The 60,643-nt window shown below is 36.9% G+C and overlaps 2 protein-coding genes and 1 long non-coding RNA gene across 3 annotated transcripts; 2 read left to right on the top strand and 1 right to left on the bottom strand.

The window, feature by feature from the left end:
* Nucleotides 1-691: 691 nt before the first annotated feature.
* On the top strand, nt 692-33,877 carry LOC110455004. The gene is made up of 28 exons (XM_021504870.1): nt 692-769; nt 3,465-3,616; nt 4,443-4,592; nt 5,280-5,391; nt 7,341-7,480; nt 7,950-7,981; nt 8,850-10,689; nt 10,886-17,992; nt 19,606-19,662; nt 20,339-20,423; nt 20,969-21,449; nt 21,882-22,048; nt 22,651-22,779; nt 23,194-23,265; nt 23,861-24,035; nt 24,621-24,779; nt 25,987-26,166; nt 27,038-27,188; nt 27,510-27,619; nt 28,005-28,109; nt 28,858-28,939; nt 29,569-29,665; nt 30,287-30,395; nt 31,161-31,261; nt 31,524-31,602; nt 31,857-32,045; nt 32,592-32,681; nt 33,176-33,877. Exons 2-28 carry the CDS (start codon nt 3,490-3,492, stop codon nt 33,461-33,463), a joined length of 12,414 nt encoding a protein of 4,137 aa, XP_021360545.1. The 5' UTR covers nt 692-769; nt 3,465-3,489; the 3' UTR covers nt 33,464-33,877.
* Nucleotides 33,878-41,000: 7,123 nt separating this feature from the next.
* LOC110455001 lies at nt 41,001-44,669 on the top strand. Its single transcript, XR_002463414.1, has 2 exons — nt 41,001-41,314; nt 43,917-44,669. It is a non-coding gene; the product is annotated as an uncharacterized LOC110455001 (long non-coding RNA).
* A 4,234-nt stretch (nt 44,670-48,903) lies between these two features.
* Nucleotides 48,904-60,124, bottom strand: LOC110455020 (ribosome biogenesis protein NSA2 homolog). The gene is made up of 10 exons (XM_021504902.1): nt 60,027-60,124; nt 56,125-56,192; nt 55,654-55,719; nt 54,901-54,954; nt 54,254-54,404; nt 53,176-53,260; nt 52,428-52,522; nt 51,897-52,037; nt 49,868-49,919; nt 48,904-49,613 (listed from the first exon to the last, which is right to left on the bottom strand). The coding sequence occupies exons 1-10, from the start codon at nt 60,027-60,029 to the stop codon at nt 49,546-49,548; spliced, it is 783 nt and encodes a 260-aa protein (XP_021360577.1). The 5' UTR covers nt 60,030-60,124; the 3' UTR covers nt 48,904-49,545.
* Between the last annotated feature and the right edge of the window lie 519 nt (nt 60,125-60,643).

Below are 60,643 nucleotides of genomic sequence, written 5' to 3'. Positions count from 1 at the left end.
GGTTATTTGAGAAAGGGGGAAACATTAATTTGGTTGGCAGTATTGTTTGGCTGCAGTGGAGGTGGGTGGTCTTATTATCAGACATGTGGTTATTGTCGGACAGACACTGTAACCTCTCCTACCTTCATATCCTACTCGCCTTAGTACGATCTAGACTCATTTATTTATATTCACTCAATTAATTTGGCATTAACGTTATTAAATGAAAAACTGTACAGAATATAGAACTTTAACCTGTTGTGACTCAGTTTTGTTCTATAGGAAAATTACATTTTCAAGTAAACATGGATATTGTATATTATAGCAGTCTATCCCGTGTTAATTAACAAAACAAAAATAACAAGTGTTGTGGGGTAGAGATATTGTATCTCTGTCCTTTCAGTGAAAAAATGAAGATCAGTAGACTATAGCTAGCTCAAGAAAACTAGTTTCACATGAGAGAGTAAGGAATTAATACCATAACGCTTTACGGTAGCAATTTAAGATATACTAATAGATACGTGCATAGATTGCAAATTTTCTGTAGGATGTATGTACGAAATTAGATTTATCTTAGTTCTGACCGTGTATATCTTCAGAGATATATATATTGTAATATAATATACCTCTCTGATATCTCGTACTTGAAGCGATTTCTATAGTTATGCGTTTCGTTTTAAAGTGTGAATCTTAAATTTCATGTAACTGAAGGCGCCATTTTTGACTGATAACAACAAACCGGGAAGACTGCGAGAATGACTGAGAGTGCTCGATAATGGTGCTTCAACCAGTAAATACACTTTTTAATATTAACAAGACAATGAAATATTTATATATCATAGAAAATACATGCGTATGTGATGTTTTAGCTCCGGAGTTTAATGAGTTTGTTGCGAAATTCCACTTGCTCACCCTTGTCATGCTGTTTGAGATACATTATTATGTATGGAGATTTGTGGAGAATCCTCTCTATATCAATTATGAAAAAACACTTCTTTTAAAAAAATATCTCACTTCAGTGATGAAAAATTGACAACCACGATCCATGTGTATTTTGAGCAAAAAATATCAAAACAACCCATTCTTAGCCTAAGAATAGGTTGTTTTGATATTTTTTTGGTAAAATCAGTAAGACTTTGGTGCCAAAACTATCGGCTACCGAAACGTCTAGGATTCAGTAAAATATTGACCCCCTCCTTTTTAGCCCACCATCATCATCATCAGATGGTGGGCTTTTCAAATCACTCTGTGTCCGTCCTTAAACACCTTGTACTAGAGTCTGGAGGGATCTTTTTAAAATTTCAAATTTAAGGGTTTCCTCTTGGTTGAACCAGGGTTAGCCACTTACTTGTTTGGTAGTCCACAGGACTNGAAAATTTTCAGGGGGGGGGGGATTTCTTGGAGCCCAAAACATCCCTCTGGATCCCCCACTGGATTATTTACTAGTCCTTCGTTGATGTAACTAGTCCAAGAATTCCTTATAAGGAAACATCACGATCTACAGCATGAAACATCAAAAGTAATTGACTGTAGGGGACTTAAAATAACTACTGCCATGAAAAGATGGTGAAGTTTAAGGAAAATTTTGACAATTATCATGCAATATATATTGTTTTAAGCAGTTTTCTAAATTCTTATTTTATTATCATATTTTCCATAAGTCCAAAGGACCAGTTAGGTTAGGTGATTCACTAGTCCTTGCTGAAATCTACTAGTCCAGGACTAGCGGACTAGTGTTAGTGTCGACCAGTGGGTTCTTATTGATGCATATCAATTTTTGGACTGATCTGAAAACCAAGTTGCGTATAGGTGGTCATCTGGTTTCAGTTTAAGTTAGTTATTGTTATTTCTCAGAATGCACTGGAGAAATCTTTCTTAAATTTTATATGTAGGTTCCCCTTGGTTGTGCATGTTAACTTTTGAGGTTGATCAGAAGATTGATTAAGATGGTGGACAGGCAAACTGATCAAACAGATATAAGAGAAAAGAAGAGAAAAGATCAAACTGACAAATAGAACTAATGAAGATGGTACGATGGTGGGCGCCAACATCCCTCTGGGATCTCTTGTTTTATATTCATCTTGCTCTTGTGTATTTCGAGTGGTCAAATGTGTTATCTGCTCAAGAATATGTGAATGTGACCCTGTGTTTGAATAGAACAGATGTACATTTTGTACTATCAGAAAAAAAAGATGGCACATTGATCATGAAACAAAACTATAATTGGCAAGTGAAGAGAGTAATGTGAAATTTTATTAGGTCACCTGAGACAAAGTCTCAAGTGACCTATTGCGATCGCCTTTTGTCCGTTGGTGTCCGTCGTGTGTAAACAATTTACATTTTCGACTTCTCCTCAAAAACCACTGAACCAATTTCAATGAAATTTTGCAGGAACTTTCCATGGACAGAGGTCAACAAAAAGAGTTGCCGGTTTAGTCCCAAGCCCCCAGGGGCCTGAGGGGCGGGGTTAAAAAGGGTCAAATTGACTAAAATTATAAAAATCTTCTTCTCAAGACCCAGATATGGTAGAATCAAATACTCTTCATAGATGGAAGGGTCTTAAGGTGCTTTACAAAAATTGTGAATTTCTTGACCCTGGGGTCTCACGTTTTCCCCTGGGGAGGGGGTAAACTTTACTATAGTTTATATAGGGAAATCACATTTTGGACCAACATTTGTTTAATTTCCATTGGAAGTAATTCAATTTAGGTTAGCATTATCAGTATTAGGTAGCAGTTTGATAGTATGCACATATCAGCCCTGACTGACCCCCCGGGGCTGATGGGTGGGGCCAAAAAGGGTTGAATTGACTGAAATTTCAAAATCTTCTTCTCAAGACCAAGATATGGTAGAATCAAACACTCTCCATAGATGGAAGGGTCTTAGTCTTAAGGTTTATGACCCTAGGGTCTCACGTTTACACCCTGGGGAAGGAAGGGTGGAGAGGGGGAGGCGGCAAAATTTATTATGGTTTATAATGGCAAATGATACTTTGAATATTACATGTTAATAACTTGATTGGAATTATAACCTTGAGTTGACAGTTTGATACTTTCAAAAATTTTGAGGGTACTAGGGTGGGGCCCAAAGGAGTCAGTGTGTTAAAAATTCTGCTGTTAACTAGAGGTCAATGACCCTAGCGAATCCATTGAAAAAATAATAATTTCTATTACATTGTTATGTTGTCACGTGGAGTCTCAGGAAATATTCATAAAAGTATGCAGTTATACTTTCACAAGCATCGCTATGACCCCTGAAAATATCATTATGAGCTCTTCGCTGTATGGGGAGAATTTCACACTGTAAAATACTAGCCGCTTCCTAATGACACAACTAGCGAAGGTATTGAAAAAGTAATTACTTCTGTTAAAGAGACAACGCTAGCTCTGTGATATTTGTGAAAGCACCCAGTACATATATGATTGCAATTGTAAATATAATACACGTATATATGCATTTTATTCAGTGTTTTGCTATGCTTGCAGGTGCTTAGCCTTACCATTGCCTGTGATGAGTGAAGGAAGGAATGCAGATCTAGACTCTTGTCCAAAGAGTCATGCAATATTCAGATTCTGTGTGAAGAAAGGCAAAGCTAAGAAAAAGGAATTTAACTTCAATTTGTTCAATGTAGAAAAAGGTTTGTTTCTGGTAATGATTCGAAATAAGGCCAAATGAATGAATACAAATATTTATCTTAATCAAGTATTGTGTAAATTGCAAACAGCAAACATAAACTCTGAACAGCTTATGATGGCAAGCTAAGGGAACAAATGCAATTTTGGTGGCAGAGGAAACATTATGAGGGGAAAAAAGCACTGGGCAATTAGAGGGCTAACAACTTGCCATATCAGACATTTTCTTTTTCGGAAAATTTAGCCATCTCTGGCAATCAAACCAAAAATTGAACTCAATATAGCAGATTGAGTGGTCTGATGTTCAAGCTTGCTGTAGTGTTATCAATGTGCTTGTAGCAATCATGGCTTCAGGAGGCACCCCAGAGTATTCTGTGTAGCAGGACTGGGACAGGCTGTTAGGGAGATCAGTCATTTACTAACAGTGCCTGTGATCATGACCAACTGAGGCTGAACTCTGCTTCAAATGCTTTGTGTGCTCTTTGCAAGGAGATACCAAACCTTGTTTGTAAATAGTGTTGTATTCTGTGGTGAAAGTCTTTCTATTCTAATCCATTTGATGGTTGATTTTTAGGGGAAGCATGCATATGGTGCTACAATGAAATTAAATTTAATGGTAATTAAGTGATTGCATACCTGTTAGTTAATGCTACCCAGGACCGGGATTAGTGAAAAAATATCCTCTTTATGCTTTGGTCCATAGCATACCTAACAAAAATACAGATGAACAGTATAGGTGTCTCTTTAACCTCTGATTTTAAGAATAATATGTAACATGAGGTATTAATTGCTTTTAGAAAAGGTAAATAATTACATTAATATTTTTTCTAGAGCTTGGACCTGGGAATAAAAACTGGTTTGAAAATGCTACTGCCCAGAAAATTCAACAGAAGAAACAGAAGCATGAAGATAATAGTGTCCCACTGTGTACACCAAAGGATAAAATCAACTCTCAGCAGCTTTACAGATCAACCAGCACAAGTGAGTTAAAGTTGTTCTGAGGCTCACTGTTAGTACTATAGCCAGGGGTTTTGCCAGGTGTTTATCGGGTCCCATACCTACAGGGACCCATTCCCAATAGAAAAATGACCCTGTATTTTCCCAATTTCTGTCTTTATTTTCCCGATTTGATTAAAAAACATGTTTATACAAGTTTCCAGTCATTATATGTGCAATACCGTCTATGAAGGAGCATTCAAAATTGCTGGTATTTTATAATATATTTAATACTGGAACATACCTATCTTAGTGCTTAACTTGAAGCACTAAATTATGATAATCTCCACATATAAAATTAATGTATTCTTTCACATTATAATAAGGAAAGTAAAGATAAGTTGTAAATTATTGCCAGTGCACAACAAAGGTGTAAAGTTCCACTAGCCTTAAACCCAGGGCTAGTAGATTTTATGTTGGGACTAGTGACAATTTTCAATATTTCAAATCAAAATATAGTTGGTTTGTTTTTTGCAATTTGGACTAGTACTCTGAATAGAAAATTGTACTACACCTGTACAAAAATATTCGTCCATTTAGTTTTTGTTTACAGAATTCCATACTTTGTTTAAAAACCAAAGATCCTAGACTGAAAAGTCTCCACTGTATGGTGTAAGCTAGAACTGATGTTAGATTTTGTTGTAATTTTCATCTAGTTGTGATCTTTTTCAGGTTCAGAATCATCAGAGAACAAATTCTATTTCAAAATCCAGAGATTGCTGACATCTCAGACTTCAACTCCAAGTCAAACAGAAGGATGGCTGGCACCGGTTCTGGGAGCAAGGTAGATCATCTCTTAAACTGGTTTCAGGATGTTTTTATTATTATTGTTTGCGCGCTTTGTCAACTTACGATTACTCATACACGTATATGGAAATGTAAGATTTACATTGCACGTACATGTTTCAAGCCATGTCTCATGACTTGAAGGTTTTTTATTATGTACTTATCCACATTTTCGTGAACTATAATGGTATTTATGATTACAAGAGGGCAAAATGAAGAACATTACAAATGCTTGAAAGCTGCCCATACCAGCCGCTGCACTGACAGGTAATATCATAGAACGGTGCAAGACGTGTTAAATATATTTGTAAATGTTTCAAGCCACATACATATATATCTATATCAATTAATTGCCATATTAGACTGTTTCGTTGAGCATATCCACATGACATTGCGTACACAGGGACTTGACACGTTCCTATGACCCAGAATGAAAAAAAATAAGGACATCTTTCAAGCATGTGTAATAATCTTCATTTTGCCCTCTTGTAATCATAAATACCATTATAGTTCACGAAAATGTGGATAAGAACACATGCAACGAAACATGCAAGTCATGACACATGGTTTGACACATGTACATGCAATGCAAATTTTACATTTCCATATACGTGTATGCGTAATTGTAAGTTGACAAAGCGCTCAAACAACAAGTCTCCGAAAAAGATACAATGTTGTACACTGCTTTTGATTACAAGGACGACACCGACCTCAAACGTTCTATCGACCAATCGACAAGCCAGATACAGTGAGTGACACGCTGAAACAACCGTTCGGTTTGTAGGCGTGGTCTTTTTGAACACGACTTGTTGACGCCGTAACGATTTTGATTGTAGTGTTTATATATATGATCTAGACACGAGCATCCCTGTCTGTCATTGCATGATTTTATAGTCATTGTGACGCTTGCAACGCTAGGTGACATATAGGTATTATTTTGGCGGTTGCGCCGTCTGAAACAAGGTTTCCGTGCGAAAACGTGAATTCTATTTTATTGCCAAAAAAGGGCATTGTGTAGTAAATGCAAGAACTTTTTTTATTTTTTAATCAATTCCATTCAAATATTGTATGGTAATGCTAGAAGCAATAATGTTCTTCATATATTACAGGTTTTTCTGTTGAGTTTCATCTTTCCTCGTTTTGGCATATCACACTCGACATAGCAACGCTGTTCATCGTTTTTGCCGTTAATTTTTGCTTGTTTACAAGATAACTCAAGCCAAATCAATTTTCTCAATAAAAGCGCTAAGCAGGCGACATGTCCACTCTTGTGGAATTCTTATTTTTATCAAGTAGGTAAAAAGTTGTTTTCCTCTGTCCCATAGGAGCATCATATTAGGCTAGCTTGGCATACTTACTTTTCTTCACTTATCAGGGATAACATGTGTTTTGTTTGACTTATATCAAACTGATCTCTATGCATGCCATCCACAAAATAGCACTTAATAAACTAAAGGGTGATGTAATGATAGCTTCGCAAACAATGTGGGGCCAAGAATAATAGACTGGAACTTAATGAAGGATAACCAGTCATGTTGTAATAAAACAAGTCTGTTCACTTCACAAAATATGTCATCATTAAAGGTTTTGAGATATAGGGAATAGGTAGTTATAAAATGAGACCTATAGATCATGTATGGTTCTTTGTGACTAAATACTAATACATTGGTTGCAGTCCCGCTAGTTACTGGTTAAAATAACTTTATCAAGTGTTCTGTTTGAATTTTTCAGGATGTCATTGATATTATTGAATAAAATTATAATGTACATATGTACAATTATATACTTCTTGCAGACAACTCTCTAATAGGATAATCAGACATTATGTATTTAAATAAAAAAGTATCTTAGATGTTACTGTCAGTTAGGTGAATTTGTTATGCATCTATTTCCAATTATTTGGCAAATGAATATAATTTTATTAAATCTATACAAACATGTTTCCAGCCCGGATGTGGTATCTGGCTCCGCCCCCCTGTGCGGACAGCTGGACATCAGGAAGAGTCTGGGTGTGGACATGAACGACTCAATGTTGTCCTGGACAAGTTCAATGGCAACACCAACTTTGATGGACTCAACATACAAAGGTTTTTATAACACAAATAAACCAGGTTCAAGTTCACAAATTCTGCCTTTTATACATAGGAAATCTTTGTAATGTCGCTTCTAGGCTGAATGTTAAAGTACAGTCAGTCAACCTTATAAGATGCACTTCAGCTGTATATGTAGTCAAACATGTGCATGTGACCACCTATATTAAAAGACCACTTTTAATGTTTTCTATTTCAGTGATTTCATTGTAATCCTATATTAAGAGACCGCCTGTGTTAGAGATCTCCTTTTGGACTTCTCGAGGATGGTCTCTTCAACAGCTTTGACTGTGCCTGTAGAAGTGTTACAACAGAATGTTGTGTCTTATTTGTCTTATTTATTTCACACAATCCTTTTATCAACTCAATGGTTATTCTTTTATTTCTGTCATAAACAATAAATAGTTCTTTCAAAATATAAGTTTGTTACAAATGACTATGACTATATTGATTTATTCTTACACAGGTTCTCCGTCTCCCATGACAAAACAACAAAAGGTAAATTCCAAAATTATTATTATAGTTGTTATTTTCATTGCTGATGATATGGTATTTGACAGCAAGATTTAACTCAACTGGCTTAAAAGGCCCAATGATCTTGCACTTTGCAATTTTTGACTGTCTTGTCTGTCATAAACTTTTCCTTTAAAATAAAAAATGTATTACAAGTAACAACTAACCAGTTCAAATCAACAATGAATGAAGGCTGTGGTCCGTCTGGGTTGGAAGGGTGGGGCCTAATTTGAAAGTGTGGGTAAATATCAAAAAGAGAACTGCTTATGTTTGGGCGAAGGGATTTAAACATGATAAATCATAAAGCATCCTTAGGCTAAGACAAATCCATTTTTTTTAAATATTATTGTAATTATTTGGACCTTAGATATATAATAAAAAAATCATGATGACCCCCATAGTATCAAATTGTCAGAAAAAAATATTCCTATGCTGCTTTATTTCAGATAACAAATATAAATAGAGTGATTTATGGGCCATGAGCATCTTGTTAACTCATGCTGCTTAATATTAATGGCTGTCATTGATATGGGTTTAGTAATTATGACTTGCAAATAGTATAATAAACTGTGTCTCGGGCAGATTTATTATCATTTGTTTAAAAGATTTGTTACAACTACCGGGGTAGTTATTTACACATTTGCTAAAGGTTGAAAAGTGTGGGGGTAGTCTGCATTATGAAATGCGAAATATATTGTTTGGTTAGATGGCTTTGGCATCACCAGGTTACATTGTTAAACAGAACACCTTTTTTCCTGAGATAGTGAAACTCATTATCTAAGAACTGTTAAATTGTCTTGAAGAAAATGTTTAATAAGTTATATATAGTTTGAGTTTGTTATTTTCCCTGCAGGGTTTACCGCGAGTCCTATTTTCCCCTGGACCCTCACAGACAGACGAGGAGCTACATGCTTTGGACAATACATCGGAGGACAACACTGACGATGATGATGAACCACCTTCAATTCCTTCCAACATAAGGACTACTAACCAAACAGTTGGATCGTTAATCTCTCCAGACATAACAGTATTTCAAAACATTAACCAACATGAAGTGTTCAACAGAGAGTCTGAATTGTCTGAACTTTTCCCAAAGACAAATTCTGAGTTGTCGACAACTTTTCAGAAAAATACTTACAAAGGGAGTATCGTTGTTGATGCCAGTGTTGGTGAGGAATCCAGCATTCCTTTGTTTTCACAAGATTTATATATGGATGATGAAATTGAAGGAGACCAGGAGCAAATTTCTTCAACAGAAATCAAGAGCAGTAATCAATATACTTTACAGGGGAATAACATATCAACAAACACAGGAGATGGCTGTGAAAAAGGTGTGTCTGATGCTTTGTCTGACTTTTTTGACCCACCTTCAAGTGCAGTGGGCAGAAGGAGATGTGCTCCGAGGAAAAGCAGGAAAAGGAAACTCCTGGATGACAGTTTGAATTTAGACGTAGGCAGTGAAAATGAAACGAACACTTCTCCTGTAAAAGGAAGTAAAAAGCTAAAAACTGATTTGTTATGTAATGAAGATAGGAAAAATGAACAAAACAAGTCTGATGTGCAAAAGATAAAGTTTGAAGAAAAGCAAGAAAACAAAATTCCTTTTAAAAGTGAAGATGCAGAAGAAAAAACTGATTCACCATCTTCAGATATCCAGCACAGTAAATGCTCTGTTTCACTAAGTGAGGGGGACGTCGTATGTTTGGAGAACTGCTTTACTCCGAACAATGCTCAAAAGGTGCTCAAGTCAATTCTGTCCGGTAAGAAAACAACAAATGAAGGGTCTGCTGTAAGGAGTAACAAGAAGGTGAGGTTTTGCCTGGAGGAAAAATCATCTTTAAAGCGAAATCTTACGCAACTAGGTGATGAAGATTATGTGTCACCAGAGGTGTTTGATCAAAGTTTGTCTGAGGATGATGCACAATCTGGAACAGACTCGGGAAGTGATCGTCGTACAAATACTCTTGCCATTTCAAAGGAAGATTCATCCAAAAATGACAAATCTGAAAATTTACTTCTGCACAAATCTCTGAGCAAAGATTCAGACATAGAGATGTGTGATGATCTTTTCTCCCAAGTTTCTCCAACGGCTTTGAATGAAATGTGTTCTGTAGCCACTTCAGTAGACAAAATCAGTTCAACGCAGCAATCAAACTTAGAGACAGGGTCAAGCAAAACAAGATCAGATGAGATAGGAATGGACAAAACAAAACAAAACCATGAATTGAAAACTGAAGATAAACCTGTTTCAGTGAAAACTGAAGATAAACCTGTTTCAGTGAAAACTGAAGACAAGCAAAATGTGACTTTACCTGTATTGAAAACTGATGATGGATACAAAGTTACGCTTCCTGTGCCAAAGGAAAAGGACCCTATAAATGTTCCATCAAATCCCTGTCCTTCCAATCCTTTGAAAAGTTCCATCAGTCTAAAATCAAAACCAAAGAAGTTTTTATACCCCTCAACAAATCAGATCAGTAAGTCCTGTCCTACATCTGTTTATGGATTTGCTGAACAGACAGAGAAAAACCTGAGATTGACAATGAATACAAAAGACTCAAATAGCAAAGATACACCACAAGACAGTGTGTTAGTCCAGCAACCTTCCACCAAATCAGATTCTGGAGAAAAACATGTTGGTAAAAATCAACAGGAACAACCAACCGTCCACAGAGGAATGAAGAGAAACATAGGTAAGTCTCTGAACTATCCGAAATGTACTCAAAATTTCTATATGTATGTATATATATTCTTAGTTTAAAAAAATAGATTGGAATCAAATCTTAAGATAATAATAACAAAAAAGTCATTGTTTTGGATATTCTTTTTGCAACAGTAAATGATGTTTGGTATAATTATAAATAATCTTACATTCCATTATTTCTACAGGATTTGAAAGTTTCTCATCTCTTGCAAACAACGGAAAGCTGGACTCTAAGACTGATAGATCTGATGTTCTCCCTGATGGAAATGAATCACAACCAAAGACACTTCACACAAACTTGGTCCAAATTGGGAACATGACTTTAAAACCCGAGAGAGAGCAACCAGAACGTGAGGGTTTTGGACTTCACACTAAGTGTGAAGCTGATGTTCAGTCTTCAAAATGGAATACACCATTGACCCATGAACAGCAGTCTGGTTCTGAAGGTCTTATCAAACATTTCCCATTGCAGACAGAAACATGTAATGCAGATGTCGGCAGCTCAGAACATTTTAAGTGTCAACAGAATTACAAACTTAAAGACATCAAAATCAAAACAGATGTTCCTGAGGATGGAAACCCGATCACCTGTGAAACTGACAAAGACATACTTCAGTTATATTCAGACCAGGTTATCCCTGATAAAAGTGGAGAACACATGGAAAGTGAAAGTACATCACCAAAAATGAAACCTGCGTCAGCTGATGTGAAGACGTTTCAACCAGGAACACAGAATGCAGAAAATCAAATAGAAAGTGTGAGAAATATAAGCAGTTCTGTGCATTGTGATGGAGATGAAGTGGAACATGTTCCAGGACCTATAAATAGTATCGCTCAAGAATGTACTGGATTTACTTTAGCAAGTGGAAAGTCCTTGACGTTTAGTGAAGAGGGTTTGCACAAGGCCAAACAGTTGTTTGTCAGTGTAGATTCGGATACAGGTATTGGAGATAACAGTAGTTTATGCTTCACTGATAAGAACAGTTTGAAGAAGGACCAACATGAAATGAAGCTACCTAGACGGACATGTACTCTCTCCCAAGTAACCTTGAGCGATCCAGACAAGACTACATCAGTCAACTCAACACCTGAGTCCAACATTACCGATTTAAATCTACCAGCGGCAACAGAATCGGTACCAGGTGTTACTGTTGATTTTGAGGACATGCTGGAGGGTGTTTTGAAATCTAGAAGTTCACCAGAGGTCTCCAGACTTACTCCCCTGAAAAATACAGGTTCAAGGGGAGGATTCCATTTAGGCCAAGACAAAAACATCTGTTCAAAAAATTCTCATTTTGAAACAGCAGTATCTGTGATGAAGAATTCTGCAAAAGATTCTAATTTAAATGCCAAGGATATCTCTAGAGGTCCAGTTCCTTTTGGAACAGAGTGTAAACCAGAAGACTCTGAAAACACAGAAGGCAGATTTAATAGCGATCATAATGTTGCAATGCTTAAAGGGTTCACAACTGCTGGTGGGAAACATTTACAACTCAGCAAAGCAAGTTTGAAGAAGGCGTCAGCATTACTTGAAGATACAGACACAAACTATTCACCTACCAGTAGCTCATTCCCGGCTGGAGAGATCTCAAGGAAAGCATTGACATCACAATTTGATAAGGAAGACCAATTACTGGCACATGTGAGTGAAATTGCTAATGACACATCATTGAACAATTCTCAAAAGTTTGATTGTAGAACTGTTCAGCACAATACGTCAGATTGTAAAGCAAAAATAACTGTAGTGAAAAGTCACGACTCAGATTTGGAGGCGAGAGAAACAACATCTTCTGGAAATACAGTAGTGACAACAGGCACACACCCAGGATTCAGTTCTGTGGGAGGAAAGAGGCTTGAAATGAGGAGCAATGGCCATTTTAAAAGTGGTGTGACTGATCAGATATCTGATGGAACAATAGCAGAATCTCTCTCAACAATGGAATCTGGTTCTGATGTAGAAATAGCACAGGTAAAAGGGCCAGGAAAGTCATCTACATTTAGTGTAGTTACAGGAAAGCCTGTTCAAATGAATAATTCTGCCAGTCGGACACAACAGTGTTTCAATGATTCAAGTCTTGAAAAGCATATGTCGTTATTAAGTGAGACGGATAAGGAAATCACTGCTGTGTCGAATGAAGTGGTGAATGAAGGACCGGTATTGAGCAGTAGAGACAGGGAGAAGCACAAATCCACGGATTCTGATTTGAAGAAGAGACTTCGCAAAGAGGATACTTGCAAAGGAAAAAACGATGATTTAGATAAAAACAGTTTCAATAGGACGGATGGAGTGTCTGGCTTCAGTACAGCTGCCTCAAAGAAGCGGAAACTTAGTGAGTTAAGTTTGAAAGAAGGGGTGTTGCTGATGGACATTGTCAGTAAGGATGAAACTGATTCACGAAGGGATACCACAGATGGAGACTACAGCAATACTGATAGGTCAGTGGGAATCAACACTGCTGGAGGGTTTGGAGGATTCAGTACTGCCAGAGGAAAGAAGCTCCAAGTAAGCAATTCAAGTTTGAAAAAAGCATTTTCACTAGTTGCAGATGTTGAGGTAGATGCAACAGATGTTTCAAAGAAAGCTGATGATGGGGACTTAAGTAATATTTGTGGATCTGAATTCAGTGCTGTTACATCAGCTGAGAGCAAATCAGAAGTATTCAGCAATAATGATGATTTTGGAGGATTCAGTACTGCAGGTGGAAAGAAGCTCAAACTAAGTGATGCAAGTTTGAAAAAAGGAATGTCACTAGTTGCAGATTTTGACGAAGATACAGCAGATATTTCAAACAAGAGAAGGGTTGGAACTGGTGAACTGGACTTACCCATAGATGGCAGATTAAAAGGAAAAGAATTGACACAATTCAGCACAGCTGGTGGGTTAGGAGGGTTCAGTACTGCTGGTGGGTTAGGGGGGTTCAGCACTGCTGGTGGAAAGAAACTCAAACTAAGTGATGCAAGTTTGAAGAAAGCAATGTCACTAGTTGCAGATTTTGATGAAGATACAGCAGATATTTCAAACAAGAGAAGGGTTGGAACTGGTGAACTGGACTTACCCATAGATGGCAGATTAAAAGGAAAAGAATTGACACAATTCAGCACAGCTGGTGGGTTAGGAGGGTTCAGTACTGCTGGTGGGTTAGGGGGGTTCAGCACTGCTGGTGGAAAGAAGCTCAAACTAAGTGATGCAAGTTTGAAAAAAGCAATGTCACTTGTTGCAGGTGTTGATGAAGGTATGGCAGATATTTCAAACAAGAAAAGTGTTGGAACTAGTGAATTGGAATCAACTACTGATGGTGGATCAGAAAGAGAAGAACCAATGGGTTTCAGCACAGCTGGTGGGTTAGGAGGGTTCAGCACAGCTAGTGGAAAGAAACTGCAACTTAGTGAAACCAGTATAAGAAAGGCGATGTCTGTCATATCAGATGTAGATGGTGAAGACGATAGATCGTCCCATGATAGGTTGGGAAAATCTTACAGTGCTTCAGATGGATTTCAAACTGCTGGGAGCAAACAACTGAAGCTCAGTACTAGTATCGAGAAAGGTATGTCTGTGATCAATAAGATTTATGCAGAAGAAACGAAAGACTCTGTCTCATCTGACATCAAGTCAGCAGAATGTCAGGAGGGGAGAGGAAAACCTGTTTGTATAAACCTTGATGAGAAAGATTGTTCTTCAGAAATAATAGACATCTTGAATTTGTCAAGTAGATCTGGATCAAGTCTAACCAAAGACAAAGGTTTGCAACCAAGCAACACTAGGAAAAGTTCCTCACGATTCCCTCCTGGAGCTAACATCCCTAAGGGGTTCCGACCGTTTAAACCTCCAAAAATATCCAAGAAGCCACAAATAGAGAAGACTAACAGCAAGGAGTGTGTGAAAGTGTCAAACAAAGTTGTGGAGACAACACAAAATCCTGTCAATTCCACAGTTGATGAAAACCCATCAGTTTTATTGCAAGGTACTTGCACTGGTGACATACAACAGGTAGCTAAGAAAGACCAAGTAAAACTTCAGACAACTAACTCAGGTGTTGATGAAGGCAGCAGCAGAGACAAAGTTAAACCTCAAAGAGCCAGTATGGCTACTGATGAACTAGAAAATGGTAGAGATATTACACCTGTACTTAAGGAAGACAAAGTTGATCAGGACATTGAACCGTCAATCATGGACGAGCTTTTCTCAGAGGAGCTTGAATCATCTCAACATTTTAGTCCAGGATCTGGTAAAGTATTGAGGTCACAGAGATGTAGAACAACACCTAGAGACGGGGACCAGGCACCAGATATACTGCCCTCTGAGGAGTATGAACAGTTCCTAGATATAGAGGATATTGCATTGTGTAAGGTGACAGAAATTAAGTGTGAACAGCCTTTACATAACGGAAGTGTGAAAACCCAGACCTTGGAAACTACCAATGAAAAAGATCCCGCACAATCTGCGGACATTAAAAAGAAATCTCTGACACCATTGCAGCATAATGGGTCTGTGTCAATGAAAAACCATCAACCTACACAACAGACTGGTATCTCAGGCTTTCAAAGTGCATCAGGAAAAAAAATGTGTGTTTCTGAAGAAGCTCTTAAAATAGCAAAACAAAATTTGGATGATTTGCCTGCAGATTCGCCAAAGGAACATTTAGAACAACCAACAGAGGACAATCTAGGAAAAGAAACAGAAAACTCAGGGTTTAAAAGTGCTTCTTGGAATAAAATCTCTGTTTCTGGAGTTGCTTCATCAAAAGCAAAACAAGGAATGATTAATGACTGCAGAGTATCAAATAATAGTGCAGCAAACATTAAAGATGAACCTGTGGAGAAATCGATGGATTCTGAAGGACCGAAAAGTGCACCAGAGAATGAATCTTGCATGACTAAACCTTCGGAATCAGCACAACAACATATGAAATTCTCATCATCAACTTTTTTTGATGATAATCTTTGCATGAAAGCATCAAGGATTGTAAACAAATCGTCAGATCAACACCTTTTAGAGTTTGGAGGATTTCAAAGTGCTTCAGGCAAAAAAGTACATGTATCAGAGGAAGCATTGATGAAGGCCAAGCAGAGTATCTCTGACTGGTGTTCAGAGGCCAGTGAAGAATCTGTACACAACAAACCAGAAACAATTCAAACACAATGTCCTAGGCAGTTTCCTGAATACGCTGGATTTCAGAGCGCCTCGGGGAAGAAAGTTGGTGTTTCCGATGAAGCCTTAGTGAAGGCTAGACAGAACTTCAAAGATTGGTCCTCAGACGTAAACGTTGACCAATCAGATATAATGGAAAGTTCAACAATGGATGCTGGAGGCATTGATGCAAAGGGAGATAAATCTAGTGCAACGCCAAAGGATGAGGGTTTGTGTGAGGATGTGAGCCCTTCTGGTGATAAAAGTGAAGTGAAAGAAGAAGAATGGACTGTTCCGAACTTAAACAGTTTTAAGGAAATAGCAAGTAAAACAACAAAATCTGCATTGGTTTCAAGAGAAGGAAAAAGAGGCCAAGAACATACTAGTTTACATGTGCAGACTGACCATTTTTCTCTTCAAGAAGTAATGAATTCTCAATATGATTTCTCTCAGGATGACTCTAACAGTGATGCTGAAGGTGTTGTGAAAAGAGATGATGACTCCATTGTGTTGGAAATAGAAAAGGCAAAACTTCCATGTTCTTTAGATACCATTCAAACAGAAACTTCAGGAAAACATACTGTGTCTTCTGATTTGAAATATACTTTTCAAAGGGCTTACGGAAAACAAGTTACTGTGTCGGAGAGTTCTATTGAGCATGCAAGGAAAACCATGGAAGATGTTGTGTGTTCACCATTCCAGAGTGCTTCAGGGAAACAAGTGAAAATTTCTAAAAATGCTCTTAAAAATTCTAAGGAAACCATGGAAGATGTTGTGAGTTCACCATTCCAGAGTGCTTCAGGAAAACAAGTAGACATATCTAAAAATGCTCTTGAAAATGCAAGGAAAACCATGGAAGAAATTGGGAGTTTACCACCCCAGGGCGCTTCAGAACATAAAGAAAATATTTCTAAAACTTCACTTGAACATACTAGACAAACAATGGATGTTGCCAGCTTACCATTCCAAAAGACTTCAGTGGAATGTAGGAATATTTCTGAGATTGCTGCTCAGGCTGTAGAAAAAACCATGGAAGGAGTTAGGGCTTCACCATTCCAAAGTGCTTCAGGGAAACAAGTGAACATATCGAAAAGTGCTCTTGAACATACAAAGCAAACCTTAGAAGATGATGGGAGTTCCACATTTCAAAGCTATTTAGAGGTAAAACTTAACTGTTCTGAGAATGCTCTACAGCATGCAAGGGAAACTACTGAAGAAGTTGGAATTTCTCCTTTCCAAAGTGCTTCAGGGAAAAAAGTAAACATATCAAAAAATGCTCTGGAACAAGCGAGACAAACCTTGGAAGAAATCATGAGTTCACCATTTCAAAGTACTTCTGACAAAACTGTGAACCTTTCTCAGACTGCAGTTAAGCATACAAAGGAGACCATGGAACAGATAGAAAACTCACCTTTTCAAAGTGCTTCAGGTAAAAAAGTGAATATTTCTGAAAGTGCCCTTCAACATGCAAAGAAAACTTTAGAGGATTGTCCATTCCAAAGTGCTTCAGGAAATACACAAGCTGTATCTTCCGAGGCTTTGAAGCAAGCTAGAAAAACATTGTCAGATAGTTTACCTTCTGTAACCAGCAGAGAACCTGAAAATACTTCTGAGGAAAGTTCTCTACATCCTTTGAGAAAATCATCAAATTCTGCACAAAGTTCCCCTTTTCAAACTGCTACAGGTGGTAAAATGACGATTTCTGAAAGTTCACTACAGCATGTTAGAAAAACCAAGGGGGATCTAGAATGTTCTTATAGGGATTCTGATGAAGTTTGGGATTCTTCCTTGAGCTGTGATATTTATCCTTCTTCTGTACAGCAAACTGAAGGTACAAAATTGGACAAAGTGCCTAGGATGAAATATCAGATTATAAAAGAAGTTAATAATGTACAAGAAAAACAGTTTTCCTCCAGTCCTTGTGAAGAAAACTTTATTACGCCATCAAAACAGAAACAATCTTTACCAAAGTGCTCTAAAAATGATGGGGGACCCATTTCCACCAAACTTCATCAACAAAATACAGTTGTTTCCCCATGTGTATCAAGTAGGACGGACCGACAGATGTTCATAGAGGGGATGGACCACAGCATAGACGAGTTCTGTCAGCCAGATGACTTCCTTGAGGAAATGGAAGTCACACCCAAACGTAGGCAGGTAGAAGGTAAGTTACAAGGTACTGGATTACCAGAATGTTAAAGGCACATGTCATGGCTGTAGGTAGTCCGAATTATTCTGACGTTTTATCAACTTTTTTCATATCGGTCTGTCGTCGATTAACGTCAGAACTCCGGCCCTCTATAATATGCGGGAAATATGCGACCCACGCCCGGAGCGCACTTCAAACTGATATTTTAGAAACAAATCGTCACTTTCACACACATCTCGCACATGGATCGAAAGATCTATTCTTTATGCACTAGGTGGTATCAATAACATGGTTCAAAGATCATTACGAAAAGTATTTTCCGACGTTTTCTATACCAACCCGTGTTTTTAATGGAAATTAGGCCATGAGCAATGTCGCATGACTTGAAGAGATCTCGCGTTACCGAAGGTACTTCCCAACGCTATGACGTAGCCCAGCGAGATTTTAGTCACGTAGCATTAGAAGGCGGGGCTATCAAAAAACTAGAGTAAAACAGAGTAAGTTTGAAAAAAAATGTTTTTAGTGATTGTATTGGTTGTTTGAGGCATATTATGTATGTTCATCTTGTGCATAAAGAATAGATCTTTCGATCCATGTGCGACATGTGTGTGAAAGTGACGATTTGTTTCTAAAATATCAGTTTGAAGTGCGCTCCGGGCGCGGGTCGCATATTTCCCGCATACTATAGAGGGCCGGAGTTCTGACGTTAATCGACGACGGACCGATATGAAAAAAGTCGATAAAACGTCAGAATAATTCGGACTAGGCTGTAAGCTGGCCCAACTGATTTTAGGGAAGGTGGAGGGGGGTGAAACTGGGGTCTCGAGGATGAAGCCCTGGATGTAGCCTCAAAAGCTGTAGAAATTTAAGCATGACAGTACCAGAAAAGGTCAATCAGTTGTCAAGAAGATATCTAAAAAGCCTGCTCCCCTTGTTCCCCCACAGGCTACATGTTTATGTTAAGAGACGGTACAATTATGACATGGTGTTCATATCTTAAACCTTTGGATCAACAAATGCTAGTGTATATGATACATTGTGATTATTAATTGATTAAATGACATTGAAGCTTTAGTTCAAAATTGTGAAGTGAATTTGGACAACACTGAGTACTAACCTAAGTATTGTATCTCAACCAAACAATATCCAGGTATGTCCTCGATTTTAACAGAAAATAATTTAGAATGTTATTTCTGTTTGAAGTTAGAAATGGTTCTACAAATTTTTGACTGGTATTCAGATTCTAAAATGTAGCCTGTACCTGTGCCTCCTAAAGGATCAATATTATTAAGGTTTCCTTCACACACAAGTATCACAGGTGAATAAAATTGGAACATGTATTAGAACATTTTGTGTCCTTTTCTCAATAAATCATCATAAAGGTGTTTTGTGTGTAGCACTCCAGGACCTATGTTTCTTCCTACCCTGTGAATCGCAGCTATACCCTGTCATATTGTCGCAAATCTTTCATATTGCTCTGATCTGAAAATTTCGGATACATTTGCCTTTACAATACATGGTATACTGTATCCAAAATAAGGTGCTAAAAAAAATCATTATGAGAAAATTCAAATTCAGTTAAATACATTTGTGAAATATGAATTAAATTTCTTAATTTAAAATTTCAGAAAAAGCAGTCAGCACCAGATCAGGCATGGTGAAACCAATGAAAAGTGTACCAGAGGGTAAGATATGTGGTACAGTCTAACTTCCATAAATCAAACTAAGAAGATTTGAATTTCTCAATGTGTCGAGCTCATAGCAAAGTCTGGATCTTTTCCCTTTTATAACACTACTAATTAACATTCTATTCCTGAGTCAAACTTTTATAAGTGATTTTTTCGCTGTTTCGAAATATAATCATGGTCTGTTCGTGATCAAAACATTGAAAATTACAACTTATAGATAGAACTAAAAAAATGATCTGTACATTACATTGAGACGTTAACATAGGCATACAAAATGTATGTCAAAGAAAATTGTATGTACGACTCTGGTTTATGTTGTTTGAAACATACTTTCGATTGCCGTTGTCAAAATCACTACAATAAGACATGGTGTTTGATGTTCAACATTCGTCGGTCGAAGTCTCAATGATTCAAATATTTTGAAGATGTCCCATGAAGTTTGAAACATCAAAGTTACACTGTACATTGTATATACACCAATATTTCAGTGAACAAAGGATAGAACTTAATCAATATACATCACATTCGAAAGATTGCATTATTAGGTAAGATCAATATTTGAAATTTTCTAGGGAGATAACACAATGAAAAGATGTCGAGTGCAAATAAAAGTTTAATTGTATACATCTGTGTTTGTGTGATTTTATCTAGACATGTCTCAATTCTTTTGCAGCTTTCACTAAAGACCGACAAGGTACAAGCTGTTCCCTGCGTGCTTGCTACAGTAAATCCAATCCGACCCAGGAGTCTGTTCCCAGGTCAGGGTCATAACATACTTTACATATTACAAGGAACCTCATTTAATAGAGTGGAGAATCTTATTTTCACAACGTTGGTTCCTATAAGTCTATATAACAGTCAGATCTGCTTCCCTGTGTCAGTATTTACATCATAATCAGTATTGTAGATCAGGTGACCAGTTTTATTTCAATGTTTATGATATATTACCTGATGTGTTAACATCCATTGTGACTTCAGAATATGACCAATAGATACCATGACATTGTGAAGTGGCATTATAGATACATGTATTCCATATATAAAAATTACAATGGCAACATTGAAAATTTGATGACGGTCAGAGAAGACATTTTTTTCTCTTTGCAAATACTCATTCTTTGAAATATTGTACAAAAGATCTTAAATTTGAATCTGTATATGAGATTTATAAAACACAGTGTTTTGAAATTTTATTTTTAATCTTAGCAGAGCTCGCTTAAACGGAAACTTCTCTAATTATTCTTATCTCGCCTGAAATGGAAATTAGTTTGAAGATCTTTTATTAAATAGTTTGTATTTACAGGTTATCTGTCCTGCTTCAATCATCAACAAATGGGAGCAAATCTCAGCCCCCTGTCAAGTCATCCTTCCTGACACCTTACAAAAAGTCTGACACCAGTATGTCAGGAACTGGCACAAATCCTGAAACATGTAATACAGTAAATCAAGCTTCGAGGAAACCCATGCCAAGATTTATACCTAAATGTCTGTCTGTACACCAACCTGATCTAGTGAAATCCAAAACCACTGCTAGTCCTACATTAAATAAGGAGGGTGCAAGTGAGAATCAGCAGAAATCCAAAGGCAATGAGAAAGCAGATATTGTTGATATTGCAAAATTAGTGGAAGAAGCAAGAACACATCAAGCAGAATTATTGAAGGTCAAAGAGAAAACCAAGGTCAGTCCAGATCCTGGGCGACTTTATACAGTGAAAGCAGGCAACAGGAGAGTGAGGATGAGGGATGTGATCAAACTACAGACAAGATGTGAAGGCAAACCACAGGTTAGTGTTTACCAGGTAAACCTCAGGTGAGTCTCTACCAGGTAAACCTCAGGTGAGTATTTATCAGACAAATCTTGTGAGTGTCAACCAAGTAAACCTCAGGTGAGCCTTTTTTACCAGGTAAACCTCAGGTGAGCCTGAACCAGGTAAACCTCGGGTGAGTCTGAACCAGGTTAAACTCGGGTAAGTCTGAACCAGGTAAACCTCAGGTGAGTCTCTACTAGGTAAACCTCAAGTGAGTCTCTACCAGTCAAATCTCAGGTAAGTATCTACCAGACAAATCTCAGGTGAGTCTCTACCAGGCAATCTCGGGTGAGTCTCTACCAGGCAAATCTTAAGTGAGTACTAATGTTGTCTTCAGGTAAAATTCCATTGTCACACAGAGATAAATTACACATAATGTAGTTGTTCATTCTGGTATATTTTCACCAGCACAACCTAAGACCCCGGTTTGGAGATGTTCGGGCTGCCACAGCTGTACAACACAAGTTTTACCTGCCAGACTTCTACACAAACTTGCGAGGACATGTGTATGTTGGTGATGGGGCCTACCTCGTCCCTGATAATGAACTCTATGCTGGCAAGGAGGAACTCTTCAGGTATTGGAGTATAAGCTGGCCTTAGTGGAACCATGTTAGTCAAAATCTTTTGGTACCATTATACAGATAAAATAACTCATTTTCTCACATGTTAAAACATTTATGGAATGAAAGAACACTGTTATGGAATGAAAGAACACTATCTCATACATTTCATACCTCACTTTATGAAGTTGGTGGGATATATAGAAACAATACATGTCTGTCCATGGAGTTGCTAAAGGAAGATTGTACTTTGTCCTTATCTGGGAGGCTGAAAGTGCTATATGAATTATACTAGCATCAATTATTTAGGGTTGCTTTACTGAATGCATGATATGGATGATTAATTTGACTAATTTTATGTTTCAGTGACTTGGTTAAAGTGAAAAAGTCACATTGATATACATAATATCAATCCGTATCTGGGTAGTTATAAATCATGCTTGCATTAATAAGATTATTTGTAAAGCAATTTTTTTTTTAACTTAATTGGTAGATGACTTCCTAAAAATTAGCCTAGAGTAAGTGGAATATCTCTGCCCAGATTTACTTAATTGTAGAAATGGTACATCTACTGCATGAAAACACTGCAGACTTCAATTTTGTACACTTTTTGACAGGGCATTCAGCACACTTCCTGGAGTGGACTGTAAGCTGATCTCTGACGTCTGGTTCTACAACCACTATAGATGGCTGGTGTGGAAACTGGCTGCCTATGAAGTTACCTCCCCTCTTAATTTTGCTGGAAGGTAAAAAAAAAATTATGTGGAAAGGTGTTATAGTCAGGGTAACATTGTGGGTGAAATGAGACATTAAGTTAGATATCCTTGTAATTGTATAGTTAATAGTTGAATAGGGTCTTTAGGTTTGCGCTCAGTCTGTCGGCTCTCAGGTGTGTCGCACATTATTGTACATATTGTGTCCCCCCATCATCACCACTTTATAGAATTATTGCCCATGCTTACCATGCTGGGGCATATGTATGTTTAACAAACCTTTTAACAAATGATAGCAAATACACTAACTCTTTAACTGACAAAAACAAAATGTAATTGCTCTTGCTTAAATATCAGTTTATGTGCATTAAGATGTTAACATATGTGACTATTTTGAAATATGCAGGTATGCAGGTATGAGTAGATATAAAACTATCGATGTTTCAGAGCTCTCACACCTGAAGTCATCATGCTGCAAATGAAGTACAGATATGATCGGGAAATTGACAATTGTCAAAGGTTGGTGATGTCTGATTGTTTTATTGAGGATTTTGATGTGCAAATCTAGCTTGTGTGTTGTGATATGTCTATTGGCAATATGTATCAATCAGTTTACAAATATACCTGTTCTTGTAGGAGGAATGACCAAATATTTTGTCACCTTTTCTAATCAACTCATTTGTGATGTGTACAGAGATGACAGATATGAGGATAAAGGGAAAAACAAGTGTTACAATTAATACAATCTTCCCCTACCTGAGGGTGTGACACTGTTTCACTCACAAATCTGCCGATAAGTGGTGATTGCATGAAATATAAGCGTTGATTGCATGTTTTTTCCAGCAAATCCAGTCTTGTCTTCCTTGGTCTGCTACTACTGATGTGACGTCAATGCATTGATGACGTGGCGTCATACTATTATTTTGACTTAGATCTCGCCATTCTGCAGGAGGCTATCTCCTCCTAGGGGAGAAAATTGTATTTATAACATGTTATCCAACTACTAATACTACCACAGCTACTCATACTGATTTTTTAGAAACCTTATCAGAATATAAAAAAGGAGCGTACATTGATATAAATTGAGATGATATCTCTGATGTTGTTGCTGTAGGTCGGCTCTGAAGAAGATAATGGAGCGAGATGATACAGCCAGTAAGAGGATGGTGCTATGTGTGTCTGGGATTAATCAACAGACACAGCCAAGTCAAACTGATGTCGCATCTAAACTGGTGGGCAGAGGCGACACAAGCAAACAGGCCTCGTCTGCTGACAAGTTGGAGCCACAGGTACACCCAGATAACGGGATATAGAGAAAATGTGTTCCTCATGAAACTTTGGTTTTAGTATAAAAGTAATGAGTTTGGATAAATATTTTCCAAGTCAATGTTATATCATTTGTATGTGTAGTCTCTTAATATCAGTGTTCCTAAGTTTTCCTGATAATAAGTGTTCAAATTAACCAGATGTTGCTCTGCTTTTGTCTGTAATCCCATTAGATGTATTTCACTCTTTTCACTAAGTTGTATCATTCACACTAAGGCACGTTTGATTAAGTCCAGACTGCTAAGCTATTTTCTCACATTCGTTTTTGTCTCTCTTTCTTCTTTAATAAATTGCCATATTTCAAATGCAGCTATTTGGAAATGTTAAACTATATTTTTTATCAGAACGTTTTGTTAGATTTACCTGTATGTCATTTTCAATGATGAAAACAGAGCCGCGTTGTGTCAAAGTGTATATATTTAAGTATTTTAGGTGATATTTTCAATTCGGAAAAAAGTATGGCCATCATTAATAGACGTGTTCATGTAAAGGACATGTGTTACTTTGCATTAATTCCCTTCTCTTGTTCTTAATGCTGGTATATACAGACTTGTGTGGAGCTGACCGATGGCTGGTACAGTATAACGGCCAGATTAGATGTTCCTCTGACTGACCTGGTCAATAAACACAGGATAGGTGTGGGACACAAGCTCTGTGTCAGCGGGGCAGACCTTGTAGGCTCCCAGGATGCCTGCACACCGCTAGAGGTTTGTATTAAAAAAACATATTCTCAAATGTTTGTAGGATATTTAATGTGTAACAGAGGATCCGTTGAGGTTTAGACTTATAGAATCTCTCACCCCCTTGGGTATGATACTCAATGGGTGAACAGGGTACCGGTAAGAGATAAAGAATCATTCACCTCCTTTGGGGAATCTCAACCCGAGGGAGAAGATTCTTAAGTTGCCAAACACGAGGCTTTGCCGAGTGATTGGCAACTTAAGAATCTTTCCCGGAGGGTTGAGATTCCCTATCTCACCCTCAAGGGGGTGAATGATTCTTTATCTCTTACCCTGTCCATCCATTGTGTATCATATATATAATGTAATGTTAACGTTACAGGCTAAATTCAGGGTTGACATGACATACCATTGTTATCAATAAGGGAATCCCCCCGTCTCACCCTAGCCCGTCTCAACCCTAGGGTGAGACAAGGATATCTCACACCGGTGAAAGTGTGGATACACTTGTCCAGGGTAAGAGAATAATAGAATCTCACCCCCTTGGCGGTGAGATAGGGGAATCTTAACCCGAGGGGGAAGATTATTAAGTTGCCAAACACAAGGCTCTGCCGAGTGTTTGGCAACTTAAGAATCTTTCCCAGAGAGTTGAGATTACTCTTTCTTACCAACAAGGGGGTGATTGATTCTTTTTCTCTTACCCTGTTCTCCCATTATGTATCATATACACAATGTAATGATATTGTTACCTGCAAATTACGGGTTGACATGAAGTTGATGGATTGTTGATATGACGTCATTGTATTGTTGATGTAACGTCATACCATTGTTATGAATAGGGGAATCCCCCTGTTTCAACCCTAGGGTGAGACAAGGAAATCTCACACCGGTAAAAGTGTGGATAAACCTGTCCAGGGTAAGAGAATAATAGAATCTCTCACCCCCTTGGCGGTGAGATAGGGGAATCTCAAACTGAGGGGGAAGATTATTAAGTTGCCACACCATTTCAAGTCTGATCGGGGAATCGAACCCCGGCCGCTTGGTGTGTTCCCCTTTGAGATCAGATCCCCTATTACACTAATGAAATGCACTTTTATTAAAAAAAGTTGTAACTATTCATACTAACCAAAATTGTATTGTTCATATTTGAAATAAAATTTCTTTTGTTTGTAAAATTATTATTTAAAAAAAAAGTAATTAATAAAAAAAACTTTGTGTCCATGTTAATGTTTAGGCACCTGCTTCCCTGATGTTGAAGCTGAATGCAAACTCAACTCGCCCTGCTCCTTGGGATGCTCGGCTTGGGTACCAGAGAGATCCTCGACCACTGTGTATTTCCCTGTCTGGTCTGTATGGAGAGGGAGGGGCTGTCGGCTGTTTAGATGTCGTGCTCGCCAGGAAATATCCACAGATGGTAAATATTTGCCAAACTTCGATCGCATAAACCTTCTGTCTAATTTTGTTCAGCTGGCCTGGTGTCAATTATCATTCGTCTTTGAAATTCAGCTGTATTTCATCTTTTCACTTTGACTTTTCACCTTCTTAAAAATTGATAGAAAAACTTTGGTAAATTTGGGAAACCTGACAAGAAACACAAAGAATTTATTCAAATTGTGGCTCATCAGTTTACCACATTGAAATTTACGGATGGGACTTTGTCTTATAAAGATATGAAAAGAGATTATTCAGTACACTTAATCTTGATTATACATAATGTGATGGGCACTCATAATGCAATATTAAAATCATTATGGCATAAGTAATATAAATGCCTTAGGATAGCAATTAATTCAATAACTATAATTGCTTATATTTTTTCCAGTAAAGTGAAATGAAGCTTTTAGATTACAATAGGTTTTTAAACTGCAAATACTGAATATATTATTTTGTAACTTCCATGTAAATGTCGCCAGTACATGCTGAACTCTTTGTAAATGTTGCTAGTACATGCTGAATTCTTTGTAAATGTTGCTAGTACATGCTGAATTCCTTGTAAATGTTGCCAGTACATGCTGAATTCCTTGTAAATGTTGCCAGTACATGCTGAATTCCTTGTAAATGTTGCCAGTACATGCTGAATTCCTTGTAAATGTTGCCAGTACATGCTGAATTCCTTGTAAATGTTGCCAGTACATGGTGAATTCCTTGTAAATGTTGCTAGTACATGCTGAATTCCTTGTAAATGTCGCCAGTACATGCTGAATTCCTTGTAAATGTTGCCAGTACATGCTGAATTCCTTGTAAATGTTGCTAGTACATGCTGAATTCTTTGTAAATGTTGCTAGTACATGGAAAAGTTAAGCGAAGGTGGCTGTGTGTTCAGAACTGGCCAGGCTGAGGACAGGTTCCAGCACCAACACCAAAGGCACCGCCAGGAGGAGATGGAGAAACTCTACGCTAAACTACAGACCGAGTTTGAACTGGAAGATGCTGAGGGTCAGTTGAAGTATTAGAACCTTTTTTATCACACTCATATAAAAAAAATTAGGGATGAACTTTGGCAAGAATGTCCAGGCTTTGCAAAAGGCTATTTGGGTCAGTTTTGATTTACTACAGAAACTGCAAAAACAGGTCAATATCAGTTATATTGAAATGTATTTCAGTGTCGTTTCATAAAGAGTTGATAAGAGTATGAAAGGATTTGTAATTTTCAAACTTATGTTTAATATATAAAACAAAGTAATTAGTGACAGATTGATATCTAAATTTTATCTCTAAGTTTAACATTTATTTTACTTCCAATTTTCTTCTTTCCAGAAAAGCGTATTTCTAAAAAGAAATGGACACAAAAGGAAGTTGAGCTTCTGCAGACAGGATATGAGATTTACGAGGCCTACTCCACGTGTCGACAGCCAGATATGATAGAGGTAGAAACACAAGTGTACTAAACCAGAGAATGTAATACATATTACCACGTCCAACTTCTGATACTTTGTTGATTCTGTGGGATGGTACTTTAGTGGTTATGTGAAGAAAAAACCCATACAAAACAAATACACACAGTGTTAAAGTGGTGGTTTTAAGATTGTTGAATCAGTAATATTTCTTGATAGCTTGATAGAGATGTTCGCTGTTGTACTGAATCACAGGTAGCATATTTGCTTTACCACAAAAAATATGAAAAGTAACACTGCAGAGAAAGTAACGCTGTATACAGTCTTCTCTTTGCTATTAAATTGAATTAACAGGACAATTTTGTTTGGCAGAATTATCAAATCAATATTCATTTTTCACATTCCTTTATTTGTGCAGGAGTACCTGAGTGACCGACAGAGAGAACTACTAATGGAGCAACGCAGACAAGTCCAAGATGAAAAACAACAGAAATTACATGCAGAATTTCAGAAAACATGGCAGGTTTGTTAAAGATGCCAAAAACTGTAGTGATATGTACCTAAAACTGTAGTGATCTGTACCTAAAACTGTAGTGATATGTACCTAAAACTGTAGTGATCTGTACCTAAAACTGTAGTGATATGTACCTAATGTGTTTTGCATAAAATGCTTTTCCTTTTGTCCGTCTTGGTTACACTCTGTGTTTGGCCCCATTGATCTCCTTCTAGAAGTCTAACAGTCATCAATCTTCGATGTGAATACATATTGAGGAGTGCTATACCGATACAGCGTACGTCGGTCAGTGTGACCTCTATGTTCTGCTTCACTGACTTTGGTTAGACTTTGAGATCAGCTCCATTTCTTTGGTTAGGCTTTGTGTTTAGCTCTGTTAAAGCATTTGTAAGTTTTACAAACATTTTATATTTTATTCTATTTTCCTTTATTTTTTGAGAAATGTGATGTCTTTATTGTCTAATTTAAGGTTAAGGTGATCCGTACTAATGTACAGGAAAGTTTTACTACAGTATTATTGTAGCAAAAACACAAAATGAAACCAGGTAACAACTTGTAATAGAATGCAATCCTTACACAAATGAAAATTAACAGAAGCTTTTTGGTTATTTTATAGGGTCACAGTTTTTCCATAGACAGCTATGATAATAAGGCGAAAAATATTGTCAATTATTGCTAAAATATAACAGGTAGTTTCTTTTAAATCCTCAAAGGCTGTTTCACAAGATAAAGTTGCAGTCTATATCTTTTCTTGCAGACAACTTCTGAAAGGACTGTCATACCATTGATGAAGATGAAAGTTGTTGGCTGTTCCAGGAAGGACATGGATTCCAAAGCCTGTAAGTTTACAACAGGGATGATGCTCCAATCTGATTGTTAAACATTGGAATAAGTTTTTATGTTAAAAGTGGTTACAATGTATTGGATTTGAATTTGATATCATACATAATTCTGTTTGTGTTCTTTTAAAGCCACAGTAAGAATAGTTATAATGTGGAATATTTTTAGGTCACCTGAGCTTTAGCTCAAGTGACCTATTGCTATCCGTTTTCGTCCGTCGTCGTCCGTCGTCCGTCGTCCGTCGTCCGTCGTCCGTTATCCGTTAACATTTTACATTTCAAACTTAAAGTCAAGTTCTGCTGGGCCGATTGAACTGAAAGTTGGTAGGAATGATCGCCTCATGGTCCTGACAAAGTGTTGTTATTTTTCGGGTCAATCAGAAATACAATTTGGCTGCCATGGCCGCTATTTTGCTACTAAGTTCTAATAGGCCGATCTCACTTAAAATTGGTCTAGGAATGATCAGCTCATGGTCCTGACAAAGTTAAGTTAACATTATACTATTTTTTACTCAAATTGGTACATATTTCAACAACAAAAATAAATACTGTAGACTCAGGTGACCGTTTAGGCCCATGGGCCTCTTGTTCTATTTAGAATTTGAAATCTTTTCCATTTTCTTGAAAAGCCACAACAGTGACAGTGTGGCGACCTTCTCAAGATGTGATGGAGCTGACTGAGGGGACACGCTACAAAATCTTTGGAATGAATGCCAGCTCATCTAAGTAATGTTTATTCTGATTTGGTTGTGATCTTTATAGATTCGTTTGTAAAATTTGATCTTGTGATATACAAATTTTCTTTTAGTTACTAAAAGGATGATAGATAAGCAGAAATTAACACAGCATAAGAACCATGGATTTGTTATGATATTACAAATATTACCACATGATACATCATAAATAGTGTCGCATAACAAGAAATACACTGTATGTTGATATCTTAGTGTATTAGGAATACCTAGAGAGAAATAAGAAATTAAGCCTAAATCTAAACAAACGTGACCCCGAATACCACTAAAGTAATAATGTTGATGACTTAACTAGCACAGAAAACCATGTGTTTCAAAAAGAGGCAAAGCGACAATTACCAATTTATGGCTCCGGTCTATGACTGGAATATTAATCAACTGGTAATATAAGACAATACATGTTACATACATTAACTTAACTGTATAACAAATCTCAATATAAATTTAGTTTTACAGACTTGTATATTGACAGAACAAAATTGATGATAGGTGAATCTACTTGAGTAAGATATGCCGCCTGTTCTAATGCTCAGCATACTTAGTAATGAGTAACTGTTACAGAACATTAGATTTGTCATGATCTGTTTGTGTTCAGGTCAAGATACAAGCAATTTGATGTCCAGCTGACAGCAACCAGACAAACGAGGTTCATGCCAGTCACCATTGACGAGAATCTGCTCGACATGATCTACGAACCAAGGGAGGTAAGTCTGAAATAATATTCCATTGCTAACTTATGTTTCAGTTTGATATTCTACTGTATTTAGATATTACTTATGATCTTTCTAATGTCAGATCAGTACACATCATTAGGGCTAGTCTAGACATGGATAAAGGAGGGAGACACTTTTAATTGATAACATATGGGTAGTCAGGTCTGAAATAGTTGTCAATATTGTTATAGTGATAGTGGGTCTATGGTGTTGTGGTTACAAAACGTTTTTCATTTTGTAAACTTTATGTGTCATTAAAGGAACAATTAAATTAATTTAATGCAGATACATTGATAAACAAAGTTTTTCTTCATAAAAGTTAGAAAGAAATCTTCTTTGTGTTTTGTTCTATTTCTGGGATTTGAGCTGTATTTATAACCAGTCTCTAAAGATAAACTGGCCACAGTGGACATCGTCTACTAGTCATATCTCTATCAACTGCCTGAAGTTATATTAGGAGAGATATATCTTCAATATCTGACTAGTATTAAGGGTGTTAGTTGGCTAGTCTTTCAAGGTAATGATGCTTAATACAACAAAGTCCTGGATTAATAGATTCTATTGCTCCTGTGTAACGTGGACAGAACAACCAAAGGACTAGATTTTTGATGTTAGCAGGAGGCTTTGTCAAGTGCAAAACTTCAAAATTCTTATCCTGATTTGTAGATCCAATTTTAGTGGTGTTTTGCCCTATATATTAATGGATTACAGGTTTCACGATATGCAATTTGTTCAACTAAATTATTTATACATAAGGTGTTGTCAGTGAGGGACATTAAGTGCCGCCAGCCCCTGTATGGAGAAGCTGACTTTGTAGGGATGGTTGTGTCAGTTTCTACAGTCGACTTTGCAGAAAGGTAAATTGACAATATGTAAATTGACCGTTTTTTTAAAAGAAAAGCAAGAAATTCACATGTAACATTCCAAAACCTTCTTTCAAGTTTGACCAGAGCTGGTTTATGAAATAGGGTTAGACTCAGCAAATGCTGTCATATTGTTTTCTGGCAAGCCTTGAATTTAACAGCCTACAATAAACTATACAGGTCTACCAGACTTTGTCCAAGAAAATGTCTAGAAATATTTTTGACTTTGTTCTGTAAATGTTCTTGTCTCCTCCAGTGGTCGACACCAGGACATAGTCTATGCTATGGACGCCACTGGCAGTTACCTGGGAATTAAGTTCTGGGGTGGCTTAAAGGTGAGCATTATTCTACACAAACACCTTGTTTAGTGCTTTGCCTGCTTGTGAATTTCTGTTTTTATCATCAGTACAATTATGGGTTCTTTTTCTCACTAATCGTTATAGATAGCGCTATTGCTTCAAAGGACCAAGAGTATTGTGAATGATCTGATTTCCCTGTGTTACCATGTATGAGAGTCAGATCAGTGGTCAAGGTAGTTAATGATGAGTGTTTTTTATACACTAGTAAATAAAGCTACATTTTTTTGTAGAGTTTCTCCCTGGAAGACGTCCTGAGTGAAGGCCGGCTGTTCTGTGCCAGTAACCTGATGGACAAGTCGGCATATCGGTCGTCAGTCCTCCCCCTTCTGGAGGCTAGTATGGAGTGCTCTGTCTTCACCCAAGCCTCTCAGTACCCAGCACAAAGGAAGGCCCTTGACAGGCTCAAGTCTGTGTCAACGGTAGGCATAAAAGTTCAGTATTGGTCATCTTTTACACAGTGTTGCAGAAATATTTTGATCAAGTGTTGTAATAATCCAAACTCTTTTTGATGTTGGGAAATGCCACTGCCACCAGCTGCCCATGCAACGTATGAAGTTAGACTTTCATTTCTTACTTTTATCTTTCTTTGGCATCGCAAACTTTGTAATTTGTAAAACAAAGATGATTCAAAGTTCAAAGATTATTTACATGTTCTTCTGATATAGCCAGGTATAGGCTTAAATTTCATATTGATTGTATCAGATCACTCCTCAACTGCTATAATCATGCAATTTTAAATAAAATGGAATCAACAGTTCAGTGTACAATATATCTGACGAGCTCCATAACAGATTTAGTTTATAAACACAGTATGGTAACATGAAGTTTTACATTTGATTAGATTTTGGTGGTATATTCATGTATATCGATCAAGGTAAAAAGGTTTAAAGTCACATTTGACCACTTTGGGGTGGGCATTATATCTATGTGAGCCCCCTCTGATTTTCTGCATCACTTTGTGACAGGATACACATGGATTCCTAGAGGCAGCAAAGGAACATCTATCAGCCCTTAAGCAGCAGAAGAATGAAAACACAAAAAAGTTCACACCAGAAGTGAGAACTTTTTAACATTTCAAATTTTCATGACTGAGAAATTTTTATGCACAATGTCTAAAAAGTACTTAAAATGACGCCTATTTCACAAAATAACATCCTACTCTGTCTCTACATTAGAATACAGGTATTACCCAATCATCTATACATCTATTAAATGCAACATCACTAAAAGGTGTCATTATTTATTTACCGTGCAATACCAATATGCTTTCATAAAATAATATGTAGATGTATCTTTCAATGCTACAATATCGGCTTGTATGTTTACCTATACATGCTTTGAGTAGTTTAGGGTTTCTCTATTGAAGAAATACAGGTCTGCTTTAAGTATCCATGAAAAATTTAATCAGATCTACAAAAGGATTTATACATATTGGTAAAATGTATTTGACAGGTTATAATTCTTTAGCAAATCTCTTTGCCACGTAACATTTGAAGTTATTTCAGCATCCTGTTAATTGCTTTCTACTGATTTTTTTTTTCTACAACAGAAAACCTGTAAGCAAGACACGGTGGACATCCTTGACTCCGTCCTGAAAACCCCTGTAGAAGGAAGAACAGCTAGTTCTTCATCAACACCGTCAAGTGGAGAGGAGAGTGGTATGCCTCCTGGCACGGATAAACAGAGCCATGGCGCATACCAGGCAAGAATGTCTCGGCTGTTGAACTTTGGGTCACCAACCCCTCTGTCACCTCTTGTGTCCAAAATCAGTCACACTGTAAGCAAGGACTTCAAGCCCCCTGTACTACGACGTAAAAGCCTTGGACCAAACCACTGACATTATTTTATTAGGTGAATAGTGCTACCATACCTCTACATGTCTCAAAGGATAATGTGTCGGTCAGCAAGAGCGATAAACTATTAGATGTTGAACCAAACCACTCCTATGAGACCACTTGCACATAACCTGTGTTAAAGGGATTATGTGGAGTATGCTTACTTTAGGATAACATAATCATACTCATAAAATGTGTTGTAACTGCAATATTGGTTTAGAATTATGGTTTAATGTTTTATTATATATTATATTATATATATAATATGTGATAGAGCAGCATTTCATATCTGGTGTAGATAACTATTATCGTTTTGAAAAAAGTTTATGAGTTCTTATAAAAACCTGGTGCTTTTATTGTTAAAATGATTGTATGCTTTTATTTTACTGTATTCTTTGTGATAGTTATGAAATAACAAAAAGATGATCGTTATGATTTTAATTGTGTCAGTGTTGTTCATTTTTTTTCAAGAAATTAAAATACCTAGGTAATCATTAAATTCAGAATAATAGAGAATTGTCTGTGATCTTTACTGAGAGATTAAAAAATTATGTATGTATTCAGGGATCATACATGTCTTGAAAATTTGGACTTGAAAAGCCTTAATATTCATGAAAAGGTCCTAATAGTCCCTAAATTTAAAAAAAAAAAGGTCTTGAAAGGGTCAAAATAAGCCTTGAATTAAAACTATGGTTGTTTATTAATTTTGGTGGTTTTTGTGGTGTTAAATTTAAAAAAATGAAATATTTGTTACAAGTTAGTTTCTAGATTTTTAGCCCACCATCATCTGATGGTGGGCTATTCAAATCACCCTGCGTCCGTGGTCCGTCTGCCGTTTGCCGTCGTCCGTCCTTAAACAAATCTTGTTATCGCTAATTCTCAAGAAGTACCAGAGGGATCTTTCTCAAATTTTATATGTAGGTTCCCCTTGGTCCTAGGCTGTGCAGGGCAACTTTTGAGACTGATCGGATAAACAACATGGCCGACAGGCAGCCATCTTGGATTTTGATATTGAAAGTTTGTTATCGCTATTCCTCAAGAAGTACCAGACGGATTTTCCCATAATTTTACATGTAGGTTCCCCTTGGTCCTGAGCTGTGCAGGGCAACTTTTGAGACTGATCGGATAAATAACATGGCCGATAGGCAGCCATCTTTGATTTTGAAAGTGAAAGTTTGTTTTCGCTATTTCTCAAGAAGTACCAGAGGGATCTTTCTCAAATTTTATATGTAGGTTCCCCTTGGTCCTAGGCTGTGCAGGGCAACTTTTGAGACTGATCGGATACAACATGGCCGACAGGCAGCCATCTTTGATTTTGATAGTGTAAGTTTGTTATCACTATTTCTCGGGAAGTACGGGAGGGATCTTTCTCAAATTTTACATGTCATACCTGCCAACCCAAGATATACTAAAAGAGGGCCCTCTTTTTAAAATAAAAAAAGAGGGTCATAGCGTGCGACGGCTTTTTTCGCAAGAAATATAAGAAAAATAGATTTTAAATTATAACTTTAATATTTTAATGATGTAAAAGTTACATTCTACATTCATTGAACTGTTCTTCCAGCAGATCTAGCTGATCCTCATCCACAATACCAAATTCAAAGCTGAAAAATAAAAAGATTTGTCAACAACAACTTATAAAATCGTAACCCGGCGGGTGAAGTTATAAAAGCGGGTGAAGGGCTAAAATCCCGGGTGTAACCCGACGAAATCGGGTCACTTGGCAGGTATGATACAAAATGAATTAAAAGAAGAACTAAACTGATCTTTCTCATTATACACATGTGGACATTTTCGTGCTAATTTACTCAAAGTGAACAAACATTTTGACACTGCAAAAATGTCCACTTTAAATGCTGACATAAAAACTGTTTCATTTTATGATCTCTTTATAGTCATTGTTTATGTCTTCAAATTTATCCCATATCAGGTTGAATACAGGTAGTAACTATTTTGGGTTTGATAACTTTGCTAACACAAACTTTTAACAGCTTCTTACTGTCAACAGGTGAATACAGATCAGTACAACACCTGTTGTATGACTCGGGATGGTCAGTAACACTTGATAGACTGTCCCGTACATAGGGGGTAGTTCATATCTGCTAAGTTTATCTCGGTAGTCTCCCTGACACATCTCCTAACACAGGATGGTCAGTAACACTTGACAGACTGTACCCTAGATAGGGGGTAGTTCATATCTGCTAACTTTAACTCAATAGTCTCCCCTGACACATCTCCTGACTCGGGATGGTCAGTTACACTTGACAGACTGTCCCGTACGTAGGGGGTAGTTCACATCTGCTAAGTTTATCTCGGTAGTCTCCCTGACTCATCTCCTGACTCGGGATGGTCAGTAACACTTGACAGACTGTCCCGTACGTAGGGGGTAGTTCGTATCTGCTAAGTTTATCTCGGTAGTCTCCCTGACACATCTCCTGACTCGGGATGGTCAGTAACACTTGACAGACTGTCCCGTACGTAGGGGGTAGTTCGTATCTGCTAAGTTTATCTCGGTAGTCTTCCCGACACATCTCCTGACTCTGGATGGTCAGTAACACTTGACAGACTGTACCCTAGATAGGGGGTAGTTCACATCTGCTAAGTTTATCTCGGTAGTCTCTCCCGACACATCTCCTGACTCGGGATGATCAGTAACACTTGACAGACTGTCCTGTAGATAGGGGGTAGTTCGTATCTGCTAAGTTTATCTCGGTAGTCTCCCTGACTCATCTCCTGACTCGGGATGGTCAGTAACACTTGACAGACTGTCCCGTACGTAGGGGGTAGTTCGTATCTGCTAAGTTTATCTCGGTAGTCTTCCCGACACATCTCCTGACTCTGGATGGTCAGTAACACTTGACAGACTGTACCCTAGATAGGGGGTAGTTTGTATCTGCTAACTTTATCTCGGTAGTCTCCTTAACACATCTCCTGACTCGGGATGGTCAGTAACACTCGACAGACTGTCCTGTAGATAGGGGGTAGTTCATATCTGCTTACTTTATCTCGGTAGTCTCCTTAACACATCTCCTGACTCTGGATGGTCAGTAACACTTGACAGACTGTCCAGTAGATAGGGGGTAGTTTGTATCTGCTAACTTTGTCTCAGTAGTCCCCTTGACACATCTCCTAACTCTGGAAGGACAGACTGTCCCGTACATAGGGGGTAGATCGTATCTGCTAACTTTATCTCAGTAGTCTCCTTGACACATCTCCTAACCCGGGATGGTCAGTAACACTTGACAGACTGTCCAGTAGATAGGTGGTAGTTCATATCTGCTAAGTCTCAGTAGTCCCCTTGACACAACTCCTAACTCGGGAAGGTCAGTAAATGTGCAAATGGAGGGGCTGACCCCTGAAGTAATTTGGTAAAATTTCTTTAAGCTACTTTTTCTCTTGAACAAAGATATGGATATGATCTGTATTTGGTTGGAAGCATTTCATATGATGGGGATAAAAAATTATACAAATGGAGGGGCAAACTACCCATGGGGCTGAGGGGAGGGGCCAGAAAGGAATTAATTGGACATATTGCATTAAGTGACTTCTCTGGAATCAAGAGATGGATATGACCCACATTTGGTTAGAAGCATTCTCAGGTGGTGGGAATTCAAAATTGTATAAATGGAGGGGCTGACCCCCAGGTGGTGGGGATTTGAAATCATTCCAGTTAAAGGGCTTATCCCTGAGGCAAAGGAGTAAGGCCACAATTTTTTAAAACTTGGAAATGATTAATATCAAAACCCTATAACTATTAATACAACTGCTTAAAGAGAGAAATGTATAAATGCAACAAGGATTGCTCCGGGGTCTTGCCCCACCCTTAGGGACTTAGTTTCTGTGTCATAACTTTGAAATGGTTGACATCCCTACCCCATAAATACATATTTGCTGGGCATACAGAGACGTACACAATCACGATATCAGATTTGACCCTGGGGTCTAGCCACACCACCAGGGACTTAGTTTTGGTCATAAGATTGAAATGACTGAGATCCCCCACCGACCATATATACAATTGCTGACTATAAAGAGACGAATACACATCTGCTACCAAGATGGCAATTGGGTCTGACTCCACCTTTGGAGTTATTATCTGGGTCACAGCTGGGAAACAGTTGAGATCCCCACCGTATAACCACATAATTTATACACTTGCTGAATATAATGAGGCGAACACACATATGCTGCCAGGATAGCCCTGGGGGTCTTGCCAAGACTTAGTCCCTTGATATTTATGAAATCTCCACCCCATAATAATTGAAACAAGACGTTGTACCCCTATCAACAATCTCATGATGAACTTTGATATCATTAAACAGAATGGTAGAAAGTGTAGGAATGCTTCTTGGCCTTACGAAAGCATCTCTGTCATGGATCACAAAGTTATTTTGGACAAACAACTTACCACAAATGGCCGAGATGATAAGAAATATTGTAAGCACTAAATGTTTGATGTTATTGAGCAGCGAAAGCCATGGTCAAGAGGTCAACAAGAAGAGCAGAATCAGCAAAATCAAAATGCAATCATGAGGGACACTACCAGCCACAGACACCCGCCATTGGAATGGACCTTATACATAGACTGTCAGTTTTATGTACGGTAAAATCAAAAATCGAAACAGTGACATCTACATAGGTAACCCATCAAGTCACTAAGGTAGCAGTGTACAGTAACGTACGGTGGCCATGGTTGATATTTTTGTACAATGAATAACCCATATAATATTACATGTATCAAAATAAAAAATGAAAATTCAGCACTAAAATTGGCATATGCATGATGAAGTGGACCATGTGGGCTTCACATTTAAAAAAAAAAATCGAATTTGGTTTGAGACTCCATTTTTTTTTGCCATTTGCAAATATGTGTCTACACAACAAAAGCTAGCTTTTCATGTACCCAGGTAGTCTATTTTTGTACTAAGCACATGTGTAAATATTGTAAAAAAAAACCAGTTGAACGACCTATGCTAATTAAACGTGAGTATTTCTGTTATCGAGTAGTTGATATTCAATTTATGACAGGTTTAAAGAAAAAAAATACTATATTGCGTGGGTCAAATTTTGGGTTAAAAATCATGTTTTTTTGCATTTTTTTGATGTGGTAACCATGATTTTCACAAGTCCCAAATCTGGGGAAATCACCTTTTGAAAAAAAAAACATTCTTCTAAAAAAATTGTATTCAAAATGTAGTTTATAAATATATATATATATATGTAGGTGTGTTGTGCAGGACGAAACCGCTATCCATGTTTATCTGAGACATGCCCTGTATTTTTAGGATCAAGCCATTTCTACTGTACTCTGCTACCTAATGAGCATAATGAAAAAACACTGACCCTCAGTGCTTGAAAAAGTTGCCAGGCAACTCAAGAAATATGTTCTCAACCGTAAATTCAATCATTCTCACAATTTCATTTCTTCACTATAATTCATTTTTGGCTCACTGTATCTTTAACCAAATTTTGAAGGTGCAATCACCTGTGTCCTGTTCATCTTTCATGATACAAGGTGGTAGACTCTGCTGGTGGGTTACGTGTAAAGATACAAGGTGGTAGACTGAATTTAGTCTGAAAGGTTTATTGTGGACTTGATGGCCATATAGTTATCTCTTCTTAAGTAGTGGCATGGTTCTTAATATACACACTCTAAGATTATTTGATTTGAAATTAACCAGTACACCTCTGATTTTTAAATTCTTAATTTAAGGTATTTTACAAACCTTTGTCCTTCTTTTTCAACCGTAGTTTAGACTATTTTGATTTCCAACTTTCCGGTCTTTATCGACTGATTTATGGTCATTTACAAAACAAAGACAATAAAAATTGTTAATATCCAATCAATTTTGTAAGCATCTTCTCCTGGCGAATGAGTTGCAGATTGCTGACTGTTTTGTTATATTTCAATTTTAATGACCAACTCAAACTAACATTTCCACTGGTATCTATCCAGCATCGTCCGTCAACTTTTCCTTTAAACAACTTCTGGAGAAGAACAAAAAGGCCTAGAGTCTTGATATTTGACTGAAAGCTTCGTTGGTAGGAGCCTGACAAAGTTTGAGAATGAAAACGACCTTGACCTACTTTCAAGGTCACAGTGGTCAAATTTGTCAAACGCTTCAAACAACTTCTCCTGAAGAACTGAAAGGTATAGAACTTCATAATTTGCTGGTGGCTTCTTGGGAAAGAGCCAGACAAAGTTTGAGAATGAAAACGACCTTGACCTACTTTCAAGGTCACAGTGGTCAAATTTGTCAAACACTTCAAATAACTTCTTCTGATGAACTGAAAGGTATAGAATCTTCATATTTGGCTGGTTGCTTCCTTGGGTAGAGCCCAACAAAGTTTGAGAATAAAAATGACCTTGACCTATTTTAAAGGTATCATGGGTCATTTGTAAAACACTTCAAACGACTTCTTCTGAAGAACTGAAAGGTATAGAGTCTTCATATTTGGTTGGTTGCTTCCTGGATAGAGCCAGACAAAGTGTGAGAATGAAAATGACCTTGACCTTCTTTCAAGGTTTCAGGGGTCAAATGTGTCAAACACTTCGTATGACCTCTTCTGAAGAACTGAAAGGTATAGAATCTTTCATATTTGGCTGGTGGCTTCCTGAGATAGAGCCCGACAATGTTTAAAAATGAAAATGGCCTTGACCTTCTTACAAGGTCACAGGGTTCAATATATGTCAAACAATTAAAAGACTTCTTCTGAATAATCTTAGAGCATAGATTTATAATATTTGGCTGGTAGCTTCCTGGGATGGCACCTGACAAAGTTTGAAAATGAAAATAACCTGAGATCTCCTTATAAGGTCACAAGGGTCAAATATGTCAAACACTTCAAACAACCTCTGAAGAAGAACCAAAACGAATTGTATAATAATATTTGACTGGTCATTTCAACAGATGGAGCCGACAGAGTTTGCGAGTGAAATATTTGTAGTACATGATAATTTTTAATGAGAAGATTTTACTTTGACTGCTTAAATATTCAGGTGAGTGATACAGGCCCTCTGGGCCTCTTGTTAGGTATATAACAGAGTTGTATACTGTTGTGTCAAGATCATGTCCATGTTATAAACACAATTATAAATGTTATGCCACTTTAATTATTAAGGATCCTGATTTGGGAATAAAATAGTTTGTGTCATCTGTAGACAAAAAATGGTGCATCTATTCTAAGGCTACATTATTGTTATAACTGATTTGTTGACACATTTATTGATTTAAAAGTATTTTTGCAAAAAGTGATTCGATTTCAGTACTGATCCGATTTGGGTACTGCCTAATGGGGAATTATTAATAGAAATTATGCATGTTGTGGTATGATAATTTTACCTCTTAGAAGCGAGTCTCTGTGATTCCGTTTCAAGATCGTTTATGCAACAAAATTGAATCCCAATAGACCAAATATAGCATTTACCAAATTTCGTGCATACGCAAAATTTCTCCAAAAAATTATTTGAGCTTTCCTGTCGGGCGACAAATGGGATCCGGACGATTCCGTAGCAGACTCCGACTTATCTACTGTAAACGCCTTTTGAGCGTTTCCGTGATCTTCTGTACACTGATCGTAGAGGTTACTCCACACATGTATGTGTCACTTCGTGTGTAATCCTTGCGAATGAAATGTTGATAAAAAAAGGCAGCCAACACGGTGCGAAACTTTTTTCGCTTATGTTTGGTCTTGCAGGAGGAGTGTATATTTTTTTACCAGTCTTTAAAGCAGCTGTGGTACATCAAAGGCAACAGGAGGCCCTAAAAGCGACGGCGAACGAGACGGAAACACAAATTATTACTGAATCGGAATCCGGACAGGCATCATAACATTGTCGAACACATTGAACGGTAAATATAATTAGTAATGTTACACATGTTCCTGTTAGTGTAGATTCTAGATTAACACAATTTAACTTAAGGTGGTTTATCAGGGCTCGTGTACGAAATTTGTAGTGGGTTGCCATATTTCCTCAAAGATAAATGGAAACAGCCGCGAAAGTTTAGAAATCTTTTATCCTTCGAGGGCATAAACATCAACATTGATGGAGCCCCCGTAAAATTAAGAAGTAGAAGAAGAAAATGTAAACTATTACCAAAGGTGACGTTTTCGCTAAAAAAAAGTGGCGTGTCATAGGTACACAGTTTGTTTATTTTGGCATTCACAGCAAAATTATTGCTTGGGTCGAACATTTTCTCCTTGACCGTAGTGGGAAAGTTGCTGTAAGTAACACCAAATCTTCGTCCGGCTTGTTCCCTCTGGAGCCTCCCAAGGCATGGGGCCCTGCCTTTTTCTAATCTATATTAATGATCTACCAGACTCTACCACAAGTCAAGTTAGACTTTTTGCAGACGACAATATTGTCTATGTACATGTAACTGTTTCATCTGACGCAGTTCTGGAAAAGTGGGAACAAAACTGGCTAATGTCATTCAACCCTGATAAATGTGAAATACTACACATCTCAAAGAAAAGAATGACCCACACATTTTAATACATTCTTTAGGACCAATTCTCCAGAAAGCAGATTCGGCTAAATACCTGGGCTTAACTATATATCATTAAAATCTTTCATGGAACACCCACATCAATTACATTACCAACAAAACCAATGCATCCCTAAGATTCATTTGGAGAAACATCAAAACCATTAATGTAAAAACAAAAGAGGACCATATATCTATGATTCAGTACCAAGAACGAACCAATACATCGCTGCTTCCATAGATAGGATAGTCAGAAGAGTGTCACTGGGGATCTTCTTAAAAAAAGTATCTAAAAGCTGGGAACTGGCCGTACAAGGTACCACAGGGTCAGTGTGTGGGCACCCATCCAGCCACTGACCACCCTCAATGAGCCAACATTGCTAAACTAGTGAGTGTTACCACGGGTTATACCACATCGCTGAAAAAGCTTTCTTGTCAGGAAGGCAGTATATTTCCATCATATTCCTTGGCTATTGCATATCATGTACTATGTAGATAGATTCTATTTGACAAATTGACATTCAGTTTTACAATTTTTAGCTCACCTGGCCCGAAGGGCCAAGTGAGCTTATCCCATGGTGCAGCGTCCGGTGTCCGTCAACTTTTTCCTTTAAAATGCTACTTGTCCTGAATGGCTCAGAGGATTTTGACCAAATTTGGTCAGGAGCATCATTGGCCAAAATGTTCTCAGTTTTGTATAAACGGAGGGTATAACCCCCCTGGGGGCAGAGGGGCGGGGCCAAATAGGGGGAAAATAGGTAAATCTTTAAAAATCTTCTTCTTCTCAACCAATTGAAGGATTTTGACCAAATTTGTCCTAGAGCATCTTTGGACAAAGGAGACTCAAGTTTGTATAAACGGAGGGTGTGGCCTCTTTTGGGGCAGAGGGGCGGGGCCAAATAGGGGAAGTAGAGGATTTTTTCTCTCCTACTATACAAGTGAAGGGATTTAAACCAAATGCAGTCTGAAGCTTGGTCAGGAGCATCATTGGCCAAAGGGTTCTCAGTTTTGTATAAACGGACGGTATAGCCCCCCCTCGGGGCAGAGGGGCGGGGCTAAATAAGGGGAAAAAAGGTAAATCTTTAAAAATGTTCTTCTTCTCAACCAATTGAAGGATTTTGACCAAATTTGTCCTAGAGCATCTTTGGACAAAGAAGACTCAAGTTTGTATAAACGGAGGGTGTGGCCCCTCTGGGGGCGGAGGGGCGGGGCCCAATAGGGGAAATAGAGGATTTTTTTTCTCCTGCTATACAAGTGAAGGGATTTTAACCAAATGCAGTCTGAAGCATGATTAGGGACAAAAGAATCAATTTTGTATAAACTGAGGTGTGTGGGTCCCCTTCTAGGGGCAGATTGGTGGGGCCCATTAGGGGAAATAGAGGAAAACATCCAAGATCCTTCTCCTTTTGTACTGATGAAGGGATTTCAACCAAATTTGGTCTGGAGCATCATGGGCCAAAGGGTTCTCAGGTTTGTATAAACGGAGGGTATGGTCCCCATGGGGGCAGAAGGGTGGGGCCAAATAGGGGGAAATTAGGTAAATCTTTAAAAAAAATCTTGTTGTCAACCAAAAGAATGATTTTGACCAAATTTGTTTTAGAGCATCTTTGAACAAAGGGGTTTCAAGTTTGTATAAACGGAGGGTGTGGCCCCACTGGGGGCGGCAGTGGAGCATGTCTTAATAGGGAAAATAGAGGACATTTTCTCTTACTCTACAAGAGAAGGGATTTCTAATAACTAATTAAAAGCCAAAGACCCCGACCAAAGCACTGGAACAAGTTTGCCCTCCTCTCATGATCATCACTAATTTTATACACGATATTCATGAACAAAACTAACATATTTTAACTATACAATAATCCCAGGTGAGCTATTAAGGCCCCTGGGCCTCTTGTTGTAGCAAATGTACATGTATACCCACTTCAAATATATATGCTTATACTTTTTCTCTTGTTTATGCTTTCAGGTATTTCTGAAACAGAAATGAAAGTGCCCAAAGGAGCATTGTATTTTGCATCGCTAGCATCACTAGCCCTATTGTTTGCTGATATGCTTTCTCGTAAAAGAGATCCATTAGGAGACTCTGAAATACATAGATTGTCTCGTTTCAAAGAATTTGAAGACATGTCCAAAAAGAATAAGGAAGAGGAAATGTTTGATTAGTTTAAATGGGATGGAAATGGAAAGCAGAGAATTGTTATACAAGCATTTTTATAGAGTTTGGTTTGTTGGATAAATGGAGAATCGAACTGTGTAGCAACTGTGATGCCTAAGAAAGGTGGTAAGATGGCTAGATAAGCACAGACTTGTGTATAAATGACGAGAGAGACGAGGGTTTCTACCTTTCTCTCATGGATACCTGTACTTTTCCAATGAAGAAAAATTATGTACCATATACATTGTATTTTTATAGATCACAGAACTAATAGCAATAGAACACTTTCAAAACATCCACTACTATAGCAGGAACAAGATGGACATTCTGTTGTTTAGTGATCTTATTAAAATTATACTGAATTGTTGACGATTCAGAACGGTTACGGTACGAGAAAATTGTGAAAACATCTATATTTTACCTTCTCTTGGATATGATGTTTAAATATACCCCCGAATTACTGGGTGATTTTAACATTTTGACATGTAAGTTAATTTGCAGTCAAGAACAATCTTGTTTAAATGTGTGTTGTTCATGTAAAAAAATAAATCAAATTGTAACATGTGTTTTGTTAACAGTTTTACTTATTACAATGGGAAACTTAACTTGGACCTGAATACATGCACTTGATGTTGTTGCAGTCAAAGAAATCTCAATCCCTGCGTGAGGGTGTTGTGTTCAGCAGGTTACATGTTTTTGTGACCCCACCACACAATCTTGTGTCCTTCCTTGTCAACACATGTATTAATTTATAATTGGAACAAGAGGCCCAATGGGCCTTGGTCGCTCACCTGGTATTAATCTCACACTTGTTATCTTAAAAGTGGACTAAAATACAGCTACAGGCAGAATATCAGTGTTTGATTCATAAGAACCTATTAAAAGATTTAAACATATGACGCCTGTGACCTTGAATGTCGAACAAGGGCATTAGGTTGAAAGTGGGTCAAGGTCATTCATTTCAACAAACTTGGTAGCCCTTTGCGCAATATCAGTACCCTGGGCCTTTTGGTTATTGAGAAGTCATTTGAAGATTTTAAGACGTCCGACCCCAGTGACTTTGTAAGTGGGTTAAGGTTATTCATTTTAACAAACTTGGTAGCCCTTCATCTCAGCATGTTACAAGCCCAATATCAGTACCCTCGGCCTTTTGGTTATTGAGAAGTTGTTTGAAGATTTTAACATATTTGACCCCTGTGACCTTGAAAGTGGGTCAAGGTCATTCATTTGAACAAACTTGGTAGCCCTTTATCCCAGCATGCTACAGGCCCAATATCAGTACCCTGGGCCTTTTGGTTATTAAGAAGAAGTCGTTCGTAGATTTTAACATATTTGACTCTGTGACCTTGAAAGTGGGTCAAGGTCATGTATTAGCTCACCTGCATTTTGACCACCTTTGGTCAGAAGCATCCTTAGGGGAAGGGGAACCAATTTTGTATAAATGGTGGGTCTGGCCCCCCTGGGGGCTGAGGGGCAGGGCCCAATAGGGCAAATATAGCAAATTCTTTTAAATTCTTCTTCTGTAGAAATTAAAGGATTTGTTCCATATTTGGTCTGAAGCATCCTTGGGGGAAGGGGAACCAATTTTGTATAAACCGGGGGTCTGAGGGGCAGGGTCAATAGGGAACACATAGCAAATTCTTTAAAATCCTTCTTCTTCTGTAGGAATGAAAGGATTTGTTCCATATTTGGTCTGAAGCATCCTTGGGGGAAGGGGAACCAATTTTGTATAAAGCATGGGTCTGGCCCCTGAGGGGCGGGGCTCAATAGGGGAAATATAGCAAATTCTTTAAAATCCTTCTTCTGTAGGAATGAAAGGATTTGTTCCATATTTGGTCTGAAGTATCCTTGGGTTAAAGGGAACAAATTTTGTATAAACCGTGGGTCTGGCCCCCACAGGGACCTGAGGGGCAGGGCCAAAAGGGAGCAATTGGGCTCTATTGATTTAAGGGACTTCTTCTCTGAAACTAAGAGATGGATATCAACCACATTTGACTGGAAGCATCCCTTGGTAGTGGAGATTCAAAATTGTACAAATGGCAGGGCTGACCCTCTCAGGGGGCTGAGGGGCGTGGCCAAAAGGGGGCAATTTAGCTATGTTACTATAAACTTCTTATGTAGAATTATGCCATGGATATCGATCATATTTGGTCAAAAGCATTCATGGGAGGCAGGGATTCAAAATTGTACAAATGGTGGTCCTGGGGTCTGGCCACAACCCTAGGGATCTAGTTTCTGAGTCACAGCTTGGAAACAGTTAAGATCCCCACCCCATAACCATACATTAAATTGCTGGGCATGAAAAATCTAATATAGACATACTACAAGAATTGGCATTGGGTTCTTGCATATTCCCTTGATTGATAGGATATCCAGGTGAGCGATACATGCCCTATGGGCCTCTTGTTTGAACAAACTTGGTAGCCCTTCATCTAAGCATGCCACAGGCCCAATATCAGTACCCTGGGCCTTTTGGTTATTGAGAAGAAGTTGTTTGAAGATTTTAACATATTTGACGCCTATGACCTTGAAAGTGGGTCAAGGTAATTCATTTGAACAAACTTGGTAGCCCTTCATCCCATATTTGACCCCTGTGACCTTGAATATCGGTTAAGGTCAATTATTTGAACAAACTTGGTAGTCCTTCATCCCAGCACGATTCTGGCCAAATATCACCATATTGGTCCTTTTAGTTATTGAGAAGTTGTTAAAACTTTTAAGACAATTGACCCCTGTGACTTTGAATATAGGTGAAGGTCATTTATTTTAACAAACTTGGTAGCCCTTTATCCCAGTTTGCTTCTGGCCAAATATCATCACCCTTGGGCCTTGCGGTTATTGAGAACAAGTTGTTTAAAGTAAAATATTGACGCCGGACACCGTCGGGCCAGGGGAGCTAATAACCCTAACTAAACATATTGTACCTGTTTTACCTATTGCTGTAAAGACAGACAGATCCAACCAAATCTCCCTATTGTTGCCCAAACAGTTTGATACTTCAACGATTGATGCCTATTAATTTTTGGCATGGTTTGTCAAAGGTCAAGGTCACAATTACTAAAGACAATACAACTCAAACTTTCATTTACAATTTTCTTTTCTGGATTTCCAGAACAAATAATTGCACAAAGGTCAGACATGCTATGTGAGTTACAGTAGGGAGAGAAGAATCAAATTGATTTTGTGTGCGATTCATCAAAGGTCAAGGTCTCTGTTACTAAAAACAAAAAGTTACATAATCTAACTTCGGAACAAATAATCATACAAAGCTTAGATGTGGTTTGTGAGTTACCCAAGAGAAACGCCTATTGAATTTGGGCATGAGTCATCAAAGTTTGATATGTGTTGCTAAAGTTGGCTTTATTGTTTGGATCTTAAAATCTTTAAGACTTTGTTTGCGAGTTGCCCTTTGGAAGAATAGGATCACTACTGATATTGAGCATGATCAGCTTAAGGTCAAAGTCACCTTGACTAAAGATAGAAGTTCATGTAACAAGTTACTGGGGGAACTTGTCCAGATGCTAATTTTAAGTCATCACTCGATGTGAGCTGCTATAGGTAAGAGAAGAATTCTATTAACTTGGGAGTGTTTGTCAAAAGCCAGGATCAATATTACAATATGAGGTATTGGAATTGTCTAAAAACTAACTTTAAGGTACCACTTCTAAATTTAAATGCAGTAGTAACCATTTCACAAGCACAGCCCCTTGCTAATGAAAATCATTTTATATATCAAACAATGTTGCTTAAGAGATTTTTCAAATTTGTCGGAATATGCTGCCTTCAATTTCTCGTCCCCAGCATAACATCATATCATTTTACTAAACAGTAACCAAACTGACAATATTTATGTACATGTTATGATGTATCTAGAGGTGGCAATATAGTAATGAAAACTATATACAGTTATAACCACTTGTTCATTTTTGATATCAAATTTTGACCAGAACATTTTCTATTTTACTTCCATTCACCAAACTTGAACTTGCATTTCTCGGGAAGATGTTGTATACTGAACTTGATCATATTTCCTTCGCCATATAGCCATCATCTTGGTCAGAGTTTAAATAGCTATTGCATGATGTGTCGCAGACAATTGTTCTGTATCCCCAGTGCTCCCGTCAAGTTTTGAAATCGATTCCTTGCATTTTACTTTGGCTCAAATTATTAACTACAGATTCATTACAGAGAACAAGTTACACAGCAGCATTTTACACCATTATTGTGACAAATAGTCGTATGCACTTATTATAATAAGACATGCCAAGATTTTGTTATAATTTCTTCCTCATGAAAGATTTAATAGTTCAAATGAACAATTGGTTTTCCACCAGACAGTATAACTATTTGAGACACTGGTATTATAGATTTTTATGTAATATATACACTGATCAATTCCTTTTTAGGCATTCTTGGTTTATGTCTTGTAGGTAGCAATGAAACCATGATGGACATTTCAATGTACTGCCTAACTGTGTATAACCCAGCAGGGCTTTCAGCCGACTCTTGGCATTTAGCATTTTCAGAATTAAAAAAGCTTACCCCCTTAAATTTGGAGTTGTAAGACTTTTCAAGTAGACAAATCCTTTCGAATTCAGAAGCAAAAGCAAATTTTTGGGGGTCGATAAAAGATCACCTCAAAGGGCAGTGAAAGCTGTGTTGGTATTCCGATAAATTAGACATCATACATAACAGATTTTCTGAGTCTAATAATACACAAAACTCATTTCTAGATGTAACATTTCCTGTTTTAAACTTTTGTTTTCTTTGAGAGTGAGAAAAAATGAACATGTGTTTGCTGTTTGATAATTGTCCAATATGATATATATTGAACAAATATCCCTTTATTTAGATGGTGTTTTTAACATGTGTTTAATTTTATTTGCTGCACTTAAAACACATATTAATCACGAAGGTGAATTCTTCATGTAACTTGTAGTCTGGCACAGACCATGAGATGTTCTTTAAATCGCATTTCACAAAGACGTGTTCAGTTATCTTTCGACATAATTTAACTTTTTAAAACAGGTTAATTGTAGGACAGTTTTCATTTTTTTTGTCTGTCTTGTTTAAGAGCACTTTCTGATGAGTGATCCCTCCTTCACATGTACTGTGTGGTCAAACATATGTGATGGTCACAATTAAAATCAAGTCGCAATTCTGTCCAATGACACATCAACTCTGGATGTTTTTTAACATTCTGTTTTTGGTTTGGAGATACATTTCATCAAACTTCTGTTTGACAGGCCACTGATCATGGACAGTAATCACATGCTGTCTGATGGTAAATTAGATTAATCACGGAATAACATCACATTCCATCTGATGGTCCACTGCTGGTAATCAAGGAATATTATCACATTCCGTCTGATGGTCAACTGATTACGGAATATTGTCACAGGCTGTCCAATAGTGCCCTGATTCCGTGATTTAATTATGTTTACACCAATAACACAGCATTGATACAGCCATCATTTTCAGGATTGTTGGTCACCTGGGCATATTTTCCTGCAAACAGATGAAGCCAGAGTTCAACTAAAGACAGCAATTAAAAGCAGTATATATGTCTGACACCATCTCATGGTGTGTACCTCTGATAGAAAAAGTTCATAAGGTATATTAACTAAATGCTACTCTGAACATAAATACAATGAAGGGAAAAGCCTGCACTTCGTTTCATAATTTTGAACTTAACTGGTGCTCCAACATGAAGTAAACTATTTTTAACATTCCTGTAACTTTGATAAACTTATTGGACTTACCCCAAATTACTTTTCCTCCCTGTGTAACTAGACCCAATTCACTGATGTTTACCTAGAAATAAAGCGAAAAAGCACATTCTGTTACAATAGTTCAGGTGATTGATAAATAATAAATGGCCCATCAACACATAACAAGAGGCACAGAGGGCCTGTATCTTTCACCTGAATATTTAAGCAGTTAAAGCAAAATATTCTTATTCAATATTATACTGTTCTACAAATATTTCACTCGCGAATTTTGTCAGCTCCATCTGTTGAAAGAATCTACCAGTCAAATATTAGTATATGATTCTGTGCTTTTTGGTTCTTCTTCAGAAGTTGTTTGAAGTGTTTGACATATTTTTGCCTGTAACCTTGTTAGTAGGTCAAGGTCATTTTCCTTCTCAAACTTTGTTGGCTCTATCCCAAGAAGCTACCAGCCAAATCTGATGAATCCATTCCTTTAGTTCTTCAGAACAAATTTTTTAAAATGTTGTGGACCTCTGTGACCTTTAAAGTAGGTTGAGGTCATTTTCATTTGCAAACTTTGGTGAGCTTTATCCCAAGAAGCCACCAGCCAAATATTATGATTCTATGCCTTTCGATTATTCATCAGAAGTCGTTTGATGTTTTTGACATATTTGACCCCTGTCACCCTGAAAGTAGGTCAAGGTCATCTTAATTCGCAAACTTTGTTGTGCTCAATCTGAAGAAGTTACCAGCAAAATATTAGGTTCTATACCTTTCAGTTCCTCAGAAGAATTCGTTTGAAGTGTTTAACATATTTGATCGCTGTGACCTTGAAAGTAGGTCAAGGTCATTTTCATTCTTAAACTTTGTCAGGCTCTATCCCAGGAAGCACCAGCTGTATATGAAGATTCTTTACCTTTTAGTTCTTCAGAAGTTGTTTGAAGCCTTTGACATATTTGACACTTGTGACCTTGAAAGTAGGTCAAGGTCATTTTTTCTCCCTCAAACTTTGTCTTGACCTATCCCAGGAAGCAACCAGCTGTATATGAAGATTCTATACTGTGTTTGACACATTTGACCCCTGAAACCTTGAAAGTAGGTCAAGGTCATTTTCTTTTCCAAACTTTGTCTGGCTCTATCCCAGGAAGCAACCAGCCAAATATGAAGTTTCTATACCTTTCAGTTCTACAGAAGTCGTTTTGAAGCATTTGACATATTTTACCGCTGTGACCTTGAAAGTATGATAAGGTCATTTTCGTTCTCAAACATTGTTGGGCTCCTACCAACGAAGCTTATAGCCAAATATCATGACTCTGGACCTGTCCATTCTAAAGAAGAAGTTGTTTAAAGGAAAAGTTGACGGACGATGTGGTACCATGTGAGCTTAAAATGTACTGAGCAGACCAGTAGTATAGGTTAACACTTGACTTTAAGAGAAGCAAATGAAAGACAGAAAAATAATTACAACTGGAGGCCCATATGGGACATGCATTCCTTGATATCTGTTTCTGATGAAAATATTTTCAATATGAGACAATGTTTGCCACCTCAGATTATTATTAACTGCTAAAGGAATTTTTGTGCTGATGAGCAATTAAACTTAAACAAGCACTGAAGGATCATACACAACACCTATTCCTATAAAAAAACACCTGCCCCAACACATATTTCATTAATTTGTAAATTATGCCTCCAGTTTTCTATGGATGGGTCCACTTTAGTATTTCGATTGTTCATAAATCAACCTAGCCCAATAATTGTACGTGTTATAGCTTTTCTGTTTGTGAGTTGAACAATCAAAAATTCTTGCACCCGCATCTTTGTAGCTGTGTTTAAATAAACATGTACACACAAACAGAAACATGAGGTAATGCTTTTTCTTCATGGGCTCGTTGTCCAAGATCTGGTAATAACTGATAACTTGGAAAATTAACTGGTTACATCAATTTCTATTGAAAATATCAAGTACTTGCGAATTTAAGGTATTCCTTTAAAAGGGAAATAGAGAACAGAGACTTTGAGTGAAAATGTGCGACAACTGACCATTTAGTTCAAGCTGTGAATAGTAAAGACGCCATACCTCTATAACTGTTCCCTTTGTGATGACTCCTAGCGAGGTAAACATGGTTGATGTAGGATTTTTCTTTACTCCAATGATCGGTAGACAAAATGTGGCTTTTAGTTCTGGATGTGTGACGTGTGCTTTTTTAAACCGCAATCCCTGGATAAGAACAGTTTTTATCATCATGACAAATTAAGATTGTAGTAGAACATGTTAATAAAGAACGTATGGGTGATTAATAAATTAGTTTGATGTAGGCATAAGTCATTTGAGCATTAGCCATGAGACAATTCCAAATGGTACAAAGAAGACATTGTTGTAAGAAGTTGCAAATCCCAAGTGAAACCATTTTTTTTTGTGATTTTATCTTTGAAAAGGTAAAAATAAAAATCGTATTGCCATATCAAAATGTTTTGCAATTAATCCAGAACTAAAAATGCATAATCTGAATTGTTCCATTTAAACACTAGTATATTTGTACAAAAAAATAATTAAATATCAATGATCAATTTAGAAAACATTGAACTATTATTTTGCAAGGTAACTTACCATGGGTCTGATAAACCTTTCAAACTTTGGCGGTTTTCTTGTAAACCCTTCCCCAACATAACATACTTTTGTTACCATTCTTTTCCAGCCTTTCCCTGAAATGACACAAAGTACTGGAAATTAAGTATTATTTATTAAAATGCTAAAATTAAAAAACTTTCCATCATAAAGATCTTTCAAGTTGAATTGATATGCAAATTCAATTATTCTTCCTCTCTTACTACAAGATCTAAGTAAGCAAAAGTGGAACAAGTTGTTTTTTCATTCCCGATAACACTTCAGAACTTCATTTCCAGATGAGGAAAGTACATTAATTGTTGTTGTAAAAATACCTTTCATAGTATAACAGTTCAAATTAGCAACGTTTGACTGTGTTAACGGTCAAACCTGCATAAAGATACATTCCAAGGGAGGCAGAGTTCACAATGAAATGGTCTCAAAATACAAGTGGGCCCTAAGGGAAGTGGTAGCATGAGCAGGTTTAACTGTACTGATTACACCTAAATAAATACCTGGTATGTCTGAAGGGAGTTGAGAATATAGGATATCTTAAAAGCAATATTGGACATTTAGCTTTGTCTTACTTTCCGTAAATGTAGGAAAAGTATAAACTTTATAATATATAAATAAATACTTATAATACTTTCCAATATAAAACATAGACTGAATCAGGATACTTCAGTATTAATTTGACAGATTTCTGGCATAGCCTCTAAAGACTGACTGCTGATGTATAGGAGGTACTCACGGTTCGTTTTTCCTGTTTTTATTACTTTAAATACTTCTGCTTCACTAACTCCTCGTACCTTTGGAATAGGTACATCCCATTTACCCTGAAATCAAGTTTAATGGGACATCATTATTTCTTTATCAGAAAACATGACAGAAAATACAAAGTAGCAAAGGATCAACTTCAAGTGACATAGAGAATGTACAACATTAAGCAAGACAAGCAAGCATAGTTGTATAAAAAAATTAAGGATGCCTGTCCAACTGCACTGAGGTTTTTTTCCTATATATACAGTGACCTCCCCTTAATTTCTCATTGGATATACTTTTAGTACAATTCAGTCAGGACACATCTGTTGACAAGGTAGCTCAATCGGTGTCCTGCAAGGTATGGTTTTATTTTCAGAGATGGTTTATCAAAGATGTAGTCATGCTGGAAAAGACAATTTCTTATACTGGTTTTTGGCAGTGGTACAGGGATCCTTAAGTGAGATCTAAGTGAGACCCATTACTAAGAAATATAATGTGTTTTTTAAATCTGGTGAGTCCCACAGGACGAGGCTTGGACTCTTATATCTGTGTCCCCAAAACTCTCTGCAGTGTGTAAATCAAAAATCCTAAATGACAAGGGAATGTACCATATGAATCATAGACATCACTGTATAAACATGTATGAACATACAAAATTGTGAGCCTTCTATCTAATTACATTAAACATTTATTAATGAGAACAAGAACACTGTTATTCAATTCACTTTTGGAAGAAGTGTTAATTCACTCTTGTCTGTGTTTAAACACAGGACAGAAAATCTACCTTGATATTTGTGTGTGGGGAACTACAGTTTGTCATACCAAAACCATTCTTTGTAATTTTATTGTTGATTTGCCATTTTAAGTGTATTGCTATAGAACAATACTTGCTGATTATAGTTTAGTTTCCTTGGAAATGGCTATAGAACAATACTTGCTGATTATAGTTTAGTTTCCTTGGAAGTGACCAACAACACTGAGGGAGTGGCGTTTAAGTTTATGTGGGAAATTATCTATTATCATTGGTTTGTAGAACACAGCACTGGACCTGGACACCTGTCACTTACAGCTTTTTCCTTCCTCTTTTGTTTGACCATGTTAGATAGGACTTTGGCACGGCTCTGTCCCTCTCTGTCCAGCAGGTAAGCAGGCACTGCTCCGTCTGGCACCACATCATCCTTCTTCTGTTTTGTCTTTCTCTCTTCATGCATCTTAATTCTGTTAACAAATCATTCTCTAACTATAATTACCAGGTATGTTGACTTGTTTATATTTTAAGAAAAAAAATACAGCTATTCTATGATTTCATTCAAACTATTTCTTCCTTAAACATTGTAATTATATGATCGTGAAATATGAAATTATCAGTGTCTTTCAAAAAAAATAAAAAATATCGAAGAAATGGTACATGAATGTAAACATTTTTTTTTTGTCATCAATGAAGAGAATGTTTTCCAAATGTTATTTTAAATAATAAAACAGTAATTGCCTTCAAATTTTATGTAATTAGACACACTTCATTTAATGTATAATTCAGTGACCTAAATAAATCCTCAAATATTGTAAGTGTCAAAAAAACAACCTTCCTTCAATTTACTATGAAGGTGGTAACTTTTTTACAGGAAACCATGCAAAAAAACCCTTGATCTTTTCCATTGGAATTTTGATGATAGTTTCCTGAATCAAAATTGAACTCTTGACTTCTTTCACTTACGTTTTCTTCATCTGTATTTTTTCTGAATGTCTCTTCTTGTTGTGTAATTTGGCTCTGGAAAAATAATCAGAAATGTGTCATTCAGTTACTGGAAGTCTTAATTAGTTCTACTATTATACAAGTTCAGAATGTGCAGATCACTTCTTTCTCTGTTATAGTAATATTGTTCATATTAGGGCTGTCACAATATATCGAAAAACAGGTATATCGCAATACACAGGCAGATGGTATCGAACAACAATACAGATATGAAATATTGCTGTATCGCAATATTTTCCAAAAGCATATTTTTATGTAGTTGCTTGGTGTTTTAACTTTGCAAATTACTACAAATTCTAACAGATATTCTAACAAATTATTATAAAATTGAGCACATCCTTCCTATGACAATATATTGGGATACATATTGCAATATATTCATTCTGCATTACAATAAATTGTGACACACTCTTGGCGTATTGTGATACACTCTTGGCGTATTGTGATACACTCTTGGCGTATTGTGATACACTCTTGGTGTATTGTGATACACTCTTGGCATATTGTGATACACTCTTGGCGTATTGTGATACCCCTAGTACATATATAAAGAAATTCCATGTTCTGTTCATCAAATGATCCACAAATTATCATAAAATGTAGGTACTTATTTTTACGAAAAATTTTGATTGACCAAAATAAACCTCATTGTGTCTGTAAACTAAACATAAATTTCAATACAGACATCAATAACTGAGAAATTTCCAGACTCACTTTATTCCTCTAAGTTTCTTTGCCTTGTCTGCCATTTCATGGGCACGGCGTCCCTCCTTCTTCCTCCTGTTAACAAGGTTCAATCAAAGAAATTTGTATCAGCACATTGAAATTAAACCTATAAATCTGTAATATTTTACTCTAAAACAACAGAAGTTGGAGATATATTATTCAACCTACAAAGAAATAGAAAGACAGAGAAAAAAGTAATTACATTTTAACTTAATAATACAATCTGTTATAAAAAGAATCTTCCAATAAATACAAGTTCTGCTTGAAAAACTTTGTTGATTTACATAAACAAAGCATATCTAATTAGTGTATTGCATTTAAATTTGTGGACTGTGTACATGTTCAGGCCGTGAACATAAAACAAATATGATTGCTTTACAGTATTATAAACTGTTATATACAGTGAATATCAACTGCTATACAGTACATATAACTAATATACAGTACACATGTCCTTACTTTCTCTCATGGTAGTCCAATCTGTAGCCATGACGTTTCCTATGGAGTTCTATATGTTCGTTCTGAGGCTGAAAAAAGGACAGAGAGTGCATTTAAAATATGTAAAATACAAATTTTAATTTTAACATGACATTTTCTTTTGTACAATAAAAGTAATACTACAATATTTACATTCTGTATGCTTAGACCCATTAACAAAAATTACATTCATAAATGCATAACACAGGTGTTCATAGAATCTCAGCACGTGGGAACTGATAGTAACCTGATCACACTGCGTAGTAATACACTACAAAAACTACTCACTCGGAACGACCGACCTAGATGCTTAATTCTTACATCTTAAAATATTATTGAACTGTGCTTTGTGAAATATCCACGTATTCACGTGTCCTGTGCTACAAATAAACATTGAATATGGAACTACATTTTGTTGTGTTATTGTTGTTGACGGTTGCTAAGATCTCTCACGATAGTGTCACATTTCCCCGCGAAAAAACACTGTTCTCGCCACTGCGTTGCACCCGTGTATAAGCAGGAACAAACCCTGTTTATTTGTTTTATTCGTTGTTATATCGATCCACTGAAAGGATTCGTCAATGTAAATATAAGGAATGATATTTATTTTTTCAACATTTATGAGGTCATAACAACAATGGGTTTTTGGACATATTTTACATGCAATCGATATGTCCATAACCCATTGTTGTTATGACCTCATAAATGTTGAAAAAATAAAAATCATTCCTTAAATAACAACATTTCCATGTATAACTGTTTGAAATATACTTTGCAGTTGGTCATGATTTCCTGTACAGTTTATACCGTAACATAACCTCTAAAATGTTCAACAATCACTTATATATCTCCTTCTTTTTATTCTAAGATAGCAATAAGATGCACATATCAAGATTCCAAATTACACTTGAATAATTAATATTTATTCAATAATGTGAACTGGGAAACTTTCACCTTATCATATATTTGCCTATCACCTGATGTTAATTTCCCCTGTCACACAAAATTACTACCAGGGTGTATATGTTTGGCATGTTGTATATTTATCATGGTCATGATAAATTTTCCCTCATTTTGACGATTGCATACTTAGCAGATTTAACCAAGTGGTTTGCACTCCAGCCTTCAACAAAGATTTTGGAATTCATGGTACAGGTAGCACAGGATTTTTAGAGAATTTTGTTCTCCGGCCAACTTAAAATAACCTAGGAAGGGTATAAAATGACATGGAGTGGGAGAATAAGTATTTATACTGTAACCTTAAAGAGATGTGACATGATAACAGATGCTACCGTAAGGTCCGATTAATATTATAATGTATATACTGCATTACCAGCACTCTATTAAAAACTTGATAATAATTTTCACTAATGAACTCTGAGCTGTATGATGTAGAATATATATACACAAGACCTCAGTGAGCCTGTACATGTATGTAATAAGCCTAAATGACACTCGTCAAAGAGCAATCGCAGGTTAATTACAGGAAATAGATATTTGACTTCTGGACTCATGATTTTCCTGTAGGGACTACTCCACAATTTGAGCACTCATTATATCTCTTTGTAACGGGACTGTGAATAAAAAATTGAAAACAACATTCAGGATACCTGAAAACACTGATGCAGCTCTGTATTGGAGATGGGACAAATGCAAGACAATGGATTCACATACGACTGATTGTGGTTGAAAGATATATATTTCAAGCTGGTATTTTGACATTTGTCTGTGAAATCGTAAGACTTCAGATTTAATTCTGATTAGTAGCTGTTTATGGTCAGCTATCTACTGTCCGAGTTGTTGCCCATATTTGGTGACAGTAATTGTGGGTTTTTTATTGTTGGGGTTACGCTACAACTGTAGCAGAACTGCGCTGGGTTGTTTGTCGGCGTCCAGGTAGAGCGTCTGTCTAGACTTTGGAAGAGTTCAAGGTTCGAATCACGTTCAAACTAAACACCAGTTTCATTTTGACATAATCAGGTTGGGGAAAACAACCAACTTGGGTATAATACGCAAACAAGCAGTGCTCCAGATAGCTTGCGTGAATGCGTATTCACGCACGATATTTCACAAATTACGCAAAAGAAAAAAATGAACTTGCTTAATTCACGCAAGCAAAATCCGGAACATTGCGTCAGTCTCCGGGTCCAATTTAGCATATTATAATACGCTTACAGTGAGTCACCGAGACGCTTGCATATCAATGCCTCCTGTTACAAACGCTAACACGAGAGAGAATTAAATTATGGCGCTATCAAAATGTCAACAATCGGCGGGTAGTTTTACTTCATTCAAAAATGATTCCAAACTTTTCTGTTTTAGCACAAATTGCATTAACCTTGTGTATAACATCAATAGAATGTGAACGATCATTCAGTGTGCAAAACCGCCTAAAGTCACGGTTAAGATGCTCTCTCAAAGCAGCAACTGTCAATACATTGATGAAAATCAACATGTTAGGACCTGAACTGACTTTGAGCCAAGAAGGGCTGTTCGAATATGGAATGATAAAAAACGAAGAAGGATATGTGTACTATTCAAACGAAAAAAATATGCAACTCATTGAGTTTTGGGTTTAAACATTTAAACACAATCACAGTGAAATGGAAAAATAATACCACATGTCAAGACAACACAAAAATATGAATTTGAGTCATTCTTAACCGTATACTATAAGAATAACACATACAAATTATTCATCTTATTTCAACATTTTCAGGTAACGTTGCTTTTACAGCACTTCATGGTTTAAAATTTAAGTTTTCACCCCAACACTTTGGAGAGGTAGGGGTGAAAAACCCCACATGTTCAAAAGTTATCTGGAGCACTGAACAAGCCTATTATACGCCAGTTGGAGTATGGATTTGTTACTAAAAATAACCCAAATCGCTTTAACGGTAACTTTTGCAAGATATTATTAAAAATCGCATTAATTCACAAGGTAAATAATGTTGCTAAGACGTGGAAGACTACATTCGGATAGAACAGGTAATTTACAAATAGAATATGGATTACAACAAGTTTGAAAACAAATGGTTCCAAATAATCTAACTTAATTACCTTATAGATATGCTAGTATTAAGTATTTTGTAATGTGTGAATGGATGCATGAAAGTTATATGTGTATAAAATAAAATAAATTAAATGTCTTTTTTTGCTATATAGGTATGTATTGGTACTCCAGTTGTAATAAACACAGCAGCATATATAATCGAACAAAAGTATATCTCTGCTCTTCAAGGCAGAATCTGAGTGTAACAAATATATGTTCAATTTGAAACTTTCTCTCGCATTCATGTACCCCGTTGTAAAATTGTGTTGTCATTGTCATTATATTATGCAAAAAGGAAAATAAAAAAGTGTCAAATAAAAAAAAAAAAAAGGTTGCTAAAATATGTTTACTGAAAGCGTTGGGACACTTGATGTAACTTTACTGGAAATATTGCATCTATTTTTGGTACTTTCCCACATGAAAATAAAGTTCCTTTTTGCATTTGTATTATGTTTCATGACCGAATAAATGCGACTTGGACAAACAATTTGAAAAAGTTAAGATTTAAGTTATTTTGGCTATTTTTAGTAACAAATCCATACCCCTATTAACGTGTAATAGGCGAGTTTGCGTGAGTGGATTTCCCCGACCTGTTAATGATAAATAAATGTCTGGCACTACATAAAATATCGTTATGTCAGATAGTGTAATGATGGAGCCAGAGGGAACTCCGTCTAAAGCATGTGTACCAGTGCACGTGTGGATTGGTAACGTTACGTACAGCACTGTGCGAACCCAGATGTTTTTGAACAATGAAACGTATTAGTCTTCTAGACATAAAACAAGTTTAAATTAACTATAAATATTCTATAGAACAGAGTGAACTATTTACCATGTTTGTAGGTGTGCTTGGTTCCCCTTGGTCGTGTTTTTGGTGATGGTGAAATAACGTGCAGCAAATATAAACACGACCTCGCTCTGAAAGGAAGCGGGCTTTGCACCATGATCAAAGATGTAAAAACTAAAACAACCATATATCCCCAAAATAGGACAAATAAATCCGGATTTGTTACTTTTTTTTTTAGATTTTTTCTCGTTGCACACGATATCGATAGAAACTGAAACACCACTGATCTTAATACACACTCAAGTGACGTCTACCTGATGTGGAGAAAAAATATTCAGTACAGTTTGTAGAAATATAATAACAAAAGTCTTGTCAAAATGCAAAACAAGCGAGTTTGGAACAAAAAGGCCTCTGGAGTAGACGGTATTCGTGTCAAAATTTTAAAATCATGTACATATTCTAGTCTTTAGTTTAAACATATTTTATTGCCAAAAAATGCAAAAGGATTGGGCACAAGTTACATGAACATTATTAACGCCCTTTCCTTATAAGATAAATAATTGTATATACACATCATAAGATGGCTTTCATAGTTTAAATCACTACATTTATCTATTATAGAGAGAGAGAGAGAGAGAGAGAGAGAGAGAGAGAGAGAGAGA

The sequence above is a fragment of the Mizuhopecten yessoensis genome, unplaced genomic scaffold (genome assembly GCF_002113885.1).
Source record: "Mizuhopecten yessoensis strain PY_sf001 unplaced genomic scaffold, ASM211388v2 scaffold8123, whole genome shotgun sequence".
Classification (NCBI taxonomy): domain Eukaryota; kingdom Metazoa; phylum Mollusca; class Bivalvia; order Pectinida; family Pectinidae; genus Mizuhopecten; species Mizuhopecten yessoensis.
Note: the sequence above shows the minus strand (reverse complement) of the source record. Positions and strands in the feature narration are given on the sequence as shown.

Bases quoted from the DNA above. Each gene is read 5' to 3' on its own strand.
- LOC110455004 (XM_021504870.1), top strand. From the start codon at position 3,490: ATGAGTGAAGGAAGGAATGCAGATCTAGACTCTTGTCCAAAGAGTCAT. The intron at 10,690-10,885 runs GTAAGTCTCTGA...TTATTTCTACAG, and splicing joins AGGAATGAAGAGAAACATAG to GATTTGAAAGTTTCTCATCT. The intron at 32,046-32,591 runs GTAGGCATAAAA...ACTTTGTGACAG, and splicing joins GGCTCAAGTCTGTGTCAACG to GATACACATGGATTCCTAGA.
- LOC110455020 (XM_021504902.1), bottom strand. The intron at 55,720-56,124 runs GTAAGGACATGT...CCTTGTTAACAG, and splicing joins TTGGACTACCATGAGAGAAA to GAGGAAGAAGGAGGGACGCC. The intron at 54,955-55,653 runs GTGAGTCTGGAA...TTATTTTTCCAG, and splicing joins AAGAAACTTAGAGGAATAAA to AGCCAAATTACACAACAAGA.